This window comes from Bombus terrestris, chromosome 1 (assembly GCF_910591885.1).
Source record: "Bombus terrestris chromosome 1, iyBomTerr1.2, whole genome shotgun sequence".
Classification (NCBI taxonomy): domain Eukaryota; kingdom Metazoa; phylum Arthropoda; class Insecta; order Hymenoptera; family Apidae; genus Bombus; species Bombus terrestris.
In genome coordinates this window covers 3,480,887-3,552,975 of record NC_063269.1, presented here as the reverse complement: position 1 = coordinate 3,552,975, position 72,089 = coordinate 3,480,887, and the positions used below count along the sequence as shown (strand labels likewise).

At 39.8% G+C, this 72,089-nt stretch overlaps 1 long non-coding RNA gene across 1 annotated transcript; it reads right to left on the bottom strand.

Moving 5' to 3' along the window:
• Positions 1-25,099: 25,099 nt before the first annotated feature.
• Positions 25,100-57,601, bottom strand: LOC125384792. Its single transcript, XR_007223563.1, has 4 exons — positions 57,287-57,601; positions 55,074-55,548; positions 35,599-35,739; positions 25,100-26,667 (listed from the first exon to the last, which is right to left on the bottom strand). It is a non-coding gene; the product is annotated as an uncharacterized LOC125384792 (long non-coding RNA).
• Positions 57,602-72,089: the final 14,488 nt, after the last annotated feature.

Below are 72,089 nucleotides of genomic sequence, written 5' to 3'. Positions count from 1 at the left end.
AACGCGGTTCTTTGTGCGGCGGGGAGTTAAAGAGAACTTGGCGGCCCGAGGCAATCTGCCCGAGGAGATTTTGAATTTCGTCCTGTGCCACGGGACCCACCAGCGTCACCAGCTTCTTCTCTCTGGCATGGCACTAGCACGTTCTGAAATCCTCGTTTCCTCAGAGAGTCGAGACTACTACCGTCTGTCGATCCGACCTATCGATCGGTCGAGTGAAGAAGAAATGCTGAATCCTCCAAGACCTGCATTGCAGCATCGTCGTAAACCATATTTTACAATTCCTCCGGGCATCTATCGCTTCGTCCTGGCGCGGCTTTTTGCCCGACGATGTGCTCCATTTTCGTTGCACATCCCGTAGATGAGAAGGCTGCGTCATGTCGCGTTACCGACTCTCTTCTTCGACTAATAAAATCTTTCAAGAGTTTTCATCTGACAGTTTCACTACGTTTGTTCTTCGGGAAAGTATTTGAACAGTTATCGTAGAAAATTGTTATATATATCTATGTTATATGTATTATATGGAATATTTTGACATTTCGCTGTAACGAGATTCGACTAACGCGATTATGTTGGTAAAACTTGAAGCCAATCTAAAAATATATATAAGAGCGACAAGATATTCATCGAAAACTTATATTTAATACAAAATTAGTATACAATATTGGTATATTTCTTTTTCATGAAAAGTTTCTACATATAGGCGTCATATATTTCCGTGACGTTTGTAAAAGAGTTGGAAAAGAGTTGCGATCGGATTAAGCCGAACGCGACTTCCTGTCCTTCGGTCTCGGGAAACAAAACGCTCGCACACAACTATGAAAAGAATACGATGTAAACTGTGCGGTTTCTTTTGTCAAACGATGTAACTCGGGTTGTGTTGGTCCCATTTTCTACCACGATTTGCGGTTGACGTTAATAGCAAGATTCGTCTTGGGAGTGCAGTAGAAACGGAACGGGCGTCTCGCGAGAAACGCGGCTAACTGTTCCGCGCTCGTTGCGCAGCTTCAATTAAGGAGACTTCCAATTATCCGTTATTTAAACGAGATCCTCCCTCCGTTTTGTTCTTCAGCGTAGCCAGATAGAACGTCGTCGAAACAAGGGCTGCTGGGCGGCTGGGAAGGGCGGCGCGGAGGGGCGCCGCGAGGAATTCTAAGATAATGATACGTTTCCAATTTCTGCGCAACGAATATCTCGCCCTGCGAACCCCGTCGCCATTAGCCGGATTAACTGCGTCGTGATTTCCAGCGCGCCGACTCAACTTTTTACTGCTCCATCGACGAACGTCGCTAACAGTCAGGGACAGGGGAACAAAACGGGGTAAAGCACCGAGACGAAGAGAGAGAAAGAGAGAGGATGGAGTGCGACTGACAAAAGCGATTTATTTGTTACAGCAGCTCCGGTACACGGGAAATCGAGTCCCGCATTAACTCTCGCGCGGCGAAAGAGACAGCGCCGATGAGCGAAGGAAAGCGGAAGCAAAGCGGAAGCAAAGCAGAAGTGAGAGGGTGGTACCGTGCGAAATCTTGGCTAAGTCTTCTCTAGCCCTGACGACGATCCTCCCCGCGGCGCTTCAATTAACAGGACTGGCAATTATCTGTTATTTAAATGAGACTGCAGCATACAGGCGTGCCCGGTCTTTGTGCCCGGACCTCGTTGTCGTCGTCGTAGACTTGTTCCAAACAGACAGACATCGTCTCTCTGCGAAAGGGTAAAATTTTGATAGCCCCAACGAGAGTTAACCGGTAATCGAAAGGGACGCGTAGGGCGGTCTTATGTACAGGAAGTTAGCCAGTCGTTGTCCTTTTCCTGTTCCCGGCGACGGCAGCGTTTCCGTCCTCTTCCTCTCGATGCCTCATCGTCAACGTCGATGCTCTTATACCCTTTTCCTCGGTGCACAGTCAACATCGTCAACCGAACAAATCAACCTCCCGCTGGAGTCGTACGTCAGAAGAGGGTTGACAGCATAAACCTGACTACAAGAAGCGCGATTCAAATAGCAGTTCTCAGACACATGAATTTTTAATAAAATCAGTCACGGCAGGCGTCACTTTTTGTAGGGGATACGTCTTTGGTGTGGCTTGCAGTGATGTTCCACGGTAAGCGAGGCTAAACCTTTTTCCGCTCTTTCTTTGTCTGTCTCGTCGACTCTCCGCTCAACAGTTTCCTTGGCTTTTCATTTTATTCTTCTAATAAATAGGCAGGGGTTTCTTGTGGGCAAAATTTGTACGGATTGAGTCGTATCTGGCCTGGAATCGTCTACGAAGGGGAGAAAATCGTTCGCCACTTTAGGGGATGTTTCGAACGATACTTCAGAGTAAAATCCACGTTGAAATGCCTCGATAACTTAGTCAAATCTTAAGCGTATCTGTTATTCCTCAGTATACTGCGACTAATCCTGTTAGCATTTCAATTCTGTTAACATAAAAATGCCGTTAACATGGTCGCTGACTTTACACAATGACGTCGCTTGTACATGCGTCGAGAACGGGACAATTTTCTCGCATCTTTGCTCGGAATCGTTGATACCAGTATCGGTATTTTCGTCGAAAAGTATTTAATCGAAGCATTATCATCCATTGCTTTTATTTTGAATCTTATCCCGTTCCGCGGTGAAAGACGAAGTTATATTTCGAACCACTAACGGACGACAAATCTCTGGCAGAAACAATTTAATAAATCAAATGAATTTTATTACCAGACGGCTTGCCATGAATCTCGGCCACGATCAAACGTAAACCGAAGCTGTCATCGTGGTGTCGTTCAATGAAAAATGCACGCCGAGAGAAAGAAATAGAAAGGAAAATATCGTCGCGTTGCAAGATATTCCAAGCATCGATCCTTCTTCTACGCATCCTCGAGCTACAAAAGGAGAAGACTACGCAATAAATTCCGAGTAAAAAAAGGATTGGGTGGAGAGGGTGACCGGGTTTGGGGGTGGTCGATTGAAACGGAGTAATAGAGGAAAGAGAGTGGGTATTGTCGGAAACTTGGGCATCCACCATTCGTCCCATATGGCATCGAAATGACGCACTAGGGGTAGGGAAACGTAGAGGCAGGCGCCGTGAACCGAACTTCGAATTCACATTTCAACCCCCTTCCACCCCGACGACGCGTCACGCCGTTGCATTGTACGACACGCATTGCGCTCTTCTCGCTATTAACGCGCTCGTTCAGCTCGACGCGTGGGCCCGTCCTTCCTTTTGAATGATTGAGAGCTAAGACAACGCGACAGATTTCGCATCGAGGACTCCAAGGATCGGTCCTTGCGCACAGTTCTCTCGAACGCTTTATAACGAGACTCTTCTACAGGAACACGTTTATATAAGTCCTTGTGACTGCGATTCGAATCGTGCTATACACATGGATACACGAGTTTTTCAATGTGTCAATTCCAGTACATAAATGCACGATCAGCGTTCAATTTATAAGAAGGAAAACTGCTGCAAGAAAATGACACGAATATCACTTTTCTCTATTTTTCAATTTACGAAGTTGATCAACCAACGACTCGTATATGAACGTAATTAACTTCAACTTATATAAATCACGATAAGGGTATAATTATACAATTTTTATATCAAGGAGGAGATTGGAGATAAAGTAAAAAGAGTTTTTATAGGATACGTTAATTCGTTTGATTGCGGATTAAATATTCAGATAACTTTTTTCCGCGATTAAAGTATCGAAAGATCTTTTTTCATTTTCATAGGAAAATCGAAAAGTTTCAAGTCTGTGAATAAAAACCGGAGAAGTTTCAAATAAGAGACGGGCTAAACTTTCTCATTCGTAACTGATTCAGGACATCGTGTATACCCTTTCAATCTATGTACAAGATATCATTGTTTTCCTCGACGAAGGGAATTCCACTTTCTTATCCCTAATAGAACATCGTTCGATTCGTACAAATCCGTGATCGTGGACGAGCCACTTGGAACGTTCTTGGAATACCGAACTCTCCAACTCTCCTTGCCGAGATAGATTTCGTTTCAGCGATTTAGGGAGAGTCTTTCGGCGAGTTTCGCGAATCTCAATCAATATCTCGATCGGAAGACGCCTATAAAATAAAGCTACGGCACGAGTCGGCGACGCATCGTCATCAAAGAGCAGTTGGAACTTCCCCTTTCCTCCGTCGCCCTGTGGGGAGAGAAAACGGCCGGGGTGAACGATATCATAAAGGGTAGCAAGAATCGGAGCAGTCGCGGAGCGATGGAAAAAGATCCCCCCGTTCGTTACAGTCTTCTCAGATGTAATCTTTAAGATGAGATCGCGCTGAGTCCATGAATCGTCGAGCAAAGAGTGGACTCATGGCGCAACTTTCCTCTTTCCCCTTTTATTCTTCTTTCCATCTCTTTCTTTGGCCTTCGTAGTCCGACGAGAGCGAAGAAATGAAAGGAACAAAAATATTCGTCGATCTGACGTAATGTTCAAAGTTAATCCTCGTCCGATGGAAATAGCTTTTTTTACTTGTCACGCGTGATACAGATTGCGTACATAAAAGTCAGCTTCTACCTGCTAGCTTCTGGCAATCAATTTCTCGTTCTATAAAAAGAAACGAAAATAATGTCAGAGAGTTTTCTAAAGAATCATGGCAATTATATTCGATATCGGAGCCCGGCCTGCTTGCTTCTCGCGGAGATGATGTCCGCCAATCAGAGTCGATTGAAAACGAAGGTCCTCGGGTGCTTCCAATTACACGGAACGTCACGGTCGGGCCAAAAGATTGGGGTCACGTCATTCAAGGCGGTTCTCTCGGCTCGTTCCTACGTCAAGTTCACGCTCCTTCTTCTCCATTTTTCTCCTAGTTCGTGTCACTGATCGCCTTATCTAAACTGGTTCTACCTGGGCGCACAGCCGATACCGTAAAATTGAAGAGTGTGTAATTCAAACTGCGCCCAGATTCGATTTGGTAGCGACGATACACTGTGCTGTCCTAGATATCGCGTAGGCTGATCTCTGATCCGCGGGAAATACCGTTGCTTCGATAAGATCAAACTTTCGACAGAATTTTTTAGTTTGATAACTCTCGTTATTAATTGACTATCGAAGTAAGTCTGAAAATAAATCTGTCTGAATTCTGTCATAATAATACTTATTTCGGATAGTCAGAGTCATCGAAGTCGAAGCTCCCTTGCCTATAACTCAAATCGGTGCAGTCTAGTCCCCAGCTGTTAACTGCCAAGGGGTGACGAGCAAGATAAATTGCCGCATCGGCTTTTAATCAGTTCATTGGGTTAGGTTGTGAAAAACAGTCTCGGCTCTAGTCGAGGATTTCAAGGATTTTCACCCTTAATGGATGTATTCAAATATTACTGTCAGCTCTTCACAAACAAAGATTAGAAGTGCATTCTTTCCTTTCTTACAGTAATCACTCGTTCTTTCCTTCTCGTGAGTTCCATTAAAATCATGTTAATAAATACCGCCTAACGATATTGGTTTTCAAATTATTCATATCGAGTAAATAAATCCTATTTCGATAGAAAATCATAAATGTATTAAACGTTATATCTGTTCAGATAAGGGTTCGGAATCTCTGTAATGAGTCGATGAAACGCTACTGGATGGACCTCATACAATCACGATCCAGCGGAACGACGCTCGATTAATTGACTTACTGGCACTGTCGCTCGATGAAAAGTAACACTGGCTCTTTCTTCCCAGCTTGAGACGCAAGAAACACGCTGTACGTTTCGTTGTGCGACAATCGGTCGTCGATTTAGGGAACATAAACGTAGCCGCCGCAAACGCGCGTCTCGGTTCCCGCTGTTCCCCGGGTGGAACACCTAATTAACAACGTCGCGGAACAAGTGCGCATAATGAACGTTTCAAGTGCTCGTTGGGCGCGTAACCCTTCCGAATGGTCTTTTACGCCTTGCGCGTACGCGCAATTAGCGCACGTATTTAACGAAATGGCTTAGATTCGTCTTCATTCTTGTTCGCATGGCGTCGAAACAGGGGGGAAACCGAGCTATGCCGTGGAACGTCGAACGAGGCCGCGCCGTTTCTTTCTCTTTTTTCCTTTTTTCACGACCGTGGTAATTGCGATCTACGCGAGAACAATGCCTTTATCGTTTGCACGTCACCCCTAATTGCAACATTATAGTGCGGCGCACGCATAAATTAAACGTTCCTTTTGCTCCCTTCGCGGTAGCTGTCGTACGCTGCTACAACAAGGCTGCTACAAGGTTGAACGGACGCGCTCTCACGCCGTTGTAGAGCCGTAATCGGCAACGTGAATGACATGTGAAACAGCCACTACGGAAATACGCGCGAGAATTATGAAAGGAGGAAATTTTCTCTAATCGGTAGATAATTCGTGAAATTCAATGTCGTTGACACTGAAGCTATTCGAATCGACATGGCGACCGATACCGTTCAAGTTTTTGACGTGTGAAATTTTGTATCGATTTCAATTATATGAAATTTTGACAAAATACGAGTAGCTCGGTAAAACTTTCAGCATGTAATGTCTTATTCTCTAAGATAAAGTCTAAATATCGAAAGTCTGTGTATATCGATTCGACGGTTCGTTCGTTTACGTTGATTCGCTAAGAAGCTACGTGGGACGTTGGATATAAAAGCGTTTCGCAAGCGATCCACTTTCGAGCTCGGCTCGACGATTGCGTCAGGCGTGCGAGATAGGATTACCAGCAGGGCAAACTAGGCGATTGCTGTTAAAGGGGTGAGCATGATTGAGAACAAAGAGAAGCCAAGGATCGATGATGTAGAACACCGACCTCGGCGCAACGTCGATTTCCTCGCTCGTCGATGCGTTCCCGAAATTTTTCATACGTTCGATTATATTTGAAACACGAGTTTGTTTAGCGTCGCGTTTCTCTAATCCTTTGGCCAATGCATACTTTGTAGCTGGGCCTTTTCAGAAAAATGTTTAAACAACGTGATTAATGAGTAACGCTGGCTACGAAAAGAGGGAAACTCGTGTTCCTGGCAGCGTAAGAGAATTTCCGAATTATACGCGGGTGCCGTGCGTTCGAATTTAGGTGAAATATAAACTGCAAATTTTTCACCGGCAACGAGAACTCGCAAACAACCGCCACGCCACGTCTAAACTTCAGCCAGCAAAATTAGCCGTTATTAAATTTGCATTTGCCACACAGCGCTCCGGTTGCTGGGATTATTTTCTGAAAAAACATTCACGCTGGTATTTGGATGACACTTCTAACCGTGCTTGAATAACTTTCGAGATATTTCCGATTCAGAGTCGAGGCTCGAACCAGTTGACCGTGTTTATTCGACGCGAAGGATTAAAAAGGCGTATCACGTCGAAGACTAATGAGTTGTCAATTTCTCTTGGCTATTTCTCCGCGACTTCTTTCTCCTCTTCATACAGCAAACACGTATACCCACGGTATCATAACACACGTTTTCTAGCGTATGGTCGCTAAGGAAAAAGCGAAAAGAGAGAACGTTACTTTGGGACAGCGTTTCACGGTGTCACGCCTTTCGTTTCGAGTGGCTTGTCAGCCAGCACGTCGGCGGTCCGAGCTTTCAGAAAAGTCTGTTATTTTTAAGACCGCGTCGAGCCAACTTTGCCATCCAATATTTGTTAAGCGTGTTTACCGTCTGCCCTTAATCCGTTACGCAATCCTCTCCCATTGGATATCGTCTCGACCATTCGCTAATGGCGAAACGTTTCGACAAATTCTCCTCTATTAGCCAGAGAACGATTCCTCTCTGATATACGTGTATCATGTTCTCAGGCTGTTTCGTGACTGGTGACTTACATTATCGACGTTTGCATAACTGGCACATGATCAATGGTTTCGCTGAAGTACCGACCATTAGAAATTCCGCAGCTACATTTTCTTTATCTCAATTTCTTCGTGATGTACTTTGTACTTTTCGTTCTAACGTAGTAACAATTACTAGAATTTCTTTGTTAGACGAACCATATCGTACATTAAAATTCTTTTTTAATACGTGTTATTGCACGAGTCAAGCAAAATACCGAAAAATTGTTCCTTTAGCAAAGATCGTTAACCTTTTGTTTCGTAGTATCGTGTGACAAAACGAAGATCGATTATATTTGTAACAAAGCTTGCTTTCGATCCTCGTTTGAGATTTAATTCTTCGAGGTAAAGATCTCGAAACATAAATAAACGTTTGAATATTTTTTTACATCAAACGGTCTCGCAATATTTAATAGTTAATGATCGCTTGAGCATCAGCTGGAAAAATCTAAAGGCAAGAGTTTGATATTCATCACGTTGATTGCGCGCAGAAACGGATTAACGAGCGTTACTTGGGAATCTTCAATTAAAGCCGACGAGAATTTGAAGGAGTTGAAAAGTGGCGGCGTTTAACTTGGGATAAAGTGGCGCGTCTTTAAGTCGTTTCGAATACGAAGGAAAAAATTTCATTCGGTATATCGACTCTGGTTCATAGTTCGCGCTCGGTAAATCCTAAAAACTACTCGGCGCCGCTATTTTGCGAGCAAGTTTCTGCGTATGCAAGTTGTAACGAAGTTGTAAATAGCCTGTCGTAGAGAAACTTCGAGGTGTCGGTCGTCTACGATGTAACGAATGCAATTTCGTTTTACTCGACAGAAGTGGTCCGTAAGTCAAGAAATTGCTTGCCATTTGAAGCTAGTTCCACGACCTGATTCCAAACATATGTAAAATACGCCATTTAAACGCGTGCGTGCGTACGTCCAACTGGAAATCGGATGTTACGCTATCACTTGATGCTATCTGTCACACGATATATCGTAGAAAGATCGATCTGGCGACTTTTTCACATCGAATCACAAAGCTCGTTCTTTGTGTATATAGATCGGTTTATTTATTGCCAATGTTTAAAAATTTACTCGGTCCTTCGTACATTTCGAAATGAATTTTATAATAGGATATCGTGTCCCCTAAGTCACTTTTGATTTAACTATTTCTCTTCTTTTATAGTTTCTATTAATATCTCGATATGGTAAGATCGTAATTGTTTGGTAGCAAGTAAGTTTGGATTTGTCCGAGGTACATATACACAGTTTGACGAAAGTATTCGAACGTTTATCATAGAGAACTTTTATGTGTGATTAGAAAAAGATTCATAAAAATGATAACTTTCGCTCTTGTCGTAAATTGTCTTCAAAATCCAAGGACGTACCTTTCTATAGTTTAACGTACCATTCTTGCCATTAAAAGTTTCCACTATTCGTTCAACTTTCTTACCCTATAAAGGAGTCTCGAATAATCGAACGTGGCGGATGGTGAGCATTTTTGAAAAATTCAGTTAACAGAGAGTCGAGCAGAGAGAAGCGGGTCGGTCCTCCAGGAAGCGTTTCATAATAATTTTAAAGCCGCTGAACCAGTTAATTTGTGAGTGCTACGAACCGTCAAACGCGATTATGTCGTAACCCACTGTGTGCGTCGTCTCAACCCTTGGCCTCGGTTCGTCGCTTTGCGACTGAGTATTCCGTGACGATAAAAATTGCATACTTCTACCCGATGCCTGGATGGCAAAGATACGGCCGTAATTACGAGGACCATTCAATTCTGAATCGCGGTACACGCGCGCCTGTCTGATTGACACGCGCTGTCCCTTCTGCAGCCGATAAAAACCACTGTTAACGGCGCGGCAATTTCACTGGCAAATTAACGAGCAGCCTGGTGCACGCGAGGACCCTTCATCGAAAGAATATTTTCCAAAACGAACGGGGAAACTTTGAATACCTTTGTCTCTTTAGAATTTATCAATTCGTTAGTGTGACATCGTAAGAGAAGTCGAACTTTGTTCGGTGGATGTAAAATATAATTTGTTCCTTATAATGATAAGTTCTTAATATCCTTTTTTGAAAACACGAGACGTTATTTTCTAGACGATAAGGAAAAAAGGAGACAGAAGGATAAAAGAATTCACAGCGAATAAAATATCGAAATCGAAGTTTTCTTTTCATTCGAAAATATTATAAAGTGTCGGGAATTATATATAGAAAGTGGAGAGATTAAATTGGAAAATCAAGTTGTTGAATGGTCGATGTTTCGGATGCAGCGTGTCTAGTGAAATTTTTCACGCGATTGGCCTTGCCGGCGATCAATTCGAAGGTTGGTCCGTGGACAAAGCGGCAGCAATGATGTTTTGAAATCGTGTTGCGGTCCGTGTTCGATCGTTTGCGTAATTATAACTGAATAAGCCAATAACTCTCGGAATAATAACGATCGGGAATTAAAATTTGAAAACCAATTTATCCATTGTGGCCTGAAATTATTACCGCGTTAATTGGAGGACTAATGAATTCCGTACGATTACAATTACATTTCGCCTGCCTGGCGAGGCGCAGTCTATAACAATCATTTATTTGTCAAATTGTCCCCTGCTATTGTCCTGCGACCAGCGAGAGGAAGCCCGTTAAACAGCAAGTATTTAGCAGGCTGGGGGATAATAAGTTTTTGTTTGAACAGATACAGCACGATGGTCGCGTAGCTACGTTACAATTTGTAACGCTTATTTCGCTACCAATGTATGAGAAATGCATTAACGTTATAAAACGGATATTTGTTACTTGGTCGATAAATTCTTCCCTCTTTTACGATAAAATATTCCACGTAGCACGAGGAATATTTAACTAAAATGATAGGAAAAGGGGAATGTAGGGAAAAATATTCAACAGATACGTGTTGGCAGTCTTTCTTGTTATTAAGAATTCACGCGGAACGCGCGTTCTCGGTTCAATATCCGAGTTCGCGAACTTGAACGCGAAACATTAGTCGCTCGACTAATGTGACCGTCGGTCGAAAGTTCTCGTCGAATTAGGGTAAGACCGGCTTACAAGCTGAGATAGCTTAGAAACTTCTAAGAGGATCCAAAGAATAATTGTACTTTCCACTTCTCGTCGTGTTAGACACTCTGTTCGTTCGTTCTCCGCTTCGAATTTACGTCGGCCGAGCTCGACGTTGAGAACTGTCGTCGTATCCTATCTAACGTTATTATTCAGGTTTCCTTGTTACAAGACGACTAAAAGTCTCGTACGATCGCTCAGGTTAGATTGTCAGGCGTCGAGACGTTCCTTTTCGTCGGAGATGAAGAAGTTTCTATCGTGGAAATCCAATTTTCTGTTCGACGGTGCATTTTATAATCTTGAATGGGAAGAAGAGGGGCAAAAGAAGGGTGGATAGTGGATCGTGATTACGGAAACGCAACGTTGGCCGGACGAAAGCAAGCTGGTCAGATTAATTCGAAGGTCGTTCAATTTTCCACCAAGAAGAAGGTTACTCGGGACGCAGGAAGTGGAAACGCGGCTAGGGAAAATGAGCTAGATAGCCACTTAACAATGAATAATGTTTGCCAAAGAAATTGCGGCGAATTTTGAAATAAGTTTAATTAGCTTCCCGGTTGGAGGCAGGCGAAAGGCGTCACCGCGTTCGCGAGATCCTTCCGGGGGGATAATTGAAAAAAATTTTTAGGATTAAGGAGCCATTGTACACCCCGACTATCGCTGGCCTCTGCTCTATCTCTCTCTCTCTCTCTCTCTCTCTCTCTCTCTCTCTCTCTCACTCACACCCTCTGGCGATCTTGAATAGCAGCTTTTGCCACTGGCTGACTAAAGATACTATATAGCTACTGTACGTAGCGGACTAAACTGGCTCTTTCACAAAGGATTATTAATTGACTTCTGTCTCGTATCAGAGGGTCGCAGCCGTTCGCAGAGAATCCTTAATTATCCTTGAAAATGGTAGATCTTTAGTCTGAGATTGCACCGTTGCTACGTCAGCCTAGTTTATCTTTTCAATGCCAGTGATATTCAGGTTACGATAGGTTACGTGTTTTAACGACGATCGCCATTGTCGAAAGATATCGAGCTCAAGTCATTCTTTCTCTCGAAACGATAAAACGATGATCATCTTCTATATCACATAACGCGCAGAGAATCTATGAGAGTATAGAAACACGTTATAGAAATTAATATTTGATAGTGGATGGTCCCAAATTCAAATGCACCTTCAAATCTCCAAGTTCGATGATTGAAAATTCTTGTCTCGATACTTTACGATTTTACGTCAAATGCGACTAATATAGATATTAGAACATCGATTGCCAGCATGTTGATCGATGTGTTTCGTAAGATCTAGACGCGTCCTTAATTTGAGAAAGCCAAATTGAAGATTCTCGAAGCTCGAATTTTATGACAAAACGCCAGGACAGAAACAGCAACAATCTCTACGAGGAGATGGTCGTGGTCTCGTACGAGCAACTAGCAAGCTTCGGTAGGCAATCGTACGCGGTTCGTATTCGCGTTATTGGTCGTTGGCAAATGCTATAGACGATTCATGGAAAGAATGTTTGGTGTGTACAGCACAGAACGACGCGCTCCAATTGCTTTCACTTTCGCAGTCCCCTTTCGTCCTCTGATTCTTCATCCCCTTTCCTTTCTCGTGGCTCTGGTCGGGCGCCGCTTTCGCTTTCGATGCAAATTTTTACCCTGGAGCGCGGTATTAAGAGAGGTAGCGAGCGAATGGCATCCTTTAATATCGGGAACAGTTGCTCGATCACGCTTTTCCATCGCGGATTCGCGCTCGCGCGCCACCACCGATGGGGACGTCTACGTTCTGCGTGTATCAGCGTGTTCCCTCGCCGCCTGTTGTTGACTTTACGAGCTTAAACGCGGAATCTTGATGAGCGAGGAGGATTCATAAGAGGGGTTTCGTCGATTCTCGAGCCTCGTGGCCGCTAATATCGACCCCTCTGGTCGCGAGAAGAGAGGAAAGGGTGAGAGAGTGGCAGGGTGAGAACGAATTCGAAAACGAGAAAAGAGGATCGCGAGAACGCACTGGCTCTTTCACAGAGGGAAAATTTGCGACTGAATCGTGGACGTGTTTCGATCCGCCTGACGCGCGTAAAGCGCGCAGTTAGCCTTTTACGCGGTCGAATTTTCGGGCGGGCCACTCGACCGTCAGGCGAAACTCGTTCCCGGTCGAAATTAATATTTACAATCTGCCGTCCATAACCGGGGACGTTTTATCGCAAATTGACGCCGGCGTATTGGCAATATTTGCCGCTGCAGCCGCGCGATGTACCGCCGCGTGCATCGGTTAATCTCAATTACGCGGTTACAGGTCGACCGAGCACGTAGGTGTCTGTTTCGATCATTAACGCTGACGAAGCTACCCTTTTCACTTTTTCTCCTATTTTTCAACGTCTGCTTAAAAACTCCCCATGTCGCTGCACGAATACTAAACGACAGGGCGAGTTCGACGTTGGATATCTTGGTTATTCTACGTAGAATATTCTTGCAGTAGCAACTTTTTAATTTACCCGAGTCTTTCTCGTCTTCCATATTTTTGTTCCGGTACACCTACCGAAAAAAAATTGCCGTTCTCTCATCCATGGTACGTGTTAGTTCATCCTCAAGTATTCACGAACGTCCCGACCACGTCCAAAATATGACCAACGAAGTAGTCGAACCCTGCCAGACTGTTTGAACGCGTCGCTGGCGAAATACATTGGATCGAAGTCGAGACGCGGGGAACAGGCTTGATAAAAGTTACAAAATATACCGGGGAAGGGGTCGAACGACAAATAAACGAACACGAGCGACGGCAGGTGGAACTCGGACGTGGAGGAAGAGAAAAAATTTGTCGCCCGGCAAAACCGGGCATGGTACGTTAGGTTTGCTCGATTCATGCATTGCGACGACGTTTCTGCGTTCGTGAACTGGGCGACGTTGAATTGTTCCTGAAAAAAACAACGCTCCGCAACCACAATTGCGCGATGGAACGCGTCTTCGTCGCTCGACACTCGTTTCGAAACGTTCTAACGCAACTGTGCAAACGTATAAACGCAAATGGTTGCGGCGTCAGGCGTTAAAGGAAAAAGGGACCGTCATGATATCGATAAACTACGGAAATGTTTTAAACGTTGGTAAGTTCATTTTTCTTCTTACTTCATGGTATCCCTTCCTTCGACGCTTCGAATGTACCGAAGCTACGTGGTATAGTAAATTTTCATGCGGTAGCTTCAACCATGGAAATATAATATAAATATAATATAAAAATAATATAAAATATAATCCACGAAAGTATTCAAACACTTGTTGCAGACAATTTTTATTAACATATTATCCATGTTGCATTGAATTTTTGGAAATTTTATTAACACCGTAAAGAAGCACGACTATCATGATTATAGCGATTTCAAAATAGTTTGCATGATATATCCATAAAATATTTCTTTAGTTAAGTATTGAAATAATTCCATGAATTATTAGCCATTGTATAAATATAAACGATATAAACGTTTACGTGTAACGAGAGATAAAGGAGATAGAATTTTTCTAACACTTTATAGAAGAGTTATTCAAGTAAATAAATTTACGGTCGAATAATCCTCGAAAAAAGTTTAATCAAAGCGTCGTCTCGATTCTTTTTATTTGATCGAAAAAATGTCGAAAGACAGCGCAATCTCTTCTCGATCGATCGGTCTCGACTACAGAGGTATTTCCGTGACGGGCGATTTTTACTTCGCCAGTCATTGTTTCTCGGGCAATAATCAAGAACATCCCCGGAAAAGAACGGTAGAGGAGGCGGAGGTCCATTCATTTCAATCCCCATCGGAATATTCTTTGAAACGAGGAATGATGGCCAGCATCGTTGGAATAAATTGGCAGGGAGATGTCTTGCTTATTCCACGATGACACACAATGAACGTATCCACTCTCGTCCGCGAGGATTTTCTTCTAAAAGCCATCTCCCCGCTCTGATCGTGCCTGTCTGTTTGTACAGGACGCCTCATAAATATCGGCCGAATCAGCGAACGAGCGAAGAAAGCAAAGTCTCCTTTTCTTCTTTTCACGACACGTTTCTGTCACCCAAAAAGCAATCGTCGGGAATCTAATATTGAATCGTGTTACGGGTGTACCATGTAAATAGGTCGATCAATTCACGTAAATAATGAAACTTTCAGATTTGATGAATTAGTCAGCATATTACTAATATTTATCTATTGATCGTTTTCTAACGAATAATTGTCGGACTAAAAACTGACAGGAAAGAAGACACTGGTAGATAATGAATCAAACATACAAATTAGCATCGAAATAGAAAGCGAATATAAATTATTCATGGTCGATTCGATTCCTTTTTTACTTTCGTTTATTTATTCCCGAATACGTAACGTAGCAGATATGAATAAAATAAGAGCAATTTAATATTTAGCTAACATTCATCTTGTTCCGGATTTCGACAATATTGACGTACGATTAAGAAACAGCTTGAAATGGTTGTAGCTGTTGTTTTAGTTAGAATTTGCCATTTTTTCAGAAAGATTGCTTAAATTTTCCTAAAACGTTTCCCGTTTTCGTGGTCCCCGTTTCGCAACGTTCTTTACGCGTCGGTATAAACACCATTTCCAACAAACCGGTATTATTCCGGTACCATTCCGATATTTTTCCGAAAGCTATTCCGGTATTTTGCCGGTGCTATTTTTATATTCTGGTACCATTCAGGTATTTTTCCTGTGCTATTTTTATATTCTGGTACCATTCCGGTATTATTCCGGTACCATTCCGGTATTTTTCCGGTGCTATTCCGGTATTTTTCTTGTGCTATTTTTATATTCTGGTACCTTTCGGGTATTATTCTGGTACCATTCCGGTATTATTCCGGTACCATTCCGGTATTTTTCCGGTGCTATTCCGGTATTTTTCCGGTGCTATTTTTATATTCTGGTGCTATTCCGGTATTATTCCGGTACCATAATACCGGAATGGCACCAGAATAATACCGGGATTGTACCGGAATGGTACCGGAATTGTACTGGAGGTGTGGTGGAGTTGTGCCGGAGTTGTACCGGTATTGTACCGGAGTTGTACCGGAGTTGTACCGGAATTGTGCCGGAGTTGTATCGGAGTTGTACCGGATTTGTGGTGTAGTTGGTGGGCTCTGCCCTCACCGCGCATCCACGGCTCACTTTATATGCAAGCGTCTTGCTCTCAGACTCGTCTCGCGGGATGCTGCAAGACACACAGCAATTTCTGCCGGATCCACAACTTGTATCTTTCCGCGTTACGGCTTTAATTTCGGTCGCGTTACGAACGAAACACGCGCGCGTGCTTCATCCTTTTCCACGTGTTTCCATGCGCGATATTCGTATCCTATTATGCTCGTCATTTTGAAGCGAGCCCTCGGGTTTGGTCGGACTGAACGTTGCTTCGCGATATAACCAAAAATAAATATAACTCGTGATAAAATAGACGAGATATCAAAGGTCACCGTTCTAATTTCCATCGGATTAGGACAAAACCAGTCGGACTGAAATGGTTCTCGAACGCGAGCACGTGACATTTTACACACTCACGAATATCCTGCCGTGACACCGGCCAATTCTTTAACATTATCGTGAACGATAAAAATAATACTGTGCGGCTGGCTGGAGCTACGAAACCGAAAGGTGGTACCTTCTTGTCTTGCTGTACGTGTGTATAAATAAAACTAATCTGGAGCACGGCTATAAAACATAGGCTTAATGCAATTTGCGGTTTAACAGGATCGAGACAGATTAGAAGAATAATGCTTTCTGCCCGGCCTTTTGCCTTCTTTCGCGGTCCCTTTTCCTTTTCCTTTTCGCTTTTTTTTCCTTCCTACCACTTCTCTCTCTCTCTCTCTCTCTCTCTCTTTCTCGGTCTCCGTCCTACGTACTTTTACACCGACTCCTCCTTCTACGATGTTTCTCGCGAAAATAATTGTTATTTATAGCGAAGGCACGATGAATTTATTAACAACTGGCACGTGAATGCATGCCTCATACAGGTTCCCCCCGGTAATGGCGAATGGCATGAAACTTCTTAATGAGAAAGTACGTCTTTATAGAGCAATATAACGCGCCACATGCGCGAGAAATATTGTTGCACCTGATGCTTTCGACGTATTATATGTATATTCGAAATGGCGCGAATTACGCGTTACCGGGCGCCAGCAATAATTCGCAAGTCAACTAATTCGCCATTCGACGTGACGCGAATAAAAGTTTTCAATGTCGAAGCGATGCTCGGTCGGAGCAAATCGTTCGTGCCGAATCATTGTGTGTTCCGCGGTGAACATCGACAGGCGAGCAATCGACCAGCTAAGGAAAGCTGATTCAACGGTTATTGTTCGACTACAAGAAATGATCGTTTCTACGTTTCTTACAATTTCAACGACCAATTTCCGATAAGCATCTCGAAATCTCCAAAGTCAACGTCAAGATCAATTTTACCAAAATCGTTGCTGCATATTCTACTTATTAATCTACAGCGTTTGATTCGAAGTAAGACAGTGCAAAAGTGATAACGAATTGTCTCAATTCCCGTAAAATCAACTCGATCTAGCGTTTGGATTTCGTGACGAATTTACGTTCGTTGGCCTGGACGCCCACGCAAAACGCGTCAACCATGATTTACATTCCCTATGCACGCATTTCCTGTGTAGCAAGAAAAAAAAAGAAAGAAAAAATAGAAAGAGGGGAAAAAAGTGAAAACATAACGTAAATGAGGAGGAAAAGATGGAAAAAATGTGAAGCGGTTAAAGAGGCTAACAGTCGAATGGGCGAGGGGTGACACGTAGACGAGGGACGATGCTAACGCGAGATACACCTCAGAACAATTTCATTAACGTGGAGTTGGAACTTTTAATATCGCGCCGCGGTCTCTTTTATTGCGATACTTCTGGCGGAGGTGCTCGTCCTTCTTCTCGAATGCAACAACTCCGACTTATCTCTTTCGCGATTGTCTTCTCTTCTTCGGCTCAGCACGCTTTCTTCTGCTTAATCCATGACCGCGATAAAATTAATGTCGTACTTTTATGAACGGTTAAGTAATCAGTGCCCTTTGCCCGGTTTCCTCTCGTTTTAGTTTCTTTACTTTTCGCTCGTCTTATGGATTATTCGACAATGTATCATTAGATGAAAAGATCGTAAGGGCATCGGCAATATTATAAATTGATACGCGATGAATTTTGATAAAATGTGACACGATGACACGAACAATATTTAGGCAATTATCGAAGATCGAAATATTTGGTAACGATCAACATTCATCGACGCGTCCGAGTGGATAGCCGAAACTAGACTACGAGATTGGTTTACATAGTGCAAACGTATATTCGATGGAAATTGAGAATTTAATATCCTCCAGGAATAATACGTCATAAACGTTTAATTAAGCCTCTACTAGTTCGCGTAACGTAATAAATATAGTGTGATCATGCTCGTCGGTTCATTAAACGCGGAACGTTATGGTCACTGTTTAATAGTTTATCGTGGCAACTAGCTAGAGGCCGACATTATTCTCGCGGCTCATATAAATACAATCCGATTTGATTAATTATATCGATTCACTTGGAAGCTTTGTTGAATTAACCATCGACTTGCGCGCGTAAAACGTTCGAAAATTACGTTGTACACTTTATTCTCGGTGCATCTATGAAAACTATGTACGTAGACGAACGTATCGAGCGTGTTCTTGTTCGAAGGCGGTGTTTAACGTTATCGAATATCCAAAATGCTAGCGTGCATCGTAGCGCGGTGGACAAAAATCAAACGGACTCTTTGAAGCCTTTGAAATTGTTTCGATGACGTATCGAAAATCGAAACCCGAACGATGCAGGAACAAAACGGATTCGCGAATTCGAAATAATTTCCTATTGGTTCGATCATTTTATCGTGAACTCGCCGTTTAACTTCCACCACTCTACGAAATTATCTTACCGTTGGAAACACGGAACACTCCTATCCACGAAACTGCATTACACGTTTTACAAAGAAAGTTCTCCCTCCTCCTCTCCTTTCTTCTGTTCTCTCTCTCTCTCTCTCTCTTTCTCTCTCTGTCTCAGTCTCTTTCTCTCTTCTGCTACCCCCTTAGCCCGACGTAGTGGATGAAGCTTCAATGAAATTCCAGCTTAGTCGTGCAACGGTGCACAAAGTAAAATTACACGAAGCGTCGAACACACGCGAGCACTTAATTCTCTGCCTTCACTCGTAACACGATCTTCGCACTCTGCCTATCGACCAGTTACATTGTACCAGCGTAAACTTCACGCTGGTCCGCACCGAGACGCAAAAACACGGAAACCCGAACCGTCAATTACCGGGCCCCACACAGAGTTTACTTATAAAATTTGCAAACACTTATCGATCGTTTTCCAGGGCCCCGCATAGCCGGGAGAAGCCCCGAAAATTTCGGTTTGCAGCTGCCCGATACGATCGCGAGTACGTTTCTTTGAACAGGCAGTTTCGACGCTCTCTTCGCCGAACTTTCTTCAACGTTAGGTAACTAATTGTCATTCCGAGCAAAGCACGAAATCTTGGTGAATTTCTATCGTATATTTCGCCGAGATATTTAGAAGAAAATTTTCACGATAGAAATAAATTTGCTCAATGTATTTAGAGTTGTGAATCGAGTTTAGAATTGTGTCAACGTGGAAAGAAATCCGATCGAGAATTAAAGTAGTTCGAGAAAAATAAATAATTATATTAGCAAGTAACAAATTCGAAGCATCGTTTCAATGAATTTGGTAGTTTTGGATATTTAACGTGGTGTCATAAATAAGTTGCGAAATTATACAGCAGCAACTGAATCATTTAAAGAAATCGAGTTAGAAATTAAAATTCCACATCGAAATCTATCATACATGTACGAATAATTCTGGATCAATGGGACCGGTATGTCAAGATGGCAACTTGCGATGTATGTATGGCGAACGAGAACTCGCCAAATTCCCGGGGTCAATGTTCCAAGGGTTGCATTTTCCTCGCGATAGCAAATCGTCCTGGCGGATGTGTCGCTTTGATCCTTCGCGTTTTCAGCCTCAGCAGTAATTAAAGCAGCCAACAGAATTAGCTTGAAATTCGGAACGAACCTCGTGGCCCGAGGCCAGCCGGTCTAATTGACCTATTTTCGCGGTAATAGATCATCAGCCAGGGTTGGGATATCCATTACACGCTGTGAAACGGAAAGAACAGCTACCGCGAAATCTCGGCTAACTCCACGATAAGCTCGTTATGAATGCGCTGCACCGTTGATTTTCTATTAACGGCGTTGTTTAATTTCCAGTTAATTGTCTCGTTAACCGAGGGCATCGGCTACCGATATCGGCAGCTCGCGGTTCTTCGTAAATTTTTCAATCGGCTAATTCATCCTGATCTTCGTTGAAAACGAACGTTTGAAATTTTCACTGAAACCTTCGTGATCGATTGTTGCGTAATAAATCGATAGCCGTTTCAATTAAGATAATACAAAAAAGAAAAAGAAAGAAAAAGAAAGAAAAGAAGAAAGAATAAAGAAAAATGAGTGAAATCTTCGAGGCTCCGAAATTCTACAAGACGTTGCGCGATTAAGAAAAGGATCTTAAGAAAGTTTTACCAAGTTATGTACGAAGTAAATTAGCTAGACGTATATTTTTTGTACTCGTTTGTACCCGATATTAAGGCGGTTTAGGAAATCGAGGAAGTCAAGCTTCTAACGAAGCATAATAAAGCGAGGATACAAGCATTTTGTCCGTTTACTCGTAGATAGCCCGAAGACACGACGAGCTGTACCGCGGTGAGCGTAGATTTCGCTCGGAAATCGGCGAAATTTATTAAAACTGCCTCCGAGACGGCGATCCTCTTAGCCAAAACGGGATATTGTCTCGGATTGCGCGCGCGTCCTTCCACTCTCTCCACCCGTTCTCTCTTCTCTCGTTTTTCTTTCTCCCTATCCCCTCTGTCGCTGCAACAGTGGTGGCGCAAAAAAAAAAGGTGCAAACGAATTTCAGCCGAGCGCGCATAAATATTCAGCGCATTAAGCATCGTACTCACGGATTCGCTCTTAAAAGCCTCTATATTTAATACGCGTAAATCGAGCGAGTCCGTTGAAAGGAGACGAGGGCGTAAAAACACTGGCCGCCTCCACTTAAAGGAAGTCACAAAGGAATGCGCTCTACCGCTTCGAAAACCTTTTTTCTTTGATGTTGCTGCTGTCTACGTAAGTTTCCAACGTACGAACGACTTCAAACTCTTTTCAGATTGAAACAATCGGAAAAAACGAAGAAAACAGACACGCTCAGTATTCACTGTCGAACGTATATCGTCGCAAGTTCGACGATATTCATAGACAATAGCAAAATCGACGATCGGTGCCGATTAAAATCCTCGCCACTAGAATCACGATGCACGGTTCAAGCACACAGCCGATTTAAGCAGACGCTGAAACGAGCAAGCCGTCACCCAGGGCGTGCAGCTGGCGTTGACCCTTATCGAGAGAGATGTCCTTACGGATTAAACGCGTTTCTCAAAAGCACGACGCCGGCGTCGCCGTCGCCGCCGCCAGCCACGAGCAAGGAATCATAGGGACGAGAAAGGCGAGCGCAGGAGGAGACTCTGGAAATAACCGACCTGGCTGGCAAACTCGCCGCGCAACGGAGTAAGATGACGAAGAAACCGACCAGGGACCGTTTGATGATACAATCGGGGAAACCTGATACCCTGAGGTCTTAACTGCAGGGGCAGCTACTTCCAGGGAGCTGGAATCTCGCGTCTGGTAAATGTATGCGTAAACGGGCATACGTATGGTCCTGTTCGGGAGAACGGGAAGGACAGTGAATCGGTACTAGATCCGCGATCCTCATGATCGTTATCTGTCTGTTACGGCGCACCGCGTTTCCTTTCGTCGGACACCGGCAGGGCAAGTCTTCTTTCACCAGGAGACGCGACTCTTTGTTCGCGGCTTCCCTGCGGACGACAGTTTCGCGGAAACATTCTCGAACATGTGTCTTTCTTTAGATTAAGTTTCGTTTGCGGTTGTACGGTAGATTCTGCCTTTCTTCTTGTTTCTATCGTTAAATGGTTGCACCGTAGGTGGTCTATGATCGTTGTCGCTTTATTAGGATTATAAGCGATTTATCCCGATCGAGTTTTCTAGAAAACATTTTAACGAGAAAGTTTCGCAGCTTCCTTTTGAAATCCTTTTACGAAGTATATTCGTATTTCAGTAAATCAATAATTAGGTATTATTAATGTATACGGAGGCTACGAAAGGTACTTACACATCATCGTCATATAGCATTTATATATTAATCAATCAAGTTTATATTCAATTTCGTATCATTTAGCAGTATTTTCATACGAGTAAAAAAAATGATGAAAATTATATTATGGCTATGAAAATGAAATATAAATGCTGATAAAAAGTGCTTTATAGGAAAGTAAGCGCACACGCGAATATCATTTGTAACCGCAGTAGATAGTATTTGAAAATTTGAGAAAAAGATATCCAAAGGGATGCAAACGCGAATAGAAAATGGGAAAAAACAATAGGATCGAAAGAAGAGTCGATCCATGAGATACATACTTAGCATGTTCTACGAATACGAAAACTTTTTCCTAGCTCATGAATATTTATCATGGTATGCCGTTATAGTCACGTTGGCTAAGTGTTTCTACGTGTATTCGGTTGGTAGTCACGTAACGCCGTGTGCAGACAAAGCGAATTACCCAGCGAAAAAATGTAGGGGTGCATTACACCGTGTGAGAAAACGAAAGGGGTCAAGCTTAGCTCGTGTACGTGGCAAGAACTTAACGACCAAAAGGTACATTCGAGCGGGACAATTATCGCGCTGAACTTTCGTCCCCCGTCCCCTCTCGCCAAGATCGTTCTTCTCTTTCGCGAATCTTTGTCCAACCGTACCCCTTCTTCCGGCTCTGCATCGCGAACACCCTTCGTCTTACTTCTCTCTCCACCCATTTCTGCCAATTCAGCTTAGTCAGAGTAATTAACACTTTAATTGCTATCGCGTTTTGGAAGAACGGTTGCATGCCTCGTAGATTACGTGCGAGAAATGGCCGTGTTTCGTTTAGGGGACGAAAGAAAATTTCATTGCACTATTGATAATTACATGCTGGAAGTAATTTATGTAAGAAGAACACGAACATGTGTAATATTTCGTCATAACATATATGTATATAAATATATATTTAAAGAATTGCGAAACAGATTTCTCGTAATACGTAAATAATGTCGCGCAAGTGCGAAACGTTATATACTTCTTTATACAAAGGTAAAAACTAGAACGTTGAAACAAATGTTCGCGTTCACCTGCTTTGTCGACGATCTTCCTCGTTCGTGAGAAAGAAATCAGAGAGGACCCGGGAGCAGCGACGAGAACAAGGCAAGGTTCGAGCACGTTATTTAGCATCACGAGACGCATTAAAGTCTGGACAATTATCGCGAGAAACTTTTACTCGCTTTCGTACACCCCCATTTTCTCTCTCGTTTGCCCTCCGCCCCCTGATCCCGCACCTGCACCTGTTCCTATTCCGTTCCGTCCTTTTCGCTTCCCCTTGCAAATCTTTGTCAAAGCGCAGCATGCAGCTTCTTTGTCGGCCGTGCGCGCCGTTCAACTCCTCCGTTTAGTGCGACGGGGATTATTTCACCTTCTCCAGCTGTGCTCACTCCCGCCTCCTCCGTACTTTCGACAAATCTAATTAACAAAGTCGTTTACTTATCTAAATGGATTCTGTACTCGTCCGTTTCGCCGTGGCCTCGCCCTGAGGAATGTTACGGATTCGCGCGTGTGCACCAGCTTCGTCTCGTTACTCTAGACTCCAGTCTAGAACATCCTAAGAGACTTAAAGGCGAAACTGGGCTCGAATCGTTGCGTCGGAAGCTGACGATTTAACCTTCGATCCGCGACACTTGGTAGGTACCTGTCAGCCTGTTTTCGCGAATCCATTTTTCAAGAGGGTTTCAAGTTCGAGTTCCACTCGCTGCCACGACTCCACGTTAACTCGACTTCTAAGAAAATTATTCCGAGCCACGACGAAGGTCTACTCGCTCGTTAATTGCGGTTTCTCGAGATTCCAATCTCGCCTGGGAGAGAGATACTGAATGAATTCAAGCCTTCAGATTTCAATGAATTCAATTAATTCAACGCGATGCTTCTCTACCTTGTTCTCGCAACGTTGCAGCCCGAGTTCTGCTTAATTTTAATTTATCTCGAGCCGGCGATCAAAGACGCGGAACGGTGTGTCGCCGGCTCACGATCTTCGAAAAATCGTATTCATTAAAACGGCCGTATGAAAGTTACCGAGTGTGTAACGCGACTTTAATAACTCGACATTATCCTCGTGGATAGAAGAGCGGCGCGCTATCCACAGGCGTGGGTAGATGAACCGGGATGAAAAACTAATTTCCCCGTTTCTTGTCGTTTTTACTCGAACGTTATGACGTTATGATCCCCCGAGAGGCGCGTACCTCTACGAAATTACCCCATATTTTTCATGCCTTATGTTCCTAGGACGTTTTGGAATTAAACGACGAGGTAGATACAGGTTTTACGAGACAGACATATTTGCAGTTCGTGATTTCCAGGAATAAGTTTCGCTTTCCTTTCGATAATGCAAACCTGTGCATTATACGTTTTATTTATGGCAGTTATAAATAAAATTGCATATTGGTGGCATCTAGCGTACCCATCAAGTTTCTAGGATAGTACTATTTGAATCAGAAAGCAATAATAATTCAAGAGAATTTAAAAAAATTTCGCGCTAAAAAATTCGCGCTAGTTGGGTCGTAAACTACATCTGTTGGTTATCGTCGATAAACGGTTTATTCATCCTGGATGCAGTACGGTGGCAGTTTTAATAAGCGAAATTACGAGTTTCTAGGTGGAAAAAGTGTCTTCTCACGTCTTCGGTTCATATGAGTTTCATCGCTTGCCGGATCCACCAGCAACGGTACGAACAACAGCGTGTTTAATTCGTCTGTTTGCCAACGTTGCCAGGCGGCCATGTATTTGTCGAATCGCCTGATGATTTTGTTTAAACGTGATCGAAGCGAGCGGCCACCTTTTGCGGAAGCATAAAACGGCCGATATTAATTGATTCCCGGGCGGCGCGTGCATTGTCGTCCCGCCCGTAAATAAATTAATAACGCGGTCGCGTGTTTACACGGGAGTACAGGCGTCGCTTACAAATTGTACTAATAATGGCCGCGTTCGTTATTACGGTTCTGTTCAACGCGCGAAATTCCACGGCAGTGCCCTCGTCTTTATTTTTCTTTCGCGGTTTGCGTCTGTTTTTTGATACTGGTATTTAAGCTTACAGTTTAACGAGTTAGGAAGAATAAAAGAAACAAATATGATCGAGTGAACGAATTTTTATTCGGGATTATTCTTAGGTGTTTTCCAAAATACACTTGTATTCTTAACTATATAGAATTCGAGAAGCGAATGTCAAGAAAAACTCAAAAATATATTAGACATTTAAGTATCCCGTGTCTTGCGACTCATCCTGTATATTTCGTTATAATCGTCCAAATTCTTCAAATTCATAAAATCAGCTCGATTCCTCTTCCTATTGAACGATAGCGCGGGTCTTTAAATTTTTTATCCTAAATCCTTCGCTTCGAATACACGATACATTCTACGTCGTCTTCTACAAAAGCCGGCGACTCTGTCCTTCAAGAAGATCTGTCGCCGCATTGACCCAATAACGGAATGCCAAGGAGAATCCGTGCGGATTCCAAGAAACAGAGAGCTACGCCAAAGACCGGTCGGGATCGATAGTCGCGCAAAACCGGCCTGCCTCAAGAGCACGATCGTTAGCGGGTAGGCACGCATTCGTCATGTTCATTAAACATCGATTGGTCGGACAGTACCGGCAGCGTAGAATGACGGGCACGCAGCGTGCTCGTAGTCGCACGCGCGAGCGGATCGTGGTTCGTGAACGTTCGTCCTTATCGGAATCGGACCATAAAACGTGTATTCGTACACGTGTATGTCCTCCGCGAGAACGGTCGCGCGCGCTGCGCCGTTGCCCCGGATGAATTATGCCTGTAACGCGTGCTGATGCCACACCTCCCCTCATACCTGCTGTTCTATCTGCCAAGCATTATGTTACTCTCACCATCGCGATCAACCTCGTGTACGTATTTACACGCACGGCGTTGATGAACGTCGTCGAACAGCGTACAAAGAGTCGTGAGGAGGCGGCGGCGGGGCCTCGTTTAATCGGACGGGCAAGGCGCGAGGTGGCGTTAAGCGGTGAGAGCACGAGAACGCGAGTACCGCCCCTGTGCCCCGCGCGAGTAGACGCTGCGCCAAGTGCGGGGCTGTTTCTATTTTTTTCCACTCCACCCCCGAGTCGACCGACTGGCAGCCCCGCGGCTTGCTCTTTTCTTTCCTCGTATAATGTACGTGTTAGGTGCACGGGTTGCGTTTCGTAGCGCCGTTGTACGCGTGCGGCCACTCGTTCCACGAGTCATAAATAATCTGGAAACATGAATATCACAGGGCAGCAAGGCTCTGCTCACCACCCCCGCCGGCTCGTACGTGTAATTTCCTTTTTTTCGCTTCACACGCGGCTCGAGATCGTGGGTGTACCGGCGCACAGACCAGCCCGCGGAATACACGTGCGTGTACGCGCGTGTTTCGGTGGTAATTAGGACCTCGCTTCTCTTCCCTCAGCTTCCCTATTCCACTCTATGCTTTCTCTCATTTCGTTTTTTCCTCGCGTTCAATTTGTGGCGGCACTCGACAGCACAAATATCACCACTCGACACTAACACCGGACAACGGTAGCGCAGTGGTTAGCGCCTTAGGTTACGAACGTCCGCGTTCCAAATCCCGGCGATCGTAGTCAGATTGTTCTTCGTGGTTATTAATACTTCTATTTGCTGAGATGTGGAGAACCGCCGGATGAAAATGCCATCTGTAAAGAGAAGAAGAGATAGTCCGCTTTCCCTGATACGCTTTAAGGGATTTTATCAGCTGATTGGGGTTAGGTTGGGGTTAAGTTACAGCCAGCAGCTACAATTATCACGGACAACACTTACACTTCATATTTTGATTGCTGCTATTCTTTTTATCGTTCTCCGACTACATAGTTAGTTTCTTTTCTCCTCTTTCCTTTTCTTTTCTTATTTCATTTCTCGAAGTTTCGTTGCCTGTTTGTCCTGATTTTGCACTAATATTCTCGAAAATTGGGTAGAATTAATGCTTCCGATCAATCAATCACGCGAGTTGGTAGCAGCGAGTGAACCAGGTTTTCCCTGAATTCGTCGACCATTTGTTCGAATCGTTTTTACAATTATTTTATGAAAACTGCGCAGATAAAACTCGTTCGGATGATATTTCTAACATAATATTTACCTAATAAATTCAATATTTATCTTCCTGATAATATTTTTCTCTGGAAAAATTATTGTCTGGCTACGGTATGGCACATTCTACTGCAGAACGGTCTATTCCCCTTACACGCGAATTCCAGTAGTAGTTGTACATCATTCTACTCTTTTATATTCGATTGTTTGAATATCTTTAATTTATTTATTCGATATTAACATATACATATCCATGTTATATATATTAATGACATGTTTATATAGTATATTAACAAATTCTGTAGGACACAATACACATTTTATTAGTGCTGAAAATACCTACGGTTAAAGTATAAAACTCGTATCAAAGACAGAAGAACGGGACACATATAAAAGAAATTCGACTCGCCTTTATCAAAACTCATCGAACAGAATCGAATCAACTTCCGGATTAGCCGATTTCGTATATTCACGACTTATGAATTGGTCATGGTAGACCCGTGAAACCTGTTTCTATAATTTCGCATGACGTATTTTTGCCAATTTCTGACCGTTGTGTCGTCATGCTCATGTAATATCAAGTGGTCGTGGAACCGGAAATACGAATCGAATTTTAAAATCGTCCACTCAGACTGACTGACTTGTACGATTATTAAACTTGCATACTTCCGGCGTACATTTAGTCGCCAAGCTTGCAGTAGCGTCGGGATGGTCTGATGTATTAAAAAGCTTGTATCGATCTTCAGCTTCACTGTCATCGGGCGGACCACGAGAAACAAGAGTCGAAAAGATTCTACATTCAACGTATCGATATTCAAACAACAAACTCGATAGATATTCGACGATACACCTGTGAGAACAGTTTCAGCTTCCACCGCTTTAATGCCATTTATTGACAAAGATCTGCGAATAGAAGGAAATGAAAGAAAGAGTGGTTTATGAGCATTTGCAACGTAAATTCATTTAACCGGAGCACCTGTTAATATGCATTGGCTATTAATAACAAATGGCTTGCGCGGTATTTCTGTTGAAAGACAGAAGACAGACGTATTTTAATAAACGAATATCTTGGTTCTTGAATTTATTAAGAGAAAAATTCTGAGGGAAACTATTCGATAAACCATAATCTGTAGTATCCTCCTGATATCGGTAGTAAAAGATACAGCACGGTGTTGCAACGTGCAATAGGAAACAATTATAGAAATTCAAATGACCTTGCTTTTCCGCGAAAACTTTTCCATCGATTTTCGTATGTTGCTGTTCCGTCAATATCGAGAAAATTGAAAACTTATCACGCTCATATCGTATGCAGCCGGTGGATGCGCTCGGTTACTTCGACTTTTACGAACCATCGATATTGCCAGACAAATCGAGAGTGGCGCTCTATCGAGCGCCAACTAGACGTTAAGTGTTTATGGTCGCGCAAGAAAAGGTCAGTTACGTGAGAATCTTTAACGCGAAATATGCTTCTATAATTACCATATCGTTATTGCTCATCGTTTGTACCAGCAAATATGCGAGAAATCTTTGCACCCAGGATGATAGACCAAGAAGAAACATCGCGAAACACGTTGCAATCGTAATCCATTCGTACGGACGAAATATCCTTTAAATACGAAATGTCAAGTTACGAAAATATCAGACTATTCGTTCGAAGCACTTATTCAACAGCATTTTATTCCGCGTTCTTATCGATTCGAACAAACGAATAAAACTTGACGAACTATATTTTCCATCGTCTATCGGATGAAACGGCAGAAAGGAAGGGTCGCCATGGTTGTTCGAAGGGCAGAATTAACCAAGGTTGGCCTGAGATGCAAATATCCCGTAAGTTAAGGCAATGAAGCCAACACGTAGCTCCACCTTGATCGTGTTGCACTCCTCGAAGCTTGGATGGTACTCGCTAGAATTCACCGCGAAAATAATTGCCGAAGCTCTCTTCTGCTTCTGCTGCATCGTGAAGCGGAACTAAACGAGACCAGGGATTCCGCGCTGTGGTGGTAATTCGGAGCAGACGAGGGAAAGAAGGGTAGCAGAAAGGGGGCCAACGTCGGTCATTCAGAATATTTGAAATCGTGTTGGCAGAACCAGAGCCACGGGAACGTTTTCATCGTGCTAACGGGATTATCTCGGGCTCCTTCGTCTTTTGGAAGCTCCACGCTGTACGTTCAACCGACTTTTCTATTTGGGGTTGATAAAGATCTTGGCAGGATTCGTAGCCGTGCTCTCTCCGAAATGAAAAGCTGCGGGTTATTGCTTCGCGTGATTAATTTGTTTCTTTCTGGGTAACCGGTTTCATTGTTTCGCGTTATTGCATAACGGAATGCACGCTGTGCATTGAAGCCGGCGTATCATTGATTTTTTTGCATTTTACGAAAGGATCTTGTAATGAGGCGGGCTGAAACTGATTACGGATTTTGGGGAGAAATTATAGGTTGTTTAGGAGAGAATGGGGAAGAATGATTGTACGCTTGGTTACGGTGGAACGGGAGATAAAAAAGTAATTTGTTAGGCGGTCGTGTATCGCAGTTTCAGCGCACGCACGATATTCCGACGTTAAATGTTACATTATCCTCTTAATTAAGTTGCGTGAGTACGACGCCAGATAATGCAAATGCGAGAAAAAGTTGGTATTATTGTATCCTCCTTTTTGTTGAGATTTTCCCGCGCTACACAGAAATATTACGATTACCAATTTCGCGAATATAAGCTCGCATTCCTATGATCAATAATTGTACGTAAGGTAACATGTTGCAAGAATTTTGTACTTACCAAAGAAAGAAGTACAGGAAGTACTGGAAGGTCGCGAGTTCTCGACTTTCTTACTCCGCTCGTTCCTAGCACCTTTACGGAGACGCACTTCACATTCTCACACTTTATCCGCGTCACACGTCATCATAGTTAGTCACACTACCAGAGACAATTTGATGAAACACTTCTCAAATATCTAAGAATCGTTCAATCTTCATCAACATTCCAATTACGATAGCTCGTCGTATCTAATGTTCGTCCCTTTGACAAGATGATTCTTTATTACTCTCTCCGTTAGAGTTTGTTATTTATGTAATGAAGATTTGAAGTATATAAAAAACGTTACTTAATACATAAAATATTTCATTCTGAAAGCTCTAGCACGATCGCTCTCCCGAAAGGTATATCTTTGCGATGACATAAAAATTTGTTTATGGACGCTAAAAACTTTGTACTCGAGCATTCAAAAATGTTCGAAGCTTTAATCTTGCAACCGCGTGTACAAGGAAGCACGCTTGGAGAATTGGAAAAAAAAGGAGAAACGATAAATCTGAATCCACAGCGATACCGACAAGATAATCTCTCCTCAAGAATGCCCTCGAAACACCTCGATCTCAGCGCGAAAAATCTCGGAGACGTGCAACGCGAAATTATGCTATTGCGGCTGGTCGGACAAATTCGCGTGGTTGTAAGCTCGCATACATGGAAGCCGGATTTTATCCGGACAGGCAGCGGGAGCCAGGTAGCGAGAGGCTCTCGTGGAAGAAGACTCGTATTAGGCAGTGAAACAAATTGCGCCCCCGACAATCTCCACGGACGATCTATCCTTGGGCCCGACCGGGATAGTCAAGAATCATGTTTCGCCGTGAACAGTCGTGCTGCCTTGCTCTCTCTTAGGAGCGAGAAAGGAAGGCAAACACCATAACCGTGCAGTCGAGGGAACTGGTCCCCCTTCGTGGCTTCGTCCTTCCTCGACCGCCGAAGAAACTGGGTCGTTCCCTTAATGATCCTTATTAATTGTTCTTACAACAGCTCGGAACGACCGCCTATGGCTAATGTTTCTCGCGCGCGTGCCGTCACCATTTTATAAAATGCGATAGAAATTGAGAACATTAGGAGATGTTCGACTGCTTTTTTTATTTTTTTACATGCAAAGGAAATAAGACGCCAGAGTTCGACCGTAAGATCGTTTGCATGTATATTTGCGATATTAATATCCAGCCGCCAGCTATTTTCATATCTTTCTGTATAAAATCGTGGACGAAATGTATATTTTGCATAGGTTTATCATCAGGAGGCTTTTGATGCAATGGAAAAAAGGAAATACTTTTGTTTATTAATTTACAATTTACGAACAGCGTGGCCCGCCAAAATTAATGGAATATGTTAAACACGATTTCATCCATGGACTGAAGGGTCACTAATTCAGTATCTTAGTATTTGTAATGGAAAAATTACTGGACGAACAGAATATGATTTATCGTGACATTTTTAGTTACATCGAGTATACCGAATGGAGGCTCACGCGAGGAGCTTGACCTCCCTAAACTCGATTTTGCCATAGTGCACCGTGAAGGTCTTCCCGAGCTCTTAAGAGAAAAAAGACCTACATAAACGATGCGAGTTGGCACTTAGGCTTTATTGCCGGAACTTAGGCTCTCATTGCTATCAAGCTCGGCCGAGCGTGTGCGTTCCCCCGCTTCTCACACACGCGTATGCACCTACCGTACGAAACGTGTCGGTTTATGTTCATTTTTATGGTCGCTGATTACCAGGTACGCTAAATAACTATCGCGTCCGATCGTCCGTTCTGTCGTAACCGGATCGGAACGATCGGGCCACAATGCTCGCTCGATATTCCTTCTCGCACGCCACGTGTACTGCCACGATACACACGATAATCTATAGTTACACGCCGGATAGTGTGGTGTGTAAGTGGGTCCGTGGCGCGCGGATTTCATCGTGCGCATCCGTAAAGACGTTCCCGAAAATCACTGGAACAAATTCACGCGCCGCTCCGCCGCGCCACGAAAATGGGGGGATTCTTCATCGTGTACGTACCTGGCTCCCAAGTAAAACGGTCCCCGCCGTTTTTCGTTTTTACCTCGTTCCGTTGGCCCCTTTTTGCATCGATGTACGGGAGAATCGCGCGATTTTCTGCGGATTCTCTCCGATCCGCGTCCGTCTCACGCGATAGACCGCCAGCAGGTCCGACTCGGTCCCAGGGCGATCGGCTCCGTGTGCGTGCGAGAAGTTAAACACGTTAGGGTGTTAAGTAACGAAAGAATGGTCGTTTCGATTCTTTCTTTCCTACACCTTTCCTCCTCCCGCCTTTCTTCTTCCCTCCCCAATTTTATTTTCTCAGTTGTTCAAATGCATACGTGTTCTTACGTTAGGGAGTGTTTCGATCACGAGATATAATAAGATCTGTGAGTAATGTCGAGCCGCGCGTTAGCCTCACCTTCGATGTGCCTCGCAGCGCCACACGCTTCGATCATAATACTCGATGTTATCTGGAATCGCGAAAAGGTTAACTGGTTCCTGAACGCGAAATCGCCAGGAATGTATACGAAGATTTTTTGACAGTTATGGAAATGTAGGAAATATGGTTAACAATACTCTGATATTTAATCACCGCCTCTCGCGCGACCTATCTCTCGTATTTCAGCCTCGTGTTCCGATCAGGACGTATCCCCGCCTCTTTCATTTTTACCATTCTACATATATATTTATTTATTTATATCCCTTTTTCTTTATCTCATAAAACTCGTGTTTTATACGCACGCAATAAAATCGACTTTTGAAACGAGACAGCTTATTTCCCCCGAAGAACGGAGAAACGAAGAAGTTGCAGACAGAATAAAAACGAACGAGACAATGCAGCCTTGGTGGCCGGTTTCACGACCATAGTTTCTCCGGTCCACTGTCACGGGCCTCGGTTAATCACGTTTAATACTTAATCAAAGTACGCAGGATACGCTTGTATCCACGTTCGAGATTGAGATACGCAATACGATCGTCCGGCCCTGGTTGCGCGCGCGATCGGTGGCTCTGCAGCCTGTCTCTCGCGCGGAGAATTCGAGACGAGGTGGTCGCGAACCCGCGGGGACGATCGAGAGAACGGGATGGAGATATCCTCGTAGCCGGCAGTGACGCATAAATCTGCGCTACGTTCCTATATACGCGCATTTAATTGCAGTGCACCGATGCATCTGCGAACGGGCACCGCCTCGTCGCGCCGACGTCGGTTGCGCTTCGAGCCTCCTCCGCCGAGAGATGGTTCGCCGTGGCTGCCGTTATTTCTGTGTCCAGCGGCTGGTAGATCCTCGCTCGATAAAAATGTGACGCGGTCGTACGCTGGATGGCACTGAATTTATTCGATAAATGTGTCGATCTTCCAGTCTATAGCTCTCTGTAGTTGGAGGAGGTGGACTCGTTGAAGAATTATAAGGCTTTCTTGTATTAAGAGTCGTTGAGATTTGTTTGAGCGTAAATCGTTAAATTATTTGTGGAGGATTTTTTAAATGGAATATGATTTGCGAAAATGGAATAAGAAGCTGTTTCAGCACATTTTTAAATCACACAGGCTTTAACAGGATATTGGCTGCTTAATGGAGTAAAACTTGTAGGCTTTTTCAATAGATAACGACATTAGAGGCGATAAGAGCTTCTTTGCTTTTGTAAAAAGGTTTTGATATTTCTTTGAGTAAATCGATGGATGGATTAAATAAAATCTCTGGTTATCGTGAAACATCTGACGCAGAAAATGATACTTGATAGTTATTATTGTTGAAAGATGAACTGAAAATGTAGTATAATCTTTATACCGGGCAACTCTGCTGTTCTTTGGTCTATAAAAGAGGAGAAAAGCATCGTAACGCTCGGAACGATTCGCCGGATCGTTACGATCTCGGAAACAGCTTCGACTTCCGCCGATTCGCCTTTCTTGTCATACGATTCCGTTGGAATAGGTGTAGTTGGGAGCATTGTAAGAAAGAAGCAGTTGTATTGACGACAGCAACGTTCTCGGAAGTTGGAGGGCTTTCGAAACTTGTCAGATAGTCATATCTACGGTAAGAAGTATCTTACGACTGCCGGTGTAAATACCAGATTGTTTCAGAAATAGCGTGTTTTGAAAGACGAGAGTTTCTTGCCTTTACGAAACAACTAACCCATTTCGTGCAAGATTTTTATGAACTCGACAGCAACTATCGCATTCAAAGCTTCCAGTTCGTCATTCCGACAAAATCAGGTTAATAGGTGTTCTATCGATTTCTACATACGTTCTCGTCCCTTAATTAAGCTTCCTTTCTAGATCGTTCCATTGTGTGTGAAGTCGCTGGTTCGGCTCGTTCGATACATACAAAGAGAAGACAAAAGTAATATATGTGCCAATAAACGGGTAAAAATATTTTCTCCGCCACGTATTTATACATACGTATGTGTGTAGAATGTAAAATTATTTCGATGCAATGATTTCGAGTTTGAAATCGACGTGACAAACCTCGGGCGAACATCCTCGAAAGCCTCGTTTTTTAGACGACAGTCCAGCAATTTCTTCTTACTTGCTTTCCTTCCTCCTTCCTTTTCTCCCTCTTGTCCTCCTTTTTTATTTGCCTACGTGCTTCCTTTTTTTTTTTTTTCTTATTTCACCTTTAGCCGGCACGTGTTTCAAAAGGGCGCGTTCCGAGGTCACCGTTAAGGACACGTTTGAAATCGTTCGCGCGAAATGCTGGCGCCCGTGCGCTCTCCGCATAAATCCTTCCCCTTTGAGATACGAAAGTGGGTTGTACTCGGGTCGCACCTACCTTCGCAGTCGTAATCTAGGCGCTCTTCGAGTGGAGTGCCCCCGAGTGAAGTGCGTTTCACTGTATTGTGCGGCGGTCGCGCCGGATTCGTGGCTCGCAAAGTCCGCATTTGCCGTTTCCACCCTAGCGCCGCGCTTCTTTGCCCGGCTAAATGTGACCTTCGACCTCCAGCACTCGAAGACGAACATCATAAGGCGCGACTTTCGCCGCCTTCTAACGAGCTCCCCTTTTTTCTAAAGCGAAACCGTCTAGCTCGGTGGTAGTCCTGCAAATACTAGTAGCGTTGACCAGTATCATGGCAAACTCGATGAAATAGTTTCGTTATTGATATAATCGTTAAAAAAATTGTAATAATTAGAATAATTTACACAAATAGGTTATGTGGCTCGAATCGAAAAGTTTCATTGCGCTGTGCAGAGTTCAAGGTTGAATTTTAAGTCATTGAAGCTTCTCCGACTCAAATAATTCAACTTTACCCTACTTCTACCAAGTACCATTACATCCCTGACTTCCACTAGTCGCCATAGAATTTTCTGCTATATATCATACTCTGTTCGTGCGTGTTATCTCGTTAACATAATTCTCTTCTTTCATAAATTCGGATGTTTATCGTAGTACGCGAATTGTTCATCGTATATGAACTTGGACTATGAGAAAAATACATCCATCTCTACTGTCCACCCATTCCCGAATTAAATCGATCAAACTCGTCGGTCGTTCAACGATACAGATTTCAAGTTTCCTTTATATCTTTCTTCGGTGAGTCTCAAGTGTACAACGATCGACAGAGTTCTAAACGAGTCAGCGAGATTTCTTTCTGGACGAGAATGTGTCCGACTGCGATAACCGTGTTGCTTTTCGATGAAAACTTGAAAAGACCTTTTTTCCCGGGGAAAAAGAGGATCGCGCGAGGGTGGCCAGAATCGACTGGGCCGAAAGTATATTGGACAAGTTGGAGACCGCTGTAGACCGATTTCTTACCGAAGTCGTATGAACTCCTGGGTCGTTCGTTGTGTTTCGTCTGAAGAATGCCAGTTCCATCGTAGTTTGTGCATTCGATGCGTATGTGGCTTTAAGTGGCTACCGCGGTGGCGAGGCAATACCGAAGAAACACGTGTGTGCCTGTAAAATGAAAACATTTGGATGAAAAAGTATAAGATGTTTCTGCGAACCGTTGAATTACCGGAAAGAAGGGAAACGAATGTTCTCCCCTTGGATGGAAAACTATGTAACAGGATGAAATATATGACGTATAAAACGTACAAGTATAAAGCAGAATATCGGAATTCGTTCAGACGACTTGAGAACCGAGTTACGAACTAGTAACGGTAAAGAATATTCCAGCAACCGTTTCTTGCGTTGTTACTAACATTTCGTTTCTCTGGAAAATGTACATAACGAACAAATAAATGTACGCGCGTTGAAAAAGACGAGAGCTTTGTAAAGTTTTCGATCGCGTCTCGCCAGCGAAGTACCGCGATCGTATTAATACAGAAAGGTCGCTAAAGTGTGTACACCCCGTTACGTTCTTGGCACGGAGAATCGTCGATGTAGCTTCTTCGGAGCCTGTCTTCGTGAAACAAGGTTGCGGAGGAACTGGGTTACGCTGATATGCCGCTTAATCTACGACCTACAATTCCTCTTCTTCCACCACGGTCTTCATCTTACATATCTTTCATCTTACACAGTTGCTCCTCCTCCTGCCTCTTTCGCCTTGCCTCTTGACAGCCCTGTCTCCTCAAGAGCATTGTTTCCCTTCTGTTTTCAATTATGAAGGCAAACTATGCGACAGAAAATCATGAAACTCGAGCTTCGTTCCAGAACGAACGATACAAACCCCCTTTCCCTCGTTCAAACAGGCACGTCGTTCGCATTTCGATGCTGGAGAACGGTTCGTTTACGTTCGAAGAGGCGGAGCAACGATACGGCGTTGTTCCAGATGGTCAAGTGATATCAACGATCGCGGAACAAATAGGCAAAGTGTCAGAACGGTGAAATTGGTCGGATGAAACACGCGAAAAGTATGCAAATCATAATGAATACGATCTGTGGTCTGTCCGCATCTGCGTCGTCGGGAACACGCGCGAAACGCGTTCTCCATTCTGCAGACCCCTCCTTCGCCGTTTTGCATACTGATTCGGCGACACTCGTCGTTTTTGAGAGGCGAAACCACCGTGGGGACCAGCTGCCTTCGAGTGGTAAACACCGGCGGTGCTGTGTTTCTTCGAGCAACCTTTGCTCCCTGCGATCCGCTTGCACAGGAAACTATCCCGGAGAGGGTTCTCTCTTTGGCCCAGATTAAGACGCCTTAATGGATAACGAAGTTGCTGGCGTATCGAGGAAACAGGATGTCGATAGTGTTCGTGGTTGAAGGCTTACGAAGGGGCTCCCGAGTGTGTACCGTCTGTTGTTGTCACTCGTTTCTAGAAGGATAACAACGTAGAAGGAACACATCGGAGATCGCGAACGTCTCTATGATACGATATAGATCAAACATTTTTACTATTACTTTGCGATTTAACTTCTTTCCAAGCAATCTACTTCTCAGAATAAAACGAAGGGTCCCGTAAAAATACGAAAATAAAATTAAGTTTATTATCTGACACGATCGGAAAGGATGGAAGATTTTCCAGTGCGGGAGAAAGGTTCCCATGAACCTTCGAATTCTCAAAAGACGCAGCGACTTTCTTTTTATCGTCCCTCTCCACAGCTACCTTACCGCTATATCTCAACCGCCGCTCGCTTCTCCTTCTTTTCTCTTTCTTTTTTTTCTTTTTCGCGAAAAAGAGATAAACACGAGAGGGCCGGGATAGATCTTTCCGAAGCCCTACATGAACATCAACAACGAAGCGCAAATAAAAGTAAAAGAGTCGGGGATCCGCCTAAACGCGCGCCCAACTCGATATAGACTTCCTACCGCCGCTCGATGTTTCTCCACCCTCTTCTCGGCCTGTCTACTCACCGAACCTTTGAGTCTTTTCTGATCCGTGACTTTTTTCTAAAGGGCCGCCAGTGTATGTGGGGGGCCCTTTCGACCGACTGCCCTCGTGTCATTTTGCGTACGTTCAAACACACGCGATACACCGACCCCTTCGCTTTGTATCCGACTCTTCCCTCAGTCTGCTCCACGCTCTTTCTTTTCTTATTCTCTTCGTTTCTCTTCTCTGTTTCAAACTCTATGCCCCCCTTTCTTTCCTTTTATTTTCTGTTTCAATATCTAGTAGCAGAATTTCTTTTAATATGGTTTAAATTTCCTTTTTCCATCGATTTTCTCACAATGGCTACGAAATGTACAGTTTCACGTACCCTTCTTTCTTTGAATTTCTTTTGAATTTTAAAACTGTTGCCCCGTAAAAATTAGAAAACCTGCAGTCTTCAAATACAACGGCCTGCAAATTTTTCTTTTTCTTTTTCTTTTTTCTTTTTATAGCAGCATTCGGATATTCGCGAAATCACGACTTCGTAATTTCATTTGAGAAAAGGTAAGAAAGAGTTTCTAAAGTTTTGCTTCGTTCGCTTAACTATCATATGCCGCATTTCGCTGCAATTTCGTGCCGGCCGGTATAAGGATTTACGTGTTAAGGGAGAAGCAACGGTGGATTCCTTTGTGGGATGCCATCGCTTCAGGTACGTCTCTATTATTTTGTAGAGAGTTCTCGATGTAGCCGGTGCTAATCGTTGCCTCGCATGCACGGTAATGTACCGTACAATAACGCTTTTCTTCCGCGTTTCTTTGCCGTCTTTCTTCCGTCGAAAGCTTTCTTCTCGTTCCTCAGGGAAGCACCAGCTGTCTCGGTGGCGATGTAAAAACGTCTATGTGAACAGGAAACTGGAAGACTATCGTTCTCCTCTCCTATACCCGTTGAATCATTCTGCCTGCTCTTTCCACTACACTGTCTCTTCAACGAACCTTGGTAATCTTCGAATAAAGAGATTGAAACAGGCGAACAAGAACGTACATATACGTTCGTGCAGTCGATCAAACCACGTCCTAAGCGATTTATACCTCTACCTTGCACGTCTTTTTCTGTTTCTTTCGAACAATCGATGCACGAACTTGGAAATCATACAAATAAGCTGCTCCAACAATGGAACACGTCATTCTGTACTGCAAGAAATATCTTTTATTAATTTCCTATAAAATTCACAGTCTAGTAACGAATGTAAAAATGTGAAGTGACGTAGAAAACGGTCCTCTGATTTTCTTTCTTCTCCCTGTGTTATTAATAACTCGTAAACGATAGAATTAAAGAAAAATTTCTTTAAGAGGAAACTCTTAAAAAAATACTGAAAATAATTTTTTCGATGCCATTGTTCCTTTCAATCGATCGTCGAGAGTTCGATAATTGACGACCAGCACCGACGTCACCACACGCCGTATCGCGCGTCAAAGTACCGTAAACTAGCACGGCCCTGCGTCTCTATGATGCCATTGGGCCGTAGCGGACCTATCGTTTCGATCAATTCTGATCTATTTCATGGGATTAATTAATTTGGCTTATCTTGGACAAGGGGGTGTAATAGTGAACACACGCAGCGAGAGAGGGCGGTGAAGGTGAGAGAGGCGGCGAGAGAAGATACAGGCAAAACGGAGCAACGAGCGTGTTCGCGATGTTCACGATTCATCAAAGTCAGTCGAACGTATTTCGATGCTGATTTGCGGTAAACGTAATCATTCCCTTTATTAAATTCTACTATCATAGGCAGCGGCACGGGTTGCCGCAACTACGACTTGCCTCTTGATTTGGCCGCGTATCGAAACCAATCAGGGAAGCGTCCGAAACGGCGGTTTGCCCCCGAGCATGATTCGAATCGCTATCATCTGGAATTGAGTGCAACGATAATACTCTTTGTTAATTTTGGCTCGCGTTGCCGTTCCGTATCGGGATCGCAGTTTCTCGTTCATTCTCATTCATACATTTCTATTCCTATTTTCTTCTGAACAGTTTCCCGTCGTTCTTACCTGAATTAGCCGCGTTATTTTCGACTAGGGTCTACCTACGCTTAAGGAAGTCGCGACTTTTCAACCTTCATGATGTCGCGTGATTTTTGAAGGACGTCTAGGAAGATTCCAACAGAAATAAACTTATATTTCTGACGTCCAACGATCGAATGTCAAGGTAAACTGTGCTTGGATACGTTCTCTATATTTAGTTCAAGATTCGTGGTTGTAAACGTACGATTCCGGTCTCGAATTCAGTTAGAACGATGGATCATACGACTAGTGTCGTGAACTTACGATCGTTCGTTCCAATTTTGCGACGTGAAAATCCCGGACATTTGCTTAACGTGGCTGGTTTATAGGACAGGAGCGCGTAGTTCATACGACAGAGCAGGCAGTAGGTATCACCAAAGTGGCAGGAGGTTCAACCTAGAAAGCGACCTATATTTTAAGCATGCGGTTTTATCGCCAGGAATACATTAAGCGACACGACCTGTTCCTCTGGCCGGCCAGGACCCATACGGCCGCGCAAAAACACACAAACACGCCCGATACACACTGATCATTCGATGGAAATTCAGGTAGACCTTGGCAATATACATGGTAAGTTGGCGCGCTTTATGGCATACCCGGTGCTACCTGTGTACGCTCGTCGCTTACGGGGCCAGCACATTTTATCCGACAAAGGTATGGGACGTCGGTTCAGCCAACGGCTACAAGAAAACATTTGCATACAAACGAATCACGTCCGTTTTTTGCGCCCTTCTGCCGTGCTTTCCACGGCAACGACCGCGAGCACAACCGCGAATTTCAACTGTCGCGCTAAATTTCCCTCTGCTTGTTCTAACGGTTTGTCATATCGCGGACATCTTCCACGTGGTCACTTAGAATTTTTGGATATTTTCTGCACTTCGAATTTGTATCTGCACGATTCAAACGTTTTGTTTAGAATCATACAGCGTGAGTGATATAGAGAAAAAGGTTTATCAGCTGATTCATTGATATTAAGTTGTTTTAAGTAATTGTGACCCCAATTTCTCTTACATATATCGCGATATTTTGTCCATATTGCTTTACAATGTTGATTTTACGAACGAACATCGACCGGTTTCGATACAGTCTCTGATTCAGGCTTCTCTGAATTCATTCTGGCTCACAGATTGCTTTTACGAATTCATCTAGTTAATTCCGATGGTATTTTTACAAATGCGTTAGATAACGGAGACTGTTATCTTCGGACTATCAAATCAACGAACCAGCTTTGGATCCTTTGTAATCGAACAACAGGGCTTGGAGGATGATTACAGACGAGGGCTGGGGTGGTTGCCTCGATTGCACTACCGCCTAAACGACAATGACCCTCTTTGGTCAATGAATGACCATCAGCTGGCGCGGAGTAATCGCCTGTCACCTACAAGCCACGAAGAACTCTCTATCGCGCCGATCGAAACAGAATAGGGCGCGCGATTCAACGCGGATAAGCTTCGCCGAAGATCAGCCCACTTGTCTGGCCAATTTTCTTGTACCGCTGAATTACCATAAACTCGCTCCCGGCGAGGAACTCTCCCCGAGAGAAAATAAAATACTCTCCGTAGAACCGAGAATTCGATTGTCCCCTGATTTCCGATTCGATTTTCTGCGCTCGTTCAACGATCCTCGCAATTTTTACTCGAGAAAACCATTTTCACGTGTCACGAAAATAAGCGAAGACTGCGGTGAGAAAGAAATGGTAGCAAGTCACATTTCCTCGCATAGAAAAATAATTTTAAAATTCAATACATTATCAGTTAAACTATCTTAATTATATTCATTTAATATTATTCGTTCGTTACAAAACATCATGAATTTGTCATCTGCTTTCGGAAGACATGTCTTTGAACCTGTCAGATTATTAAAATATTTCTTCTTATCACTGAGTGACAGAAAAGGCAGACAATCGATAGCAGTAGACTTATCGTATCTTCTCGTGTGGCTGTCGATTCCTATTACGTTCTTAGAATTTTGCTGTCATTCGTTAAAAGACTTTTAGTTTCTAACTTTAAGAAGATTAGCATAAAATTAAGCTTCGAAATCCCATACATTAACGATGATTTATCAACATTTCCTCTTGTTTAACGATACTTTAACGATAGAGAAGTACGACCGGCTCGAAACTAACTCGGAGAACATAACCCGTAGCTACTACCTACTCGAAGGAAACTCCGTTTTCCGAATCAGTTCCTAGTTTCATGCACCACCGGATGAGATGATGCCGAATAAAATAGAATCTCCAAGAAACGTTTGCAATTTCTCGAAGCGGCGTGCCGTGCGCGTTATCGCACATATCCGTAATACGACTCGGTCGGATGTAGTCTGGCGTTGACACGGCGCGCATCAAGATGCCGGACCAAGTTCAGGGAAACGGATGTAATTCGGCGCTAGGTAGGTCAGCGACGAAAATAATCGGCGTGAAGGTGAGAGAAACGAGACGCGGTCCACCCGCTATCACACTAATGTTCGTCGGAGTGTGGTTCTGTGTTCCAGACTAGAAAGAACCGAGTCTCCGTTATTATTTTTCCTCGGACCCCTTTTAACCGTCTCCTACACGGCTGCTTCCTCTCTGACCAGCAAAGAGCCACGGGGTAAAATGATATGTTCCACTGAACAACGACCGTCCAACTATAAGAGACTAGATAAGACAAGATGGGATCGCGGGATACCAGGATCTATATTAACTCTCCTTTCTCTCGGAACGGTTACAACAGGATGAAACGAACGCTCCTGGAACGCTAATCGTTCTGACCTGTCGCTTCGGGTTATCCGAACGTTCTCAGGTGTGGATAGAAGGATGGACCAAGTTGAAATCCTTATCCTATTGCGTATCCTGGCTCAACTGCTGCTCGGGTTTACGACATGGCCCTCTGATTGCTATTGTTGAAAAATGTTTCAGGTCTATCGTTGATTAATTGTCTTTCCTAGCCGGAGGATAAAGTCTAGGAATTACTTTACGTCCACGGAATTGTACATTTGCAATTAGTAAGTGTGTATAATAGATCTCGGTATATCGGTAGTCAGTGGCGCGGAATTCCTTCAATTTGACTTTGGACTAGTTTGAGTGGATGTTGGAAAGTTAGACGTGTTGTCCGAGGCGGTAAGACCGCCACGGATTTGCCAATTAAATAAACGTCCACGATTACTTGGTACAAAGGGACGAATAAGTCGAAACATTCGGATTGTTTGAAACGAAAATTTACAATGGCTATTTACACGAGATTCGTTATAATTTCAAACACTCCTGCATCGCGTCATTTGTATAATTTCAACGTAGAATGAAGCTGTCATTGCGCGTCATTTCCTTTGAGAAGGTTTTTTACGCTCGACACATCATCGTGCAAATATTATCAATATTCGGACGTTATCTTTAGAACCACGAGCGTTAACAGTATGTCCTTATCCCGCGGTGATATTACGCCACGATTCCCGTGACTATCCGTTTCGTATAAGACGATTGAAATGTCGTATTCGTTAATGAATTTAATAGAGGATAGCGATACCGTAGCCTTACCAGTAATCCGAACCTCGTCACGGCGTAATTGATCGTAGATAAAAGCTACGGGTCAGTAATAACCCGCGTGGTTGCGACAATCGAAACGAAGATATCGGTCAGAGGTACCATATCGTCACGTAGTGGAAGATCGTGCGAAACGATTATCGTTCCCGTATTCTCGAGCTTGGGGATAAAGAGCTTATGACTAATAAATGGATAAAACACGTGTGCGAGATGGAATTTGGTCACGATAACGAACGATAACATGTAATACACGTGTACACAGTACAGATAATGTTCGCTGCTCGAGTCATATTAGTCCGCTGATAAATTTTTATTAGATGTCGAGAAAAGTCAATCTTTTCGGAGATGGGATTGAATTTTTCAGCTGAACCAATTCGGAAATAGCGTCGTTGAATCGATAACGTAATTTCTATTTTTAAACAATGAAAAATTCTTTCACGATATATTTCTCGGATACTTTAAGATATTTCATGTCGCTTTAGTTTCAAAATGTCAGAAATCGATTTCTTTTCATGGAAATTCGCATGAAATCCAAAGAGTCAACCCAAAAAGGACCCTCGTCCCATGTTTTATCGTCAACAAAGGAAGCCGCGATTTAGGGAGTTGGTTAGTTCGAATCCAAACCCTTAAATCATTGGACGAAATGTCGTTAATTACGTGACGAACGGCAGTAATCTAGGCGACCACGAATACTTGAGCTAATTCCATCCCGACCAAGCGACTAAGATCAGGATCATTACAGACCGATTAGACCTTAAGGAATTAATTCAGCTATTGTCTGCGGGATTTCTGTCCGCGCCATAAACCCTTTTGACTGGAGGGTAGGAACCAGCGAGTACTCGCGCTAGAACGTCGCTCGGTTTTCCTATCTCTCGACTTCCTTTCACCCTTTCTCGTATCAGAGCCAGTTCATTTATTCTCGCCACCCGGAGGCTATTGTGATCTCCGGTTGCGTGACCGATTATCGCGTCGTCAATCGCTGCCGGGGATCTTAAATCTGGGAAACAATCCATATTTATACAGAGTACACTGAAATATCTGGAGAATATTTATATGAGCGATTCTAAACATATAGAAATTCAAACATATAGAGATTCAAATATTCAAAGATTCAAACATCCAAATATTCAAAGATTCAACTATTCATATATTCAAATATTCAAATATTCAAATATTCAAGTATTCAAATATTCAAATATCCAATGATTCAAATTTTCAAACATTCAAAAATTTAAATTATCAAAACTTCAAATTTTCAAATTTTCAAAAATTCAAAAATTCAAATTTTTAAAAATTCAAATCATCAAATTTTCAAAAATTCAAATTTTCAAAAATTCAAAAATTCAAATTTTTAAAAATTCAAATCATCAAATTTTCAAAAATCCAAATTTTCAGAAATTCAAAAATTCAAATTTTCAAAAATTCAAATTTGAAAATTTAAATTTGAAAATTCAAATGAAAATTCAAATTTAAAAATTTAAATTTGAAAATTCAAATATGAAAATTCAAATTTGAAAATTCTAATTTGAAAATTCAAATTTGAAAATTTGAAAATTCAAATTTGAAAATTTGGAAATTTAAATTTGAAAATTCAAATTTAAAAATTTGAAAATTCAACTTTAAAAATTCAAATTTGAAAATTTGAAAATTCAAATTTGAAAATTTGAAAATACAAATTTAAAAATTTAAATTTGAAAATACAAATTTGAACATTTAAATTTGAAAATTCAAATTTGAAAATTTGAAAATTCAAATTTGAAAATTCAAATATGAAAATTCGAAAATTCAACTTTGAAAATTTAAATTTGAAAATTCAAATTTGAAAATTTGAAAATTCAAATTTGAAAATTTGAAAATACAAATTTGAAAATTTGAAAATTCAAATTTGAAAATTCAAATTTGAAAATTCGAAAATTCAACTTTGAAAATTTAAATTTGAAAATTCAAATTTGAAAATTTGAAAATTCAAATATGAAAATTTGAAAATTTGAAAATTCAAATTTAAAAATTTAAATTTGAAAATTCAAATTTAAAAATTTAAATTTGAAAATTGGAAAATTCAAATTTACAAATTTGAAAATTCAAATTTGAAAATTTGAAAATTCAAATTTTCAAAAATTCAAATTTGAAAATTTAAATTTAAAAATTCAAATTTGAAAATTTAAATTTGAAAATTCAAATTTAAAAATTCAAATTTGAAAATTTGAAAATTCAAATTTGAAAATTCAAATTTAAAAATTTAAATTTGAAAATTTGAAAATTCAAATTTAAAAATTCAAATTTTCAAAAATTCAAATTTAAAAATTTAAATTTGAAAATTCAAATTTGAAAATTCAAATTTGAAAATTTGAAAATTCAAATTTGAAAATTCAAATTTTCAAAAATTCAAATTTGAAAATTCAAATTTGAAAATTCAAATTTGAAAATTCAAATTTGAAAATTCAAATTTTCAAAAATTCAAATTTGAAAATTTAAATTTGAAAATTCAAATTTGAAAATTCAAATTTTCAGAAATTCAAATTTGAAAATTTAAATTTGAAAATTCAAATTTAAAAATTTAAATTTGAAAATTGGAAAATTTAAATTTAAAAATTCAAATTTGAAAATTTAAATTTGAAAATTCAAATTTAAAAATTCAAATTTGAAAATTTGAAAATTCAAATTTGAAAATTCAAATTTAAAAATTTAAATTTGAAAATTTGAAAATTCAAATTTAAAAATTCGAATTTTCAAAAATTCAAATTTAAAAATTTAAATTTGAAAATTCGAATTTGAAAATTCAAATTTAAAAATTTGAAAATTCAAATTTGAAAATTCAAATTTTCAATAATTCAAATTTGAAAATTCAAATTTGAAAATTCAAATTTGAAAATTCCAATTTTCAAAAATTCAAATTTGAAAATTTAAATTTGAAAATTCAAATTTTCAGAAATTCAAATTTGAAAATTGAAATTTGAAAATTCAAATTTGAAAATTCAAATTTTCAAAAATTCAAATTTGAAAATTTAAATTTGAAAATTCAAATTTAAAAATTCAAATTTGAAAATTTGAAAATTCAAATTTGAAAATTCAAATTTGAAAATTTGAAAATTCAAATTTGAAAATTCAAATTTAAAAATTCAAATTTGAAAATTTGAAAATTCAAATTTAAAAATTCAAATTTGAAAATTTGAAAATTCAAATTTGAAAATTCAAATTTAAAAATTTAAATTTGAAAATTTAAATTTAAAAATTCAAATTTGAAAATTCAAATTTAAAAATTTGAAAATTCAAATTTGAAAATTCAAATTTTCAAAAATTCAAATTTGAAAATTCAAATTTGAAAATTCAAATTTTCAAAAATTCAAATTTGAAAATTCAAATTTGAAAATTTAAATTTGAAAATTCAAATTTGCAAATTTGAAAATTCAAATTTGAAAATTTAAATTTGAAAATTCAAATTTAAAAATTTGAAAATTCAAATTTGAAAATTTGAAAATTCAAACTTGAAAATTCAAATTTAAAAATTTAAATTTGAAAATTTGAAAATTCAAATTTGAAAATTCAAATTTGAAAATTCAAATTTGAAAATTCCAATTTTCAAAAATTCAAATTTGAAAATTTAAATTTGAAAATTCAAATTTTCAGAAATTCAAATTTGAAAATTGAAATTTGAAAATTCAAATTTGAAAATTCAAATTTTCAAAAATTCAAATTTGAAAATTTAAATTTGAAAATTCAAATTTTCAAAAATTCAAATTTGAAAATTTGTAAAATCAAATTTGAAAATTCAAATTTTCAAAAATTCAAATTTGAAAATTTAAATTTGAAAATTCAAATTTGAAAATTCAAATTTTCAAAAATTCAAATTTGAAAATTTAAATTTGAAAATTCAAATTTAAAAATTCAAATTTGAAAATTTGAAAATTCAAATTTAAAAATTCAAATTTGAAAATTTGAAAATTCAAATTTGAAAATTCAAATTTGAAAATTCAAATTTGAAAATTCAAATTTGAAAATTTAAATTTGAAAATTCAAATTTAAAAATTTGAAAATTCAAATTTAAAAATTTGAAAATTCAAATTTGAAAATTCAAATTTGAAAATTCAAATTTGAAAATTTAAATTTGAAAATTCAAATTTAAAAATTTAAATTTGAATATTTGAAAATTCAAATTTAAAAATTTAAATTTGAAAATTTGAAAATTCAAATTTAAAAATTCAAATTTTCAAAAATTCAAATTTGAAAATTTAAATTTAAAAATTCAAATTTGAAAATTTAAATTTGCAAATTTAAAAATTCAAATTTGAAAATTTGAAAATTCAAACTTGAAAATTCAAATTTAAAAATTTAAATTTGAAAATTTGAAAATTCAAATTTGAAAATTCAAATTTGAAAATTCAAATTTGAAAATTCAAATTTTCAAAAATTCAAATTTGAAAATTTAAATTTGAAAATTCAAATTTAAAAATTTGAAAATTCAAATTTGAAAATTTGAAAATTCAAATTTGAAAATTCAAATTTGAAAATTCAAATTTTCAAAAATACAAATTTCAAAATTTAAGTTTTTAAAAATTCAAATTTGAAAATTCAAATTTGAAAATTTAAATTTGAAAATTCAAATTTGAAAATTTAAATTTGAAAATTCAAATTTGAAAATTCAAATTTTCAGAAATTCAAATTTGAAAATTCAAATTTGAAAATTCAAATTTGAAAATTCAAATTTTCAAAAATTCAAATTTTCAGAAATTCAAATTTGAAAATTCAAATTTGAAAATTCATATTTGAAAATTCAAATTTTCAAAAATTCAAATTTGAAAATTTAAATTTGAAAATTCAAATTTAAAAATTTGAAAATTGAAATTTGAAAATTCAAATTTAAAAATTTGAAAATTGAAATTTGAAAATTCAAATTTTCAGAAATTCAAATTTGAAAATTCAAATTTGAAAATTCAAATTTGAAAATTCAAATTTTCAAAAATTCAAATTTGAAAATTTGAAAATTCAAATTTGAAAATTCAAATTTTCAAAAATTCAAATTTGAAAATTTAAATTTGAAAATTCAAATTTAAAAATTTGAAAATTGAAATTTGAAAATTCAAATTTTCAAAAATTCAAATTTGAAAATTTAAGTTTTTAAAAATTCAAATTTGAAAATTCAAATTTGAAAATTTAAAAATTCAAATTTGAAAATTCAAATTTTCAAAAATTCAAATTTGAAAATTTAAATTTGAAAATTCAAATTTAAAAATTTAAATTTGAATATTTGAAAATTCAAATTTAAAAATTTAAATTTGAAAATTTGAAAATTCAAATTTAAAAATTCAAATTTTCAAAAATTCAAATTTGAAAATTTAAAATTGAAAATTCAAATTTAAAAATTTAAATTTGCAAATTTGAAAATTCAAATTTGAAAATTAAAATTTGAAAATTCAAATTTAAAAATTTGAAAATTAAAATTTGAAAATTCAAATTTGAAAATTTAAATTTGAAAATTCAAATTTGAAAATTTAAATTTGAAAATTCAAATTTAAAAATTTAAATTTGAATATTTGAAAATTCAAATTTAAAAATTTAAATTTGAAAATTTGAAAATTCAAATTTAAAAATTCAAATTTTCAAAAATTCAAATTTGAAAATTTAAATTTAAAAATTCAAATTTGAAAATTTAAATTTGCAAATTTAAAAATTCAAATTTGAAAATTTGAAAATTCAAATTTGAAAATTCAAATTTAAAAATTTAAATTTGAAAATTTGAAAATTCAAATTTAAAAATTCAAATTTTCAAAAATACAAATTTAGAAATGCAAATTTAAATTTGAAAATTCAAATTTGAAAATTTGAAAATTCAAATTTTCAAAAATTCAAATTTGAAAATTCAAATTTGAAATTTAAATTTGAAAATTCAAATTTGAAAATTTAAATTTGAAAATTCAAATTTAAAAATTCAAATTTGAAAATTCAAATTTTCAAAAATTCAAATTTGAAAATTCAAATATAAAAATTCAAATTTGAAAATTCAAATTTGAAAATTTGAAAATTTGAAAATTCAAATTTGAAAATTTGAAAATTTGGAAATTTAAATTTGAAAATTTAAATTTGAAAATTTGAAAATTCAAATTTAAAAATTCAAATTTAAAAATTCAAATTTGAAAATTCAAATTTTCAAAAATTCAAATTTGAAAATTTGAATTTGAAAATTATATTTGAAAATTCAAATTTGAAAATTCAAATTTGAAAATTCAAATTTTCAAAAATTCAAATTTGAAAATTTAAATTTGAAATTTCAAATTTAAAAATTTGAAAATTCAAATTTTCAAAAATTCAAATTTGAAAATTTAAATTTGAAAATTCAAATTTAAAAATTTAAATTTGAAAATTCAAATTTGAAAATTTGAAAATTCAAATTTGAAAATTTGAAAATTCAAATTTTCAAAAATTCAAATTTGAAAATTCAAATTTGAAAATTTAAAAATTCAAATTTAAAAATTTAAATTTGAAAATTTGAAAATTTAAATTTAAAAATTTGAAAATTCAAATTTGAAAATTTGAAAATTCATATTTGAAATTTTAAATTTGAAAAATTAAATTTGAAAATTCAAATTTGAAAATTCAAATTTGAAAATTCAAATTTGAAAATTTGAAAATTTGGAAATTCTAATTTGAAAATTTAAATTTGAAAATTTAAATTTAAAAATTTGAAAATTCAAATTTGAAAATTTGAAAATTCATATTTGAAATTTTAAATTTGAAAATTTAAATTTGAAAATATAAATTTGAAAATTCAAATTTGAAAATTTGAAAATTTGAAAATTCAAATTTGAAAATTTGAAAATTTGAAAATTTGGAAATTTAAATTTGAAAATTTAAATTTGAAAATTTGAAAATTCAAATTTAAAAATTCAAATTTAAAAATTTAAATTTGAAAATTTGAAAATTTAAATTTAAAAATTTGAAAATTCAAATTTGAAAATTTGAAAATTCATATTTGCAATTTTAAATTTGAAAATTTAATTTTGAAAATTTTAATTTCAAAATTTGAAAATTTGAAAATTCAAATTGTGAAAATTTAAATTTGAAAATTCAAATTTGAAAATTTAAATTTGAAAATTCAAATTTGAAAATTCAAATTTTCAGAAATTCAAATTTGAAAATTCAAATTTGAAAATTCAAATTTGAAAATTCAAATTTTCAAAAATTCAAATTTTCAGAAATTCAAATTTGAAAATTCAAATTTGAAAATTCATATTTGAAAATTCAAATTTTCAAAAATTCAAATTTGAAAATTTAAATTTGAAAATTCAAATTTAAAAATTTGAAAATTGAAATTTGAAAATTCAAATTTAAAAATTTGAAAATTGAAATTTGAAAATTCAAATTTTCAGAAATTCAAATTTGAAAATTCAAATTTGAAAATTCAAATTTGAAAATTCAAATTTTCAAAAATTTAAATTTGAAAATTTGAAAATTCAAATTTAAAAATTCAAATTTTCAAAAATTCAAATTTGAAAATTTAAAATTGAAAATTCAAATTTAAAAATTTAAATTTGCAAATTTGAAAATTCAAATTTGAAAATTAAAATTTGAAAATTCAAATTTAAAAATTTGAAAATTAAAATTTGAAAATTCAAATTTGAAAATTTAAATTTGAAAATTCAAATTTGAAAATTTAAATTTGAAAATTCAAATTTAAAAATTTAAATTTGAATATTTGAAAATTCAAATTTAAAAATTTAAATTTGAAAATTTGAAAATTCAAATTTAAAAATTCAAGTTTTCAAAAATTCAAATTTGAAAATTTAAATTTAAAAATTCAAATTTGAAAATTTAAATTTGCAAATTTAAAAATTCAAATTTGAAAATTTGAAAAATCAAATTTGAAAATTCAAATTTAAAAATTTAAATTTGAAAATTTGAAAATTCAAATTTAAAAATTCAAATTTTCAAAAATTCAAATTTAGAAATGCAAATTTAAATTTGAAAATTCAAATTTGAAAATTTGAAAATTCAAATTTTCAAAAATTCAAATTTGAAAATTCAAATTTGAAATTTAAATTTGAAAATTCAAATTTGAAAATTTAAATTTGAAAATTCAAATTTAAAAATTCAAATTTGAAAATTCAAATTTTCAAAAATTCAAATTTGAAAATTCAAATATAAAAATTCAAATTTGAAAATTCAAATTTGAAAATTTGAAAATTTGAAAATTCAAATTTGAAAATTTGAAAATTTGGAAATTTAAATTTGAAAATTTAAATTTGAAAATTTGAAAATTCAAATTTAAAAATTCAAATTTAAAAATTCAAATTTGAAAATTCAAATTTTTCAAAAATTCAAATTTGAAAATTTGAATTTGAAAATTATATTTGAAAATTCAAATTTGAAAATTCAAATTTGAAAATTCAAATTTTCAAAAATTCAAATTTGAAAATTTAAATTTGAAATTTCAAATTTAAAAATTTGAAAATTCAAATTTTCAAAAATTCAAATTTGAAAATTTAAATTTGAAAATTCAAATTTAAAAATTTAAATTTGAAAATTCAAATTTGAAAATTTGAAAATTCAAATTTGAAAATTTGAAAATTCAAATTTGAAAATTTGAAAATTCAAATTTTCAAAAATTCAAATTTGAAAATTCAAATTTGAAAATTTAAAAATTCAAATTTAAAAATTTAAATTTGAAAATTTGAAAATTTAAATTTAAAAATTTGAAAATTCAAATTTGAAAATTTGAAAATTCATATTTGAAATTTTAAATTTGAAAAATTAAATTTGAAAATTCAAATTTGAAAATTCAAATTTGAAAATTCAAATTTGAAAATTTGAAAATTTGGAAATTCTAATTTGAAAATTTAAATTTGAAAATTTAAATTTAAAAATTTGAAAATTCAAATTTGAAAATTTGAAAATTCATATTTGAAATTTTAAATTTGAAAATTTAAATTTGAAAATATAAATTTGAAAATTCAAATTTGAAAATTTGAAAATTTGAAAATTCAAATTTGAAAATTTGAAAATTTGAAAATTTGGAAATTTAAATTTGAAAATTTAAATTTGAAAATTTGAAAATTCAAATTTAAAAATTCAAATTTAAAAATTTAAATTTGAAAATTTGAAAATTTAAATTTAAAAATTTGAAAATTCAAATTTGAAAATTTGAAAATTCATATTTGCAATTTTAAATTTGAAAATTTAATTTTGAAAATTTTAATTTCAAAATTTGAAAATTTGAAAATTCAAATTGTGAAAATTTAAATTTGAAAATTCAAGTTTGAAAATTCAAATTTGAAAATTCAAATTTGAAAATTTAAATTTGAAAGTTTAAATTTGAAAATTCAAATTTGAAAATTTGGAAATTTGGAAATTCTAATTAGAATATTCAAATTTGAAAATTTGAAAATTTGAAAATTCAAATTTGAATTTTGGAAAATTTGAATCTGTACATGATCTTTGATTTGTTATTTTTATATATATGTGTTTTTTTTTTAGGAAGTTGTCCAGTACGAGTGATTAAAAATCGAACACTTCACGTGTTACGATGAAATAAGATGCTGAAACATTGCCATGCGATATGATTACGTTTTGGCACTAATTTACACGCATTATCCTATCTCGAGTGATTCGAAAATAACAACGGTGAAGTCTGGGTGCGTGATTACGCTTTTCGAGTAATTAATCTTAACCGTAAGATGATTTAAAGAACAATACTACCTATAAAATGAACACCCTGACATGCTAAACGCGAAAGTTGATTATAATTATTAATTAATCAATATTTCTTGGACATAGAAATTCTCTACTTTCTCGATCCTAATAAAGAATTTTTTAATTGTACTAGTTTTAACCAGGTGTATATGAAACACAAAGAATCTCTGACGTTTGATATTAATTATATACAAAAATAACCCATCAATTAAAAATTGTATAATTAATTCAATGAATATTATCAATTACGTTTAACACGTATAAAAAGTACGTCACGAAATTTGCGTTCCATAAACTATCCTCGAGAAGAAATAAACACGATATCAAGATGTACAAGATCCGTGTAACGAAACGCGAGACATCATCGTCAACGCGTTTCAATCTCGATAGTTTTATCTGCGTTGCCCATCCCCCAACGACAATAGGGAAAGGACAATATAAGATAATCCAGGGAATAAAGTCAGTTTCATTGCTTTCCGCGTTGATCTGATAGCGTACGTTCGTACAGGCGTCGAGTGCCTCGAAATCGGACGGGTTTAAACTCCCTGCGCGGCCTACGAGAGAAATTTAAGACGTCCATTGTTCCTGCCGCTCGAATTTACAGGGGTTGTAAACCGCTTTGAGCTACGACACGTTGCAACGCCACCACCACCGTCGTTCTGACATCATCCCTATCAACGGCCACGCTTTAATTAATGCGTTCTGTATTTTATACGACGGACCAGCAGACGAGGGTAACGTACTCCGCGATTACAAGACAAGTGCCTGTCCTTCGACCATCTAGCTCTAACACCGTCTGTGAAATCGGAATCAAGACTCCTGACGTTTGTAAAAAAAGATAAAACAGCAACTAGATAATCGCAGATACACGACTCGTAAATGAAATGTAATAGAATTAAAAGCTTCTCGCAAAGCGTAAAGTGTAATAGAATTTACAGCCCTTGTTGAGAATTGTGTCGATATGGCATGATTTTCCTACTGGTCTGACGATTAAATTCTCTAATTCCATTCAAGTCGTCAATTCACTTTCCACAAATCTTATCCACTCACCCTTCGTTGTAGTTTAAATTCGTCAAAAATCCGCCGTCCTAAATCCGGTCGAATTCTTGCAGAATCGTTCTCAAGCCACTTCTTGAAAACGATGCTGAGAGGTTGAGGATGGCATCGAATAGAAAGCGACAATAAAACGCGACCTTCATGAGGTAATCTCAATTCGAACTAGCCGGGAAGGCCAGGCCGAAGAAAAGGCAGGACCCTCGTGGAAGCGCGAGAGGCACGCGTAACGCGTACCAAGGGATATTTCTGACGAGGGGTGCAAAGTCACGGGCATCGAATCGGGAGAGTCTTAGCTATCTGGAAGGGAGGACCGATCCCCCGGGGCCGATGGAAGAACCGCATTCCGTGTAAGCGGACCTTCTTCACGACCACTTCGGCTCGCGAAATAGCGATACCACAAACCCCTCGGAGCGGACACGGACAGGTCGCCCTACGGGAAATTCTCAGCCAAGGTGGCGAAAGGGACCGACTAATCAGTGCGCCCATTGTGCGAATCACGACTCATGGAAGTTATCGCTCTTTTGGTCTTGCGACTTGGATTTCACGCGATCGTCTCTAACAAGGTAAGAGCAGGATTGTTAACTGTGATTATAGAGTTTAGGGGATCGAGCAGAATTTTTGTGCTTTATACAATTTAAAGATTGTAATCTCTCGACATTCGACGAAACCAAAATCTATCGACGAAGACGGTAAATAGATATAATTAAACGAGAAATATTGCCTGTTACTTGGCCTGTTATCTGTTTCGCGACACCGAATCGTTTAAACGAATAACAATGAAGTAGAAAGTCGTAGAAAGTCGGAAGTAGGAAGTTTTCAATTTTTATACAGTAAGGAATATGGAAGATGTTGAACAAAACGAAAACATTTCGAGATCCTTCGAAGAATCGTCAGGATTTTTGGTTATCGAGAGAGCGGAGCGTGTGTCTGGATGCAATGGTGGCCATCCTTGGCGTCTCTTCTTCTTTTTCCATGCGTCTGCGCGGCGCGACAAAAGCAACAAATCTGCTCTTTGGCAAACAAAGAGGGGCTGAATATGAACCGTTGCACCACGTTCGCCCATAGACACATTGTTCCATGGTCGCGGCACAACAATCTAGAAATTGTACTTTCGCGACAAGGGAGAAAAGAGGAGGAGAAGAAAGAAAGGAAAAAGAAGCAAGAGTAAAAAAAAGGAAACATAGAACGGAAAATGTCAAAGAACGAGCGATGAAAATAGCTCACCTGAAAAAACGATGAAGAATATCTATTACGGGGCGCAGGATATACCAAGTGTAGGCGTAATTACTCTTTAAAGAGGCTGTCCACCGGCTGGAAAAGCGAGACCCCTCAAACCGTGACGTTTGTTATCCGAATGGCAACGACGACAGGGCGCAGGACAACGCGAACCACGACAATACTGTCGCAAATCCCACTCTCTTCTTTTCCACGCGTCTGTGCAGCGCGACAAAAGCAGCAGCCCCCTTCTTCACGGCCGCAAGTGTGCAGAGGAAAGTTAGTCTCTGTGTCTAGCCATCTGCCTCTCCGCCCTGCTGCAAATCGCTACTCGTCTACGTAACAATTTCGTCGTGATAAACGGTCCTTTATATGCCACGATATAAGCCACCACACCATTTCGCGATAATTTCTGCTACACTGTCGCGATTGGCGTCATATTTGGTTGGAGCAAGCCTCGTACGAAATATCATAGAAATTGATCCTGAAAAAGAATGGAAAAGTAGATGATAAATTCATTTATTTGTGAATTCGTTAATCGTAGGTACTTTACAAGATGGTGGGAATAATAAGAATTTCAATTGTCTGTCATAGCTGTCAATTAGGTACTAAAATATAAAGAATGGATTAAAGGCATGAAGTTGTGCTTTCAAATTTATACCCACGATACGTGTAACAATATGACTCGAATGAAATAACAGGCCTTGACAAAACACGAGTTGTTCGAGAGAGTTAATTACATTCCTGACGTTGCATTTGCCATTAAACGTTACAACGAAAAAATCCGATTTAAAATACCGTACCGTGTCATTGTACATTTATCAATTTATCAGTCATTGTACAATTAAGAATTGAAATTTCGAAAAAATGACCTTTCAGATCTGCCGTGGGTTTCTTCTGTATACGCGAGCCGATATTCCGCGATAAATTCGTTAACCCTCTTTGGAGAACGGTAAGCGGATTTCTGCCAATTTCTTTTCCCAGTGGACCAAAATTAGCCATCCCGTCCGGTGTGAATCCGGTTGCTCAGTCGAAGCGCGGGCAAACGAGAGATGCTCGTTTACGAACGTTTGCTCGTCTCGGTCGTGATTGCAGGAAAAAATTCGCGAAAAGGAAAATGTGTTTGCCCGTCCGTTTTGAGTGTGCTCGTAAAATCGTCGCACGACCGAATGCAATCAGGTTGGATTAAACGTTGATACTTTCTAGCTGCGTGCCACTTCTCCTCGTACCGCTCCCTCTATTTTTATTCCTCTCTTTCTGTCCCTTATTCTTCTCTCTACTCTTCCTTCTTGTTCGCTGCGGTAAATCTAACGCGGCGATCCGCGATCTGGGTCAACGGGGATCGCACGGTTTTACGGGTCGCCGACATTTAAACAGCGATTCGATTGCCAACGAGATTTTTGAATTGGATACCCGACGAAATTAGAATCTACCCGAACAACGTCGATACGCGTTCGCATGCTCGTTAAGATTGAAAGATCTCCAGATCCGCCTCCGGGAATTCATATTCTTTTTCGACGATACTCTGTCAGGGGTGAAGGCGAGTCCCTCGAACGCCTCGTTCTATTCCACGAATCAGTGAATCACGATGCAAACCAGCTGGAACTAATCGAACAGTAGGAACTTTGAATGTGTTAAGCGTGAAATTTGTTTGAAACGAAGTCGGAACGGGAATGGGTATTTTTTTAAATTTCGAACAGGATCGTGGAACATGTGGAACGACGGTGTGAAACATACGTGAAAGGTTAAAAGTATGGTACGATTATAGAACGAGTTAGTTGGATCAGAGAGAGAGAGAGAGAAGGAGAGAGAGGGAAAGAAAGAGAGAAAGAGCTATTAAAAATATTCGGTGACATATCGATTGTTCGACAAACTGTTGGCCGCCGTAAAATCGCGCTAAATTTGCAGCAAACGCTCGATCAACGTCACGAAAGAGGGTTTTATCTTGTCAAAGGGGGCGCGATTATGGTCATTTACAAAAAGGCTGTCGTCGGCAACGATGGAAACAGCGAAATCGCTTCTTTGTTTCGCCGACCTGGCCAGCAATTCTCCCCCTTTGTTTAATGCCTTTACGACGTTTCCCATCGAAATCAAACGTTCCCCGCGATCGAGAGTCGGATGATGCAAGATGAAAGACGATGGGGGTGGCTGGGAAGTCTGTCAGAAAAGGCGAGAGGGAGGGAGTTAAAGCAGGTATAGGTAATGTACCAAAATTGCTTTACCGCCGGTCCATTTACGGAGATGAAAAGCACTCTCTGCCAAGTACACCGGTGGCTCCAGCCAGGGTTCACGACAGCCCAGAAGCGTCGTATCCCGCCTCTGCCCTTCTGATGTTGGGTACTGCGACGTCCAACCCCTCTCAATTTCAGTTTGAAGCCAACCCTTTCACCAATTTGCCGACATTGCCCGGTAGAAGAACTTTTGGCATAGCATTGTCGTTGACGTCGATACTGTGTAACTTCTCTTCAATCAAGCTAATCACAAACAAATGTGATCCCTGTTACGCACTCCTTTTGCTGCCTGATTCCCTATTCGAAACGTCAACTTTTTAATACAATAAGTTCCAATTATTGATTTACGAATACAAGTCACGCATTTAATTCTTTCTCTTTTTAAACGAAACACGTGCGATTTTTAGTAAGTAAACGATCTTTAAACAAATAAAATATAGTTACTAGTAAGCGACTCACTGTGCTCATTTTTATCTTTAATATCCTTTTTCAATATGATAGAAACAGAAAATTATTCCCAAGAAATCGTCCCTTAACGTGCAATTTCGGCAGCAGCAATGCAAATTAGTTGTGTCGGATCCATAGCCTGATTCTTAAACAATGATTCCACTGGCGTTTAAATAATGATCGTCCGTCGAACGAACGGAGGGTGATCCGTGGGATCAGGTGCGCCAAAGAAAACTACCACCAGAAATGGATTGGAGCGAGTTTCGGAGGGCCTCGAGGTCGATTAGGGTGAAGCCAAACGGGAGATACGAGAGATTTCTCGAGGAGAAGCGACGGAGGCCATCGACGTCGATTTGCCGAACGTCGATTCTATTGCTCGGTCATTTTCCTCGATCTTCTTCTCGTTTGATGGCCGTCTACCACGTAGAAACAATAACGTCTGACTCTATTCATTAACGTCCCTCATGAAACTCGTCGGTGTCGTTGAACTGCATCAAATTTCTAATCGCTTGGAACGTCGATAAAACAAATTTGCGGAAGGAAATTTAAATTGTTTTCCAGAAACGTTTGCGCAAGATTACAACTGGAATAACACGGTTTACATTTCATCAAACGGCGTAACTCGTTTTGGAATTGCCAGCGTACAGGCTATGTAAAAGTTGGAACCGCGAAACGACCAGTAACTTTTGCTGTACGCGTGACCGCCTATAATTCACGGACTTTTAGGCGGGAAATGGTTGCAACTTCGGTCGGACGATTTGTAAATCGGGCACAACTCAGCGTCGAACTGCGTTTCCCGTTTGTCGGCACGAGAACGATCCCAAAAAGCGCTCCGCCGGACGAAGCCGTTGGACGTACCGCGAATAGCGCTGTTTCGTGCAAAAGATTTGTACATGTAACGCGCTTTTTTTGCTCTTTTTTTTAGAAATTAATGGAAACTGGAATTGACAGGTGTCCAATCGTTGTATTTTCATGGCGAACCGCTATACCGGTATCTTTATCGTTATCACAGGTGTTGCGTTTCAATTTTTCTTTTTATATTTTTTTCACGTTTTCCCTTCCTTTTTTCATTTTTTTCTACTTTTTTTTAGTTTTTTATTGAACGCATAAAACGGTAAAAAAACGAACGCATCGGTATCGATCGGCAGTCACCTTTCCTTTTTTTTTTTTTGGCCGATTCACTCGCGATTATTTATTGATGAGTGCTTTTAATTCGAGCAGAAACTGCATCCGCGCGTCGACGTAATCGAGGATCGATACGCAACACCGACAGTTTCCCATCTAAATTCCCGTGAGTCCTTGATCCTGTCGACGCTCGACAACAGTTTCGGAGCACCACTATAACTGATGGACTTTTTATTTAATTACGCGCCGCGCACGCATCTGTGTACTCCTTCTTGTTGGCTCGATGCCTGGAAAGTATCGGCGCCATGGGGATTCACCCTTACGTTGTTGCCGCCTAATCGGACGTGAGACAATCGACAACTAGCTGCTACGCTTCCTATCTTTTTTCCCTCACCCTCGTCTCGTATGTCGCGTTAAGATAACAGACAAGTATTAATTTGCTTTTATGAACTGTTAAAAAACACCTGCTTTTCACTTTATAGTAATCATTTTTCTTACTAAATTGCCCATTCTTTTTCAAGGGTTATGACTCGTATCGATGAATCCAAGTTTTTCAATTTTACGAAAAATATATTATAATATCGTTGAATTTCACGCAACGTTTGTTATAGTTTTGAATAAAAACGAGGAAAATAGATTTGAACGATACACACACCGCTGTTACATTGTTCACAAATGCAACTATGTAGTTGAAACAAGATCCTTCGGAACGTTTCGATCGGCAATTACCGCCCGAAACGTACGATGCGTTCATAAATGAACGAATAATTCGCGCGTCTCGGATCCTAGCCGGGGCAGAGGCCGAATGAAAGGATCGCTGTTATTCCGTGAAATTCAACGTCGCGTCGAATATACCGATAGCAACCGGCTGACCGCAGACCGTCGAATTTAATTTCATAAATGGCTACCGTTGATAACCAGAGCGGCAGTGTTTGGTAGTGAACGACTACATGCAAACAATCGTAACGAATTATTTGCTCGTATTCTTTCATTCAATCGAATCGCGATCGATGAGCCTTTCGCTTTTTACATTTGAAATATATAATTCACAGATAACATTAGAGACTGGAACAGGTATTATCGGAATGATTCTTGAAGAAACGTGGTTCGCTGAAATATTCCAACATTCGTAGGAAACTTTTATGAATACATCATACGTGTTATACGAAGCATTTTGAAATTTCATTGGCGATGTAAAGAGACAATCGAACTATCGCGATCATATCGATAACATTTGAAACAATTCTGTGAATTCACTGCGAATGAAATTTCAAACTGTTTTACACAACACTCACTATATATACACAAAAAATTTCGATGCCGATAATTTTCTTTAATTCGTCGAATTAAAAGCGGCCGAAGAAAGTATTTCAACATTTATCGACATCGAAATTTTTTGTGTATATATAGTGAATGTTGCGTTTTATTTTATAGTATTACAAAAATGTCTGTTCAAGGAGTTGGTGTCTATAAGTAATATTATACTTTCTGCTGAAAAGTCGAAAGATAGAAAAGCGTTCGCGTAACCAGTGTCACGTGATCGCGTGTACGGAAGTCAGAGCCGGGGCAGCTGATCACCGGCTATGAAATTTAATTTCATAAATGGCAATCGGAGGCACACGAATTCGTAGTCTGTTTGCTCGTACGCAGTGTGTACAAACACCGGTGGTAACGTAATACGTATTACCCGCGGCTATCCTGGTCCGCTCGTGTCCGTTTCGCGTACACCGATCGCGATTGCGGCCGATCGAAATCACGAGGCCGCGCGGGTTCGTCTTCTCCATCGGTCGATAATTACTTACGCCCGGCAATTAGGTAATGGACAAGAGGAGAGAAGGGGAAGGAGGAAGGGATGGGACGTGTAAAGAGACAGAGGATGAGAAAACGAGAGAAAGAGAAGGACAAAGGAAACACGACCGCGATCAATCGTCGTGTCAAACGAATCCATGGTAGGCGCGCGATCGCCGACGTGTCTGGCATTTTTATTCTCCGCGCCACGGATGGAAAAAGCCGCGGTCTCGGTTTTCCCCGACGACGCACGCAAACCTCATAAAACGAATAAAAGCGAGGCCCGTCCATGCGTGCTATCGAATGAACCGAATTCTTTTACGTTCCAGCGAACCCGGGGATCGTACTGACTAAGGCCGAACCAAGATTTCCACCCGGATACTGAAGAAAGGAGGGGAGTATACGGTGAACAACCACGGGAGCTTCTTTTATGCTCTGCAACTTTCTGGAAGAGAATTATGTAAAAGCGTTATCGTTTTATCCCGACGTTGCTCGATGGTAAGGTTATTAAAGTCCAAGGGACGAAGTACTGGATTGGAATCTAAGGAGATTCGACACGTGTGTATGACAAATGCGTGATTATAGAAGTCGTATCGACCGTTGAGGAGAAGTGAAAGCGGAAGTGGTTCTTTTTTGATGAGTCACGACTGAAATTGTACAACTGGTAACGAATTACCGAAAGGTAATTCCTCCGCTATGGGTGATTTGATAGAAGCCACATGGATGATGGATAGACGAAGGTGAAAGTTTACCGAATGTGGCGTTATTTCTTTTTCTTCTTTGTCGGAACCTCGAGGATATATAAAAAAAAATCTGACAAAATACCATGATCCGAAGTATGACGGACAGTTTCGACAAGCGATTAAAATTCGCGACGCGACGGTTCTATGGCTGACCGGTCATCGATCGACAAACGTCTCTCCTATCCCTGTACGGCTTCGCTCTGTGATTATTTGAATGAAGCAAAAATGGCTAGCAGCACGCGGGCGAGCAGCGTCAAAAAGGTGGCTGGTATAAATGAATAAAGCAATTTCTCGATTGACTGATGAAAAGCACTTCCATATAATGATACTGATGAAAATTGCCGCTTTCGTTTGACTTATGAAGCATTAAACTGAGTTTAGAAGCTTTTGCCTAGGTCGGCCGGCATCGAGCGGTTTTTCTAAAAATAAAACCGGTAAATAGGCTAGAGGCTCGTCCCTCGGAAAGAGTTTTCCCGGTAGCGTTTTCCTTTAATGAGACCATTCACCATTACCTCGGCCTTTCCTTTTTTCACTCCCTTCCTTCACCACCCGCCAGGTGGCAGTTTCAAGCGCAAAAACTAGCAGCTTTGTACGTGTCAATATTCCACGTCTGTTCATAAAAGACGACTCGTGTCTCGTCGCACCAAAGGTGGAGGAATAAAAACATTAAATCGGGCACAAGGGTAAAAGAGTAACGCGAACTAGCGGGGATCTATTAAAGGAGGATCAAGCTGCGGGAAATTGCGGGCTGAAAAGGTGGAGTGTCGTAGCTAAAATTATCGAGCCTCAACGATATCTATCTAATCGTTGATAGAAAAAAATATTCTCTTCCAATTACTCTTCCTCTTTTAGAAACAAACATAACGTAACGTAAGTAATAAAGTCACGCGATATCATTGTACAGCCACGTTGGCTGTCAATTAACATCAGATTTCTCCGTGTAAGAGAAACTTTTACGAGAGAGTGAAAGAACATGGAGGCGCGTCGAGGCCCTCACAAAGTAGAACGTAACCACGTACACGATTCGTGAACGTGCTCAAATATTTATCGTAGCCTGCACTGGAATCGAAACGACGTACGATCGGTTGTAAATCGACAATAAATGCGCGGCCAACACGAAGGTTTAACTATTAGATAACAGCGGCGCACGTTTCGAAGCAAACCGTCACCATCGACCAGCTTTCCTTGCTTCCTCTCTGGCAAATAAAATCCTGACGGTAACGTATTCGATCACGTATCAACCCTTCGTCTGGTCTATGATCTGGTCCAAGCGTATCCTTCTCTCAATGAAATCGTCCGATCGAAATCGTTTCATTGAAATCGTTCGTATATGATTTGCAGACGGCGCGAAATTTTTCGTGATCAACACGAGTAATTAAGGAACCGGCATGCAAAGAGGGACGAACGACGAGAGCAAGATTGGCTACAGGATGAAAAACGACGAAGGAGCACGGGCTACGCGTTCAGCTATAGCTTGGTGTTACAGGGACCACGAGTACGAATGGTAATTTCAATCTGTAAGGATTATCCGGATAACCGAGGTAATCGATATTTATATCGAAGTCAGAGGCGTGGGAGGCAACGGAGAAAGGATCTAGCGACTGAAGTGACGTTGGAGGAACGGGCTTAAGCCGCAGATATTGTGATTCCCGAACCTTTGCGGAAATACTTAAATGCCGGATACATTGTAACCTTCGTCCAGGTATTTCGTCGGTGGATTTTTTGAAATATCGATGCCTGTCGGCCGTTTACTCGTGGTCTACGAGATGAGCCTGTTGTATTATACGCGTATGAAAGGAACGATCGTTAAAATGCAGGAAAGAATTTCTGGATCGTTCGCTTTTCCCTGCTCTCGTTGTTAAATGGAACATCGAAAAATGTATTTCCGCGAAATATACGGCTGTCCAATTTACCATTCGTTTTCGCTCTGCCCGATAGACATTCTTATTTTGTTTGTATAGCTTATACTTCGCTGTTGTTTGCTTGGTTACGCGATATTTGCACAGAATCATGAACTCCAATTATATGCGGCAGAGGAAGAACGAAACACATGGCTGTACGTTAGGGTCACGGATGCCCGGGGGCTTGTTATTTCACTGAAAACCGTTGTATCTCAAGATCTTCGATGGAGAAGCCTGTAAGATTACCTCGTCGAAAATTTTGAAACAATATTTGTGAAACCGGCCTAACCTAATAGACAATAGCCAAACCAGCCTCTCGTACATACTCAGCCAACCTTTCAAATATTTCGGCAATATCGACGACTATTTAGTATACCGCGGCTTTATTCGCTTTGTCTCCAACTATCACCCTCTTCGTCCTTTCCATTAATTTTAAACCATCCACAAAAGAATCTCCTAAAATTCCCACACAAATGAATCGTCGGGAGAGAAGGAAAACGAAATTTCGCTTAAATCCCATCGAATCGACGCAGGATATCGATCTATCAAGGATCAGAGAAAACCGGGGTAAGGCGCTTCCGACGAAGAGAAAACAAAAGAGCTCGGTGACTTTATGGTCGTGGCGGTTTGAACGTAAAAATCTATCAACAGACCCTTCTCCTGAAGAACGACACGGGGAGATGAAGTGGCGGGCGTGGGTGGGTGAAAGGCAGCCGCGGGCGAGACAGCACAGCCACCCCTCCGCAACAAGCGGTATTGACGAAATTGATTGCGGAGGGTGTATAACCGAGCTTCGCTTCATGCGGGGTGGCGCTACCCGTGAGGCTGTCCGGGGGAAGAACGAAGAGAGGGTGAAGGGTCCCGCTCATCCTCCTGATACCCCCGTTACTCCCCCGCCGCTAAAACGCAAAAGGGTGAGAAAACATTGTTACTAGCAGTTACTCTTGCGCCGCTCCCTACCATCGAGCCCCTCGGCTCGTAACCCGCCGCCGATTCCACCCTCCTACAGACGGTCTTCCAGTGCCACGCACGTGTTACACAGCCCCCGGGGATGAGCGGCGGAATTGAACGGATGTAGGAATCAAGAAGAAGAGACGAGCAAGAAGGACGACTGGGAGCCTTAAGGGCAACGACTACGTCGCAAGTCACAGACGGATCGTTTCTTTTCTCACCTGCAACCCCCCTTCCCCCCTCGCGACATCTTTCTTTCCGAACTTTTCGGATCGTCAGAATCGAGTTGGAATACCTCCGGGTCATGAAACTCGACGCGGAGTATCGCAAGATCGAGGAACTCGAGACGCGGCGTTTACGAGTTGCGAGCTCCGCAGATCGGTACGATCGGTTGGATGTCACGAGACACGGATTGGGACAGCGAGAATATAACTTGAACGCTTAGACTATATTTCTAAGTATGTGTGATCCATGTTCGGAGAATTTGAGATCAATGAACTTGAGTCAAAGCATTCTAGCGTTAATTAGAGTTCGATATCAGAATGTTCCGATTCGGGTGTCATGTAATCATGGAATTTGAATCGTCAGGTGGTATTTCGGTTCCTCGACCTCGCTATCCTATTTTGGAACCGAGATAACCTCGATCTTGTTCGAACGATGTGATTAATATCGTGATTATTCCGAAGAGCTATAAAGACCAATAAGATTTCATAATCGTTTTATTTTTACTTTGAAATTAATCCACTTTCTGACAGATTGAAACAATGGCATGATAGATGTATATCTCATAATTTAAGAATCGAATATTGGTCTCTAATATTTAATAGAAATCCAGAACGTGAGGCGAATTTATTCGTTCGTTATTGTTTCCGCGGGTTATTCGATTTCCATCGAGAACCATTTACGGCCCCATCGTTCCGATAAACTCCGCGGCACGGCGCGTTTATCCCAAACAACGTCATCGTGCTCGATCGAATTAACGTACTGCATCATTAATGCGCAATAACTGAAAAATAAGGCCTGCACATACACACACACGAACGGGCCACATACTCTCAATTACCGTGAAATCACATTTTTCCGCTGTTTAATCGTCCGGATCGGTACAATTAGGTCGTGGATACCAGTGACCCATTAAATTTCCGATATACATAACAACGTTGGTGCAGAAAACTTTGCTTAATTTATTTCACCGCTGACCTATCGTCGAAAACTGACCTCATCCCTGTTCCTATTTGTGATACAACCAGTACAATTAAAAGCTCAATCGCTATCCTTTGGAAGAAACGTTATTAATGGATTTGCTCCATCGTCTTAAAACAATTTCTCTTATTTTTTATTTCATAGTATATCCTTATCATTGTTTAAAGAAATCTGATTGTTATTTTTGCTTTTCGAGTTTCTCACTACTGCTCACAAATATCCGGACACTTTGCTCGACTTGTCGTAATAATATTTGACAATTTGACCAAAGCGTGCAAGTTTTATCACTGCATTTTTAAACAATCGATTCAATCGGATTATAATATACCGTTACGCGTAGATTATGAAAAATAAAATTATTGTATTTTTATTTGACCGTAATCCATAATTCAAATGCATCTTATCAAAAATACACAAGCGTCCGGATACTTTTCGCAGTAATGTATATTGTATTTTCATCTTCACGAAGAGAAGAAAGAAACGTTAGACGGGGCCGAATTAAGGCACATCCTGCGAGAAAAATAAGGCGAAGATTGTCAGAGATTGCCTATAATCCTCGACCAACGGGCGAGGGCAAACGATTGACGTTATTTGTCAATGCACGGCAATTTCCGTCTCCTTCCCCTCGCTACGGATTCGCGCTACGGAATCATTATCGACGTAAACTTCTGCTTCCGAAGAGGATGAAGAAAAAGCAGACAAATTTGGTGGGTAATCTTTTTCTTCCAGTAGTCTATCTAACGTCACCAGAGGAAGCAAAGAACAGGGAAAAACGACAGAAGGGGGCAACTAATGAAAATTGCAGTAGGGAAAATTTGGCACGCCCAACGATCAGACGTCGACCTCTGCGAGTGCCTCCGCGGTAATATCACCGCCAATTAGCCAATTATCGTTATTTTCGGCTCGGTTGTGCAATTCGTTAGCCCGCAAACCGAACCACGCTTCGGGCAGCGAAAGATTATTTTAGAATTCAATGGTCGGCTCTTTATTAGGATTCTAATCCACCCTCTACACCATCCCTGTTGCTCGAGCAATTTTGCCAGAGAATTACCACGGATCGAGGGAATGAAAATGGGGGAAATGGTGCTAGGTAAAATGCCTTGTTCTACATTTGGAATTTGAAATATTTAATCCGGAAGGAGGAGGAACCGGATGGTTCGTAAAATATTGTCGTAACGACGCGACGACCAGGGCAGTTTGGAATGATGGGGCGCGTGTCTGTCTTACCGTGTAAATCCGTTCTGTCGTCTCGGTTTGTCTTGAAAGCACGGTAAAACTATCATCGTGGAATTCGGTTCACCGGTGGTACAAGAGATACAGCCGGTCGGCAAGACCAAAGCCTCGGTCATGGATATTGACATTTCATTAAACGAGATTCCTGAGAAACGTGTGTACGTACGTTCAATTTCCGGCTGCTTGCAAAGCGAAACTGGAACTTGTCAAAATGTATGTTGTATAGTTTGGAACGCCGTGCCTTTGTCTACCGGCGTTTGTTGAATACACCCTGTGCATCTTGCACGTGAACCCCCATGTAATTTTGATGAGGCGACGCGATTCTGGGTTTTCTTCTCGGCCCCTTTGAATCCCTCATCATCCGTTATTCCATTTTACCTAACCAACATTACTCGTCCCTTCGATTTCTTAAGTAGCGTCTTTATGTTTTTGCCTCGTTTTCTAGTAGCATTAGAACTCGATAATTAAGTTCACGTTTAAACTCTTTATCGAGACCACATAAATTGTACCAAATTCTTCAAATTAACAGCAGGCCGATATTAATGCACGACGAAAAATTGATTTCTCGTTTTGCAAGATAATTCCGAAAACTTTTACGAACGTCCGCGATCGGATGTCGAAGTCTAATCAAGCGCTAAACGAACATTTCATCGATCACTTTTTATTAAGCGCTTCACCGATCGCCAGCAAAGGTATTTTCGAAATCTGTTAAAAATGTGGAATCATACGTTCGATGCAAAACGAAATCCGAGACGAAACCAAATAATACTTTGTCGCGTTCTCTGGTGAATTTTCTCGTGGAAGATCAACGGTTATGAGTTCGGGAAATGGGCATCGCATTAAAGACGTGGCTTTCCTCTGATATTTATGGCTCGCGATCTATACGTCTGTCTGGAAGCGCGGACCGGCTGGATAACTTGCAGCCCCGATGTTCATGTTGAAAAATCTAGTGAATAAGTAGATGCTAAGCAGTTTCTCGAACTAACTTTAAATGGGGAGCGCCACGTGAAATATTTGTGTAGTACAACGAAATTTATGTTGGCGGACCACGGGATGCGGAGGGATGGCGGATCCTTAAGAAGTTTTATCAAAAGCGTTTTACATTACTTAAACGCTCTTCGGGCCGCTTGATTTCTGCCCCTCTATCGCGGAAAAGATTTCGACCCTAAGTTTCCGTTTTATGCTGCGAGTCTCGTTAAAAATTCGTTAAACACCGCTGTAGTCGATTTTACAGCGAACCTTTCAACAACATTCTTCTCGCATCTATCGCGCATTAAAGGACGCACCTGTTCTTCCAACGTTTCTATCGAAAGTAGACGAATCGTATTTTCATTTCTAAAAGGAATATCGAGCTTCGTTACAAGCTACTTTAGCTAACTATTGCGAAGAAAGAGAAAAACTCGTCGAGCAAGGAGAGTAACAATAACGCACAGGTTGTCTGTAACAAGACCAGTATAAGAAGTTTCGATGCTAAGTCAACGGTTTCGAGTCTTGAAAACGAAAAACCCTCGAGGAATCAAGGCTCCATCTTTCGATATCAGGTGTATACTTGTATTTGTTCAGTATTAAAACTTAAAACTCTAGAACGAGCCGGAGAGTCTCAAGCTTTGCAACTTTCTGTCCTCCTTTCGCTATTTACGCTACGCGTATTTCAACAGCTTTTGTGCGCCAACTTCGGCAACCTCATTGGGTTAGTCAAACATATTTATCACTTACCTTGTCTCGTCTACCGATCTCTATACGTCTCTCTGTACGACGTAAGCATGTACACGTTACTCTTTTGATTCATCGTTTCGTGGTTTACCATGATTCTCCTGATCGCACGTTCAAATCAGCATCCATCGTATCCTTCGCGATTCATTTTCAAGAACGTGTTTCTTTTTATCGAACAAAGTATAACAGGAATAGTCGTGTAATATGGGGTGCGTAGATTAAACGCTTGTAAGTTTACCCCTCATTACTGAAAATCCGCGTTTAATAATAAGCGGAAGTGAGTTGTGTATTTAATATAGACGGAAAATAAACTTTGATAAATAAGACAATATCTAAACTTGGGATAAAATTCCCAGGGAAGTTTTAAACAATTTCTATTAAACAAGCCACTTCGTCGAGGCGAGTGAAGTATACGCTCGGTGTTTCCCAAGCAAACCATCGTGATCGGGTATAATCCAGAGGAAAAACGAATCGCCGATAAATTATCTATATAACTTTCGATCACTATCCCATTACCGGTATAGCACTCGAGGAGCATCGAACGAAGCGGAAGAGAAGGTAGAAACCGGCGAAAGAGAGGACGATCTTTTCACGAGAAACGTCGGTTTCTTAGCGTGGACCGTTCGTCTTACGAGAAAGTCGTGCAAAAGAGGGAACGATTCGTCGAAAGAGGAGGGTCGTAAGCGTCGCGCGAAAAGAGAAAACTTTCTTTGGTGATCCCGACGAATCTCTCTTTTACCATCCCCCTTCTCTCGCTTGCTCTATCCCTTTTCTCCATGTTCCACGATAGAGTCCATAAATTTTAGCAATTTCTGGAGTGCTGCTGCCTGCTCTCCCTCCTCTCATCTCTTTTCTTTCTCTTTCGTTCTATTTCTCTCTCTCTCTCTCTCTCCCCTCTCTCTCTCTTCCTCTTCGTGGCAGCAGCGGCAGGAATAATAACGTGACGACAGAGCCCAATTGTCCCCTAATGCCGCGAAGTTTCTATTCAGAACATCTTTTTGTGCGTTACTACCGGCGGACGTGGGAGTGAAAGTCGTATCTCGCCACGCTGGCTGGAAGGGCAACCTTGCAATTCAGCCGAGCAACGTGGGAGGGTTGCCAACTCCGCTATATGATAATGGACCGACGATGCTGTGCCTACTCGATCTATAATACGACCCTGTATAGATGTATCTGCAGATTATATATACGATATTTAGAGGTTCTCCCTTTCCCAGTTTCTGATTTCTGCCCATTCCATCACGCGGAATGCGACTCAACCAACGGGATATAGACGGGAGAACGTACCGAGACGGGGCTAGCTAAATCAGCGAGGTAAACGCTATGGCCAATTACGCTTAGTAACATTCCCAATGAAATGTTCCGAGGAAAGTGAATTTCATTTACATTTTACGACGATACAAGATTCTGCTGCGAATACCGAGATCGATTTCACGCGCAGATTAATTTATTCGAAATTAATATTGCATCATCAATATTGTATAGTTTCCATGGTAAAATATTAATCCTCTAATTTATCCTCTAATTAATGAACGTTTCCTCTGTTGAAATCCGTGGAATACAAAAATTGAAATAATCCTATAGAATCCCGAATGTTGAACATTTTGATATTTAATTATATTTATAATAAAAGACTATAGGGGGGAGAAGATAATAAGCCACGGTATCTGTGTTTTACAAGGAAATAGTTTTAAAATCCAGTATACATCGTCCATTAAAATTGAAAAAGTCAGCAAAAATCTACTTATCGTATTTTCCTCCTGTGATTTTCGATTATAATTTCCACTGCTGTCACTTTCACGGTAAAACTGTCTTGATGAAATGTTAATGGAAAAACGTAGATAGGGGTGGTAATATCCTCCGCCGAAATCGTTGACAGGTTTCTGAAAGGTGGGACGAGACAGTCACCTGCCAGGACGCGGCGAGCCACGGCTATAGAAAAACCATGTCATGGCCGTGGCCAGAGAGGAAGTCACGTGGCGAGATAAACACACCCCAGGACCGGCGAACGGAGAACCACGTTACATTTCCGGTACGGCGACAATTCGACGCATCCTACGTACCAGCTTTTCATTGTTATGTATCTCGACAACCGCTCGGTCTGACCGATACGGGAAACATGAAACAGAGCGCCGCGGGGTGTCTGGCTCAAAAAGGAAGCCACTGAATGAAATCTCGGCAGAGGAGAAGACTGTGAAAGGGAAAGGAAAGTCCGTCGGAGTTCGTTGCTGTCAGTATTGCCCATTCCGATACGTTCAACTTTAATTTATCAATCATACCAAGTGGAATATTGGCCGGGTCGATAACTTGAAAATTATTTGGAAAATGATTTCGAAAATTATTTATTATATGAAATAAATAGTTTATTTATTAGTTGGTTGATTACACCCATTAGCGATGCTTTTGTGTATTACCTTCGCGATGATAAATAATTCTTACCGTTTATAATAGCTAAAATTATACCATAGTAAAATGAGGAATAGAATTTCTCTCTTCTCGAAATAAAATAATATTCTCGTGGACGATGACATCGTGCTCGGTTATAAACGAGATGAATATTTCGTAATTCTGCTTTATATTCGATCTTTCTTTTTTCGGAAATCTATTATACTTTGCTGAAACAGCGCGACGGTCAAGCCGATTAAAAATATTCAAAGTGACACTTGCCAACTGGGGCAAGAAATTGCACAGTAGCGTTCGCCCACACGAGAACTCGCTACGTTTCCGATAGAATGACGCGACGGTTTGACGCATCACTTTGCCGCAACGTTCCTGGATTTTTATTGTTGTGTATCCTTTCGGGGCCGATACGCGAAACACAAAACGAATCGCTGCGGGGTATCCGTGTCGGAAAGGAAGCCGGTGAACCAGATCCGTAGCAAAAGAGAGAAAGGAAAAGAAACGGATACATGGCGGCGAAAAAAAAGCAGGGAGTGGGAAACGAAGAATGCAAAGGGGAACTAATCGGAAATCGAAGCGGCGTTCGCATCCCTAACGAGTCTGCTTTTAATAACTCGCTCGAAAATCAACGAAAATTCGTCCGCCACGCGCGTTCCGCTCTTTACTTTAACAAACTCGCTGGTTCGCTTTTCCCGTTTCTATCTGCGCTTCTTTCTGATGCACAAATATAACACAGAACCATATACATATATAGTCATATCAGATGTAATCTTACGAGCATTCTGGCAAATTAAAAAACCCAAAGATCGACATGGAACATCGAATATCATATAAAGCTCACAGATGAAAAACACGATAAGTCCATTTCCCGTATTTTATAGAACAGCAATTCCGAAATTCGATACGTTGTCAACTAATTCTACGTGAAAACAATATCTGTATTTTATTTTGGCATTATTGCCTTTTTTAAGCATTTCATCTCAAAATACCTCTTTTAGCCGGCAAATGACATAAAAATCAAAACGTCGACGTCAATGACTTGTCGTATCGTTCCCGTATGATCTTCACGTACACTGTCAATCTATATAAACAAAGTTCCCTCGTTGGGGCACATTGATCGTCGAGTCTTATTGTCGCGCACCTTGATGAACCATGTACGCGTAGGAAGCGAGAACAAAGCTCCGCAGGCGGTCCAGGTTGAAGTGGAAGTCCTTTGAAGAACAAAACGAAGGACACCCTTGGAACGAGGGAAGCGGAGATTACAAGACAGAGAAATAGAAACAGGGAAGG